This window comes from Euphorbia lathyris, chromosome 6 (genome assembly GCF_963576675.1).
Source record: "Euphorbia lathyris chromosome 6, ddEupLath1.1, whole genome shotgun sequence".
Classification (NCBI taxonomy): domain Eukaryota; kingdom Viridiplantae; phylum Streptophyta; class Magnoliopsida; order Malpighiales; family Euphorbiaceae; genus Euphorbia; species Euphorbia lathyris.
The window spans coordinates 51625025-51697113 of NC_088915.1; positions in this window are offsets into that span (position 1 = coordinate 51625025).

The window sequence follows — 72089 nt, forward strand, 5'->3', positions numbered from 1 at the left end:
CTATTGATGGCCAAACGGTTGTCAAAGCTGAGACTAGATGGACAGAGGATGATCTCAAGAAGCTACAAAATCATGCTTCGGCTATAAACATGCTTCACTGTGCGTTAGATGCTGCAGAATACAACAAGATTTTAGGTTGTGAGTCAGTGCAGGAGATCTGGAAGAAGCTCGAGGTTACCTATGAAGGAACCAACAAGGTGAAGGAATCCAAAGTCAACCAGCACATGAGGTTGTACGAGCTGTTCGAAATGAATGATGATGAAGGAATCTCTGATATGAACGCAAGGTTCACAAACATCATCAACGAGCTCAAGAGACTTGGAAAGATCTTCACTGAGGAAGAGCAAGTCAAGAAGATTCTTAGAAGTCTTCCTAAAAGCTGGCAAGCAAAGAAAACTGCTGTTGAGGAAGCTCAAGACTTAACCACCTACAAGTATGATGAACTCATTGGCTCACTGCTGACCCATGAGATCTCAATGAAGAATTTCGAGGTGAAGGAAAAGTCTGAAGACAAGAAGCAAAAGTCTCTTGTCATGAAAGCTGACTCCACTGATGGGAGCTCAACAGACGATGAAGAAATGGCTATGTTCACTAGAAAGATGAAAAGGCTGTTCAAAAAGAATGACAAATATTCTAAGAAGCCTTACAAGAAGTTTGATAAGTACAAAGCTGACTCCAGTGACAGCAAGTACAAGAAGGACAACTCAAAGTCTATTACATGCTTTGAATGTCATCAAACTGGCCATATCAAGTCAAGCTGTCCCTCGCTGAGGAAAGAAAGGAAGAACGGCAAGAAGGCAATGGTGGCAACCTGGAGTGATAGTGATGATTCATCATCATCTGAAGGTGATGCCACTGAGTCAGCAAAGATCTGCTTCATGGCAGATGAGCTTGCTGAGCCTTGTGTTTCTGAGCATGCTGACCCTTCCATTGCATCTGACGATGAGGAACACTCAACTGAGGTAATATCACTACCCTTGCTCAGAAATGAAATGGTTAATGCCCTGAGTGACCTTTATACACTTGTCAAAAAGTGTAATAAAAAGGTTAGAGCACTCAGCAAGCGATGTGACGAGGTTGAGTAGGTCAAACTGAGTGACCTTCGATATATTCTTCAGGACACTTCGATTTTGCATAGTAATGTAGAAATCATGCAAAAGTTTGTCACTGAGGTCCAATCAGATTCTAAGAAACCGAGGAAGGACGTCACATCAATTCAGAACCAACTTAAGGTTCCGAATAAAAGAAATAATCCTCTGAACACTGAGTACCGAAGTACTAGTCAGCAGAGATGGAATCCTCATCGGAATGTCCAGTGTGACTTCTATGGGAAGAAAGGACACACCACAAAGGTGTGCTGGCATGCTCAGCACTGGGGTGCTGACCAGTCAGTGAGATATCCTAAACGGAAGGTCAGTTGTGACTTCTATGGAAAGAATGGACACACTGTCCAAGTGTGTCGTCATAAAATGAAATATGATGCTTTACCTGTTGAACCTAACAAGCAAGGACCCAAAAAGAATTGGGTACCTAAAAGCAACTAGCTATATTGCAGGTGAGCCTGAGGTGTGCTGAGAAGTCAAAGATGTGGTACATTGATAGCGCATGCTCGAGGCATATGACTGGTGATGAAACTCAGTTCATCACGTTTGTGCGTAAACGAGGAGGAAGTGTAAGTTTTGGAGACAACAAGAAGAGTAAGATAGTAGGGTCAGGAACCATTGGTGGCAATCCTACTATTTAAGTCAGTCTCCCTAGTCAGCGGACTCAAATATAACTTACTCAGCGTAGCTCAGCTATGTAACAATGGGAGAAAAGTTATATTTGATGACACTGGATGTAAAATATTCGAGGGCAAAACAAATGAGTTGATTTTAACTGCCCCTCGTATTAATAAGGTCTTCATGCTGAACTTGGAAAAGAAGTTTTCAAAAATTGTATGCTTAGTGTCAAAGGAAGAAAATTCCTGGCTATGGCACAGGAGACTTGGTCATGTAAGCATGGACCTCCTGGCCAAATTAGCAAGAAAGCAATTGGTTGAGGGTCTGCCAGAACTTAAATTTGAAAAAGATCAACTATGCCACGCTTACCAAGCTGGAAAACAAACCAAATAATCTTTTCATAATAAAAACATTGTCTCAACTAAGCATCCATTAGAGTTACTACACTTGGATCTCTTCGGTCCAGTCCAGCCGCTGAGCTTGGGTGGAAGAAGATTTTCCTTGGTCATTGTAGATGACTTTTCTCGGTACACTTGGATCATCTTGCTGAGTAGCAAGGATGAAACCTTTGAGACATTTTCAAATTTGGTAAGAAAACTTGAAAATGATAAAGACCTTAAGTTAGCTCACATCCGAAGTGATAATGGTGGAGAATTCAAGAACAACAGTTTGTTGAATTCTGTGAAACCAACGGCATTGACCATAATTTCTCTGCTCCTAGAACGCCTCAACAAAATGGGGTTTTTGAAAGGAAAAATAGAACCTTGGTTGAAATAGCCAGGACAATGCTGAGTGAGCATAGGCTTCCAAAGTACTTTTGGGGAGAAGCTGTCAAAACAGTGTGCTATATTCTTAATAGGGCTCTTGTTAGACCTATACTAAAGAAAACCCCCTACGAACTTTGGAAAGGATGAAAGCCCAACGTTGGATACTTTCGTGCCTTTGGCTGTAAATGTTTTATCTTAAATACCAAAGATAGCCTAGCTAAGTTTGACTCAAAAGCTAATGAAGCTATCTTTTTAGGCTACTCAACAAACAGCAAAGCATACAGAGTTTTCAATAAACGAACTCAAGTCTTAGAAGAGTCAGTACATATTGAGTTCGATGAAACTAACCCTGCAGGAAGATACCAGCCACTGACTGAGGATGATCCACACTCAGAACCCGCAGACTAAGAAACAACCGTTGAGTCATTTCCTCAAGGCCTGACCAAAGGTAAAAGTGAAACTCAAATTACTTTCACTGACCAACCTACACCTGCAGAGATTGTTGAAACACAACCAGCGCAAGACATCAATCTACCAAAGGAGATTAGAATACCAAGAGGTCACTCAGAGAGTGCCATTCTTGATGCTGCTGAGAATACCCTGATGACGAGAAATCAACTCAAGAGATACCTCAGCAACGTAGCATTCGTCTCAATCCAGGAACCAAAGAATTTCGCTGAAGCTGAGTATGACGAATTCTGGATGAATGCAATGCAAGAAGAACTTGATCAGTTTAGACGAAATGAAGTATGGGATCTAGTGCCAAAGCCAAGAAGCTAGAAGACCATAGGAACAAGATGGGTCTTCCGCAACAAGCTGGATGAACAAGGGAACGTGGTCAGAAACAAAGCAAGACTTGTAGCTCAGGGCTACAGTTAGCAAGAAGGTATTGACTACGGTGAGACCTTTGCCCCAGTGGCAAGGCTAGAGGCTATTAGAATTTTATGTGCATATGCAAGCTATATGAACTTTAAATTGTTTCAAATGGATGTTAAGAGTGCATTCCTTAATGGAGTGATAAACAAGGAAGTTTATGTTAATCAGCCTCCAGAGTTTGAGGATCCTAAATTCCCAAACCACGTTTATAAGCTCAAAAAGGATCTATATGGCCTCAAGCAAGCACCACGTGCTTGGTATGAGAGGCTGACCAGTTTCCTGCTGACTAGAAATTATGTCAGAGGTAAAGCTGATACAACCTTATTCATTAAGAGGAAGGGTAAAGATACCTTGCTGGCTTAGATATATGTTGATGACATTATTTTTGGTGCCACTAACGAGTCAATGTGCAAGGAATTTAGCAAGAAGATGCAAACTGAGTTTGAAATGTCAATGATGGGAGAACTCAACTTCTTCCTTGGACTTCAAACCAAACAAGGGAAAAATGGCATCTTCATAAGTCAAACTAAGTACGCTAAGGAGATATTGAAGAAATATGAACTTGAAAATTGTAAGCCAATATCTACTCCAATGGGCACTGACACTGTCCTCTGCGCTGATGAGAATGGTAAGTCAGTAGACAGCAGATTGTATCGAGGTATGATAGGCTCTCTACTTTACTTAACAGCGAGTAGACCGAACATTCAGTTCTCAGCATGTTATTGTGCTAGATATCAATCTAAGCCTAAGGAATCTCATTACATAGCTGTAAAAAGAATCCTTAGATATTTTCAAGGCTCAGTGAATGCAGGTTTATGGTATCCCAATACTTCAGATTTCACACTTCTTGGATACACTGACGCTGACTACGGACGAGACAAGCTTGAACGAAAAAGCACCTCAGGAGGATGCCACTTCCTTGGGAGCTGTCTTGTGTCCTGGTTCAGCAAGAAGCAGGCGTCGGTAGCCCTGTCAACCACTGAAGCTGAGTACATTGCTGCTGGAAGCTGTGTTACTCAAGTCCTATGGATTAAGTAACAGCTTGAAGATTATGGTGTTTAGACTAAAACAATTGAAGTCAAATGTGATAACAAAAGTGCAATTGATCTATCAAAGAACCCAATCCAGCACAGCAGGATGAAGCATGTCAGCATCAGACATCACTTCATTAGAGACCATGTACTCAAAGGTGAGATCAAGATGACCTATGTCCCAACGGATGAGCAGCTTGCTGATATCTTCACAAAGCCACTGGCTCGTGAGCAATTCAACATACTTAGAGAAGCCATTGGTATGTTTAATCCTCTTCAATAAATTCCAAGTATAGTATGCATACTGAGTGAATTTCCATGATGAATGATTTGTGATATTGCATGCTGAGTAGATAAATATATATGCTGAGTATTTACCTCAAGATGAACTTCTACGCATTATATCTATTCCTTTGCATAACACTGACTACTCAGAATTTTAAATGCTTGAAATTCTTAACACTGAGTAAAGAGCCGTTGCAAACCTTGCACGTGAATTAAATAGGCACCTAGGATGATGTATAGGCTATAATTAGAAAACACACGCGCCGTATGTGTCATAAATGCCAGAATCTTTGTCGATTGAGAATCTCGAGACAAAACGGACTACTCAACGCCTTGGATTAACTCAACATCGTTATAAATAGTGGATGAATTCCCACTTTTATTTCGTTACGCTTAGAAATCTTTGGCATTTATACTCTCTCTCTCAAAAATTCTCAAAATTCCCAAAACTTCTCTGAGAATATGACAAGAGTTTCTCTAAACATCTCGGGTGCCGGTCTTTCCCATAACCGCTCCGATGACAATCCCACTTCTCCTACTCAGCGCAATCTTGCTGGAGCTACTACGCCGAGCAAGAAAGCTCAGGCTGTCTCCTCCAAGGGAAAACAACAGCAAAAGGACAAGGGTAAGAAAGTAGTTGAACGCACCTACACTCAGGTCTTCGAGAGTGTGAGGGGATGGAAGATTGACCACTCGCGGTGGTTCTCAAAAGGATTTGTGGAGGCCGAGCAACCCTTCTGTGAGTGGATCAAGAACAATGGATGGACTGAGCTGTTCTCAGTTCGGAATCCCACTTACCCTAAGTTGGTACGAGAATTCTACGCCAACCTGAGAGTCGCCAATGACAACAGGAACTACCTAGCAACTAATGTTCGAGGAAAGAACATCTCCATCAACCCAGCGTACATTGCCTCACTGTTCAAATTAAAAAACGAAGGAGCTATACTTCGTAAGTCAAGTGACCATGACAAAACCAACTACGTTAAGACCTTCTGCAAACCTGAGGGTCATGTAGGTGAAATTTCAAGCACTTCCATGGGTCAGCATCAAAAGATGGCCCATTACATACTGACAAATTTCCTCTACCCCAAAATCAACTGCACCAACTCAGCAACCAACTTCGAGCAGTGCTTCATATGGCACATGTTGACCTACACGCCGATCAATATGCCTATCTTCATCATCGGTGGGTTTCTATGAAGTACAGGAACCCTTAGGCTGGGCTCCTTCATCACTCGCATCCTCTAGGATCACAAAATGGACACAGTTTCGGAAATTCGAGTTCAGGGAACCGAAATTACAGCTGCTGCCCTATTTGGTTTGGCACATGACCTACCAATTGTGGTGAAGAAAGGAAAAGGAGAAGCTGTCCAGAACGCTGAGGGGGGAAACGCTGAGGGGGCTGTGATTAGAAAGGGCAGAACACAAAGGAAGATGAAAGCTGTGCAAAGCACGTCTAAAGGAGCTGCCTCTACCCCAAAGAGGATCAAAGTTGTATGTAAAGGAACAAATCAAACTCAGCAAAGTCCGGGTGGATCTAGGTCAGCTTCGAAAAGACCTAGGCAAGTTGAGCCTGAAACAGAAGAAAGAGAGGTTGATGACCAACCATTAAAGAAGAAGAAGAAGAAGCTCAACTTTGAGTTAAGACCTATTGAGGCCATGCCGACAGATATCGTCCTAACTCACACTATGCACAGAGTCAAGGGATTGACGCTGAGCAACAGGCTGAGGAAGAATTAAACCAAGACCAATTGGGTGGTCAGCTTGATGAGGAAGTATTGGATGACCAGTTAGAAGAAGAAGAACTAGATGATGATGAGTCTGAAGAAGAAGAAGAAAGTGGTCAGGATGGCACTAAGGAACCAGCAGATGATGAGCACCTTGAACCAATCAACACTGAGTTGGTTGATGATGAAGAAGAAACCGAGCACCAAGAAAATGCTCCTGCTGTTCAAAGGGATGCCTGACCCACTGACTCCATTGAGTCCATTCCGTGTGACCCTACTCCTCCGAAGCTTAGGAGATTGAGAAAGAAGAAAGCCTTCAAACCACCCGTCATTGACATCATGGGTGACTCACCGCTGAGGGATGAGATTCCTGATCTTACAAATGTCCAACTTAAATACTTCTCCAACACACCTGTGTCTCAACCAGAGTCTCAAGAAAATCAAGCCTCTGTTTCTCGAAAGGAACATGCCGACTTAAATGCTTATGCCGACCAAAGCAATGCCGAGCAAGTGCTCGAAGATTCCGCTCCTCAAACTGTTGAGCAAGCTAAGGAATTTCCTGCTCAGGTGGACACTGAACTTCCTAACCTTCCATCACCTAGTCAGCTTCAGCCTGACACTGAGCAAGCAACTCTTTCTGCCGATCTACCACTTCCCCAACTAAATGAGCAGACTCAAAATCAGTCGGTCTTCACTGACAATACTAATACTAGGCCAGCCGTTGACAATGCTGGGCCTTCCAATAACGAGCAGAACCACACATTGCCCTTATCCGGTTCTACTCCACCTCCAGCATCTGGGGCAACACACGATGGATCTTTTAGCTATCTCATTACCTCTGAGTCTGGTTGAAGAATTGTTGACTCAGCTAATGCTCTCATCCAGGACCTCCATCAACAAAGTCCAATGCCGCTGAATCTACCGCTGTTGAGACAACTCCATTTTCGTCTTGTCACTCAGCTTCTCATCGAGATCAAAGGTATGAAGGATCTTCTGAGTGTCATGACTGCACTACAATCTCAACAGCCCCGACAGGACTCTATACTGAAGCTGGCCGAACTGCAGCTGACCATGGTCAACCATATAAACTCACTACAAAGGGAGTTTCATCAACTGTCAGCTGCGAACTCAGCATATGCCACTTCTGCCGAAGTACATAATATCTTCAGCCAGCTTCACACCGAGCAAGAGAAAACCAATCACCAGCTATCCAACTCCTCTCAATGTTCCATCGAGCAAATCAGCGAAGCTGTGCATCTGCTGAACTTAAACAGACAAGAGATGGCAACTGACGAGCTTAAGACTAACGAGATTCTCAAGTATTCTCGAGCAACTTTCAGCAATGTGCGTAAAATCAACGATCAGCGTGAGTATTATGACTCCTCATTGCTCAAGATGTTTCATCAAGCCTTTGCCATGCTCACTGAAACCATGCACTGGATTGGCAAGTCTCAAGCTGCTGTTTTGAGTATGCTGAGTGCTGCATCTATTGGAATGAATGAAAGCACGAAAAAGCTAAAAGCATTCTCTCAACGCCTAACTCAAGCTGCAATTGAAGCCACCTTCATTCCAAAACCTGATGATGGCAAAACGGGGGAGAAAGAACAAGCCCCAAGAACTCAGCAAGCCTCAGTTAGTCAGCAGCAACATAAGGGCAAGGGCAAACAAAAGTAGCTTAACTTGTATTGTCTAGGATAGCTTTTGTTTTTGAACCCTGATATCTGTGTTCTTTTTGTGAACCTTGTTGTGCTGACTTTAAAAAATTATACGCATCTCTATCTCTTTCATATTGACTACTCTTGTGCGATGCTTACTTAAGTGATTGATATAATTTGTTAAAACACATCTTCATTGAATCAACTGTGTTACAATGTCTATATTAATTGATGGTACATCCGTTGTGTTAATCATGCATGTTGACCACTTCTTATATGTCCACTTAACTAAAACTCATTGAACAAAGCATACTCAGCGCTCTCTGATATTTAAATCTTCCGCGTAAAACTGAGTTAAAAAGAATATGTTCCATGAGCTGACCTATCTCTGAAAACTGACCTTAGACTTACTCAATTAAACCTTGAAATGTTTAGAGTAAAACTAAGTCAGTAGCTCAACCCTTACGGGGGAGTTATTTGATAAAATAAGGTCAACAATCATGGGGGAGCTCAACACTGAGTTCTTCGACTGAATATTTTTGCCAACATCAAAATGGGGGAGTTTGTTGAAACATCTTTCCACATGATTTTGATTTGACAAAATTATTTAAGTAATGATAAAAATATTCTAACACATTAAATTTAAAATTCTTTGATTTATTTACACTAATGTGTTTGTTCAATGTTGAGTTTAATTGTGTATAAGACATTGAGATTAAAAAGCCCAAAGGCCCATAAAGTGGAAGTCAAGCCCAAGTCAACACATCAACACCATTCGACTTAAGAGTTCAAAACGAAGCTGTATCAACTAAAACGACGACTCAGAAAGAGAAGGATCGAGAAGCCTTCGTGGCAAAAGCTTCAAGGAGAAGCTGCTGAGTTGGACGACAAAGCAGTCTGGACAGCGGCAGGCAATGTTCAACTTCTTGACAAAGTATTTCTACTTTGGGAAAAGTTCAGAAGGCGCAGAAAGCTGTCTCATGGACTTTTCCTTAAATGGAGAAACATTCTGCCGAAGACTGACGAAGACAGAAGATGCAAGAATCCTATTGGCCAACGACGCTGAGCACGCCCAGAGTGACAATGACAGGAAGCCGTTTCCCTACAACGGTTATTTCGAAATTCGAAATGACCAGGTGCCTCAAGTGTCACTATATAAAGGCCATCCATTTGCTTACACCAATTTCCATATTATTGTGTAAAAATCTATAGTGATTTTCAATCATCTAAAGTGTCTTAGCAATTGTTGTTTAGGACAAACACTTTATCATTTCTAGAAGAATAGAAAGGAGAGGCTGAGTACTCGGTTATAGTACTCAGCATAGATATAGGAGTGAGTAGAGGTATAGAGGAAGGTACTCTTGTTATACTCAGCTTCTATTTGTAAAAGGTTTCATGCTCTACCTTTAAAGAGCTCAGTAGAGAATTCAAAAAGCTCGGAACGAGTTCCGGGGACTAGACGTAGGCGGAGAGGCCGAACCAGGATAAGTTTGCTGAGTAATATCTTTCTAACCCTTAAACTCCTTTAATATACATTGCTTGCTATAAAACTGACTAAGTAAAGAACTCACGCTGAGTTAAGTTTACTAAGAAGCTGAGTTCAGGAGTAGACTCTAAGTGCTATTTCCTGACTCAAGTAAAGAAGCACACTTAGTCACAAGTTGACTAAGCTTGTGTCTTGAATCTACTTAGTGACGCTGTGTAAACCTTTTCATAGAAAAGAAGTCAGCCTTAACGGACAAAAATTTTAAATAGTTCCTATCCCCCCCCCCCTTGGAACTAACTTGTTATGTTATAAGGGACCAACACCAAGCTCACCAACACGGTTCAACAAATGGGATTCATTCAGTCCATGATAGACCCTTCCCTTTTTGTCCTAGTTCGGGACTCTCACACAACCGTTCTGCTCATTTACGTCGACGATGTCATCCTTGCCGGAGATGATTTTCCGACCATCTCCCTTGCTAAACAGCATCTCGACACCTCCTTCAGCATCAAAGACCTTGGTGCCTTGCATTTCTTCTTGGGTTTTGAATTCTCCAGAACTAAACAAGGCATGCATATGTCATAAAGAAACTACTTCAATATACACACTTTCTAGACTGCAAACCCGCCTCCTCACTTGCGCTTTCTCATTGGCAAACTCGGCTTGCAAAATCCTTACGCAAGCCCAGTTTGAGGGAGGCTAGCTAATACAGAACACAGACATGCATTAGTTCTTACTCCTGGTAAATCTGAATCCTAAGTTACGAAATTGCAAGCATAGATGAAGAAGAAGATGAACATGCAAGAGAAGAGAGAAGAAGCATTTGAAGAGTCCGAAAGAAAAGAAGATGGGAAGCATAATGAGTTCTGGCAAAGTGCAATAAATGAAAGAAGACCTTTTAAGTCTTTTACGTAACCTTTTGATCAAAAGGTACTTTTGACCTTTTCCTCAATAGACTATTTTAGAAGCAGTCCACCTTTATAGGATGCATCACACCACATGTAATCCAAGCCCGAATCAATCACAGCCATCCATCACAAGGCCTCTTGATCAACGGCTAGGATCGAAACACTTGTTATTGTCCTTGTAGTCCTTTTTACTTGTTGAGCACACCTAGCAATAGATTAAATATGTAATTAGTTTTCATATAGTTTTTCAATGAGAAATTAAAAGCTTGAAGCTTTACCTCATTCAATCTTTATATACTTAAATAAAAGATTAGACTTGGGAAAGCTTTTGGTCTCGAGTGCATTCTCCCCAACTTGTACGTATGATTCCACTATTACCTCATTGAAGCTATAGTCACGAGCAAGTAAGAGGCCCTCTGATATAGCTTGAAGTTCCGTCTCTTCAACCATCGAACAAGAACCAATAGGGATTCCTGTCGAAGCCATGACCTCTTGATAGGGGTCAAAAACCCCTATCGTTGGGTACGGTTTTAGAACAATTTTTAGCGTTATTTAGTTAATAAGCGAGCAATTCTCGCATTTAAATGCTTTTGTGTGAGTTAGTTAGAAATTGGAAATGTTTTATTTACTTTTCGTTGTTTAGGCTCGCTTTATGATCAATTTAGGCAAATACGACCAAAATGGCATGCATATTATAATTCCGTTATCTTTTGAAGCTAATTGATCCGTCAAAAGTCGCGCCAAACGAAGCGTTTGCTCAAATAAGCGATTGGCGGCTCAATTTAGCCTTTGGACTAATGTTGTTTGGAGTTTATGTGCGTGTGCAGGTTAAAACATGATCAATTTCAGGAAAAAATCGTGTCTCGGGGACCCTCGGCAGTCGCTCGGCGAATTGAGCATCGGTGAGCAGCCCAGGCGCTGCTCGGCGCGCAGCCCAGGCACCGCCCAGGCACTGCCCAGGCACTGTGCCTGCTCGCCGAGCAGGCATTGCCTGCTCGCGGCGAGCAGTGCCTGCTCGCCGAGCAGACCTGCGGGAATTGGTCAAAAAGACCAATTCCGCCCCCACGATGCCACGATGGACCCCACGACTTCCTACACGCATAAGGACACGAATTAGGTCAAGAAGAGGGCCCGAACCGCGTCTATAAATAGGATTTTTCCAATGTAAATTAGGCATCTTTTATCTTTGTAATTTTCTTAGCTTTTCATCTTGAGAAATCCTCTCCACCTCCTCCATATCCTTCAAACCTCCATTGAAGACACCTCCGAAGCTCCGTTCATTGAGGATTGCTCAAGCTCCATCCTTAAGTCCTAGGAAGACGCCTGCATTGGTAGACAGGTTCCCTGAAAGGGATTTTTCTTCTTTTATATTCTGTCTAGCCTCTGATACATGTTATGAATCCTAGGCTCATTGTAACTTCGTGACAATACTTTCATCTTTGATATATATTATAGTTCTTGTTCATTCAATTGTTTTAATGCTTTAATCTTTGTCTTACGCTTTGTCTGATTGGTTTAACTCAGTCGATAATCCCAAAATCAAGTTGGCACATATTGCGAGCTGAATCTGACCTAGTCAGTGCCTATAGGATTGACGACCCTATAGAAGATTAAGCCCAAATTGCTGAGCCTTAGAGCTAGTTTTGGCCTTACAAGGGAATCACGAACTAGGGACTTTAGGAGGATAGGTCGGGTTAATCGCCTCGGACACAAGTGACTTAGGTTTTAATTCAATTGCTTAAACAATCTATTTTCATTATCATCGTACCCCTTCATGTTCCTTCGGATTATTGCATTGGTAAAAGATCACTTAGGAGTAGTTTAACTTAATTAGGGGTAGAGTAACTTAATTAGGCGTAGAATAACTTAGTTAGAATCAGATAACTTAGCTAGGAATAGTATAATTCAACCTAGGAGCAGATTAACTTAGAAAAACCAACTCAAAACCCCCCTAAGCCTAGATAACACCTGAGACCAAGTAACTCGATACTTGCAGAAATAAATCCTGTGGACGATAACCTGGACTTAACCAGAAATTTATTACTTGATAACGATGGGGTACACTTATCCCTAAGATCGGCCTCGCTCCACAACCGCGTGAGGCCGCGTCAAGTTTTTGGCACCGTTGCCGGGGATTTATTTCTTCTGCAATATCGAACCAAAGGTCGATTTGTTAGTTTAGGCATTCCTTTGTGAATATCTCTGTGAATATCATCTATACTTGTTTATCTATACTTGTTTATAACCGTTAATACTTGTTTATATTTATACTTGTTCATATTTATACCTGTTTATACATATACTTGCTTATACATACACTTGTTTATATACGATTCTTTTTGTAAATATCCTTGTTTATATCGTTTATACTTGTTTATACATATACCTGTTTATACATACACTTGTTTATATACGATTCTATTTGTGAATATCCTTGTTTATATCGTTTATACTTGTTTATACATAATTCTTTATACTTATTCTCTATACTTGTTGATATATAATTTCTTTATACTTTTCTATACTTGTTCATATCTGTATACTGTTACTTATCAACTTTTGTGCTAGAACTTTACTTTTTCTCAGCATTCTCTGATCAATGAATTGGCAAGAAAAAGTCGAGTGGCAAGCTCAAAAGTTTACTATCCCATCAAGACAATACATTCATGCCCTGGAGAATGAGGCTCCCAATCCCTCCATGGGCGACTTAAATGAGAAAATGGATATCTTGATGGCGAAACTGAGCCTCAACACGAATGAAAGTGTAAGTTTTGTGGGTAATCACCAAAGGTATAATTCTAACCCCAATTCTTACGGCTTTTATGGTAGTGATTGGAGGAGACCTCAACACTCAAATCTGTCCTACGGGAACCCTAACATGTTGAGGCCTCCAAATAGGTTTGTTAATGAGCACAGGGAAAACGAATTGGGAATGTTCCCTTACGAACAAGCAAGCCAAGTTCCTCCACAACCCTCTAGCTCACGAGATGAGGTGCTGTCCCTTTTGAAAGGAATATCAGCCCGACTTACAATCAATGAGGAGGTTTGCAAGGACTTGAGCAACCAATTGGCTCAAATAAACTATGAGATGCAAGAGCACTCCCGAGATGCCCTCCCAAGCATAAAGGAAAACATAGAAATCCCACAAAGGGAATCAGCTCAAGCCATCTCTTTGAGGAATGACGAAAAGGTAGAACCAAGTCCACTGTCACATGCATCACTCAAGGTAAGTGAAGAACTGGAAGCGGTAAGCAACCCCGGTTCAAAATCTGAAATTCTAAATCATGTGATAGAAATAAATGATCAAATCGAAGCTTGTGTATATCAACTACCTTTTCCTCAAAAGTTTGAAAAGTTTGGATTTACTCCTTGTTCAAAAGTTTTCATTCTCTTCGACCTACCAAGAGAATCCAAAAGGGAGCAAACCAAACTTTTTCATAATATGTTTAAATTCGGCCTCCTACTTTCATTAAACTTATTTGAGGCTCTTAACCCGTTTTGTAGGTACGGGTTATTTGTTAAGGAGTTCGAGTTCCTAACGCGAGTAGAAGCATACACCTAGGCGGGAATTCTATGTCGAGCTCACCGACTATAACGTAGCGCTTCTTGGGAGGCAACTCAAGTTTTAATAAAACTTTTCAGGTTTATTTTATTTAGATTATACATTGATCTTTTAGTTCAGTCTTTTTAGTTTTCTTTTATGTTTTTTTAAAGTGTTCGTTTAAAAAATAAAATAAAAGAAAAGAAAAGAAAACTAAACAACTAAAAAAAATATTTATTTTATTTATTTATTTATTTTATTTTTATTTTTTTTAAGTGTTCAGGTTTAAAATAAAATTAAAAAAAAAAAATTGGCCCCACTGCCGCCCAGCTCGGCGAGCTGGGCACTGCCGTCCAGCTCGGCGAGCTAGCACTGCTCGCCGTGAGCTGGGCACTGCGCCCAGCCCGCTGCTCGGCCGCGATAAGCAAATTGTTCGGGATTTTTAAATCCCGAACGGAGCTGAAAAATAATAATAATAATAAATAAATAAATTGGCACCACAAATCATCAAATTTTTGGCGATTGCGATAAAATCCGTAAGTTTTCTTCTCCACCCTAACTTTTTGCACTTGTACTTTATGGTTTGTGATGCAATGTTGGAACTTATTGCATATTTTTAGTGTGAGGAGGAGGAGTATGTTGAAACACCTTTCCACATAATTTTGATTTGACAAAATTGTTTAAGTATAATTGAAATACATATTCTAAACACACTAAGTTTAAATGCTTTGATTTATTATACTAATGTGTTTGTTCAATGTTGAGTTAAATTGTTTATAAGACACAAGAATTAAAAGGCCCAAGCCCAATACAAGTGTTAAAGCCCAAGTCAAACAACTTAGTACAACTCGGCCCGCGTTTGTCAAAACGTTGCCGTTTTGGACAAAACGCAACTCAGCAAGAGAAGGATCTAGAAGACCTTCGGGAACAACTTCAAGATGAAGATGCTGAGTAGTCTCGACAAAGCGTACAAAACAGCAGCTGACTAATGAAAACTTCCAGACAAAGTATTTCTACTTTGGGTAAAGTTCAGACGACACAGTATGCTGTCCAGTTGACTTTACCATAAAAGGAGAGACAGTTTGCTGAGCTGACCGAGGACAGAAGATACACAACTCTGATTGGCCGAGAGCTCTGAGCAAGTCAGGATGACAACGACATGAAGCCATTTTCCCTCCAACGGTTATTTCGAAATTCGAAATGACCGATGCCCAGACGTCTCTATAAATAGTGCCATCAGAAGCTTCATTCAAAACAGAACTTGATCAAGCCATTACGCTGACCAAATTTCTACACAAGTTCTGCAAGCAAAGAAGCAAAGCAAATCTTACACTACAATTCATACATTTGTGTAAAAGTCTAGAGTGATTATTTCAATCGTCTAAAGTGTCTTAGCAAATCTTTGTATAGGACAAAACACTTATCATTTCTAGAGATTAGAAAGGAGAGGCTGAGTACTTGGTTATAGTACTCAGCGAGAGATTAGGACTGAGTAGAGGTATAGAGGAAGGTACTCTTGTTATACTCAGTTGCTAAGATTGTAAAAGGTTTGAGGCTCTACCTTTAAAGAGCTCAGTAGAGGATTCGAAATCTCGGAACGTGTTCCGGGGACAGGACGTAGGCTTAGAAGAAGCCGAACCTGGATAAATCTGCTGAGTGAAGTATTTCTTACCTTTAACTCCTTATTTATATTGCTTGCTTAAAATAACCAAAAAACCGACCAAGTAAAGAGGTCAAGTTGAGTTGTGCGCGTTAAACGTCTGAGCTCAGGAATAGACTCTAAGTGCTATCTCCTGACTCAAGCCAAGAAACTGACCTAGTCACCAGTTGACTAAGCCAGTATCTTGCTGTTTACTCAGCGCCGCTGTTAAAACCTTTTTCCTTAGAAAAAGAAGTCTGCCCTAATTGCGAAAAAGTTTAAATAGTTCCTAACCCCCCCTTGGAGCTATACTTGCAACCTTACAAGGGACCAACAAGTGGTATCAGAGCTTAAAAGCTCACTGTAAAAGGTCTAACAACCTTGAGCTGATCCCTACCATGGGCAAAAACAGCACTCGGTTTCTCCCTGGAAACCAAACAACTCAAATACTACCTGAGGGGCTGTCCATTACTAGGCCTCCCCTATTCTTCGGGTCAAACTATACCTTCTGGAAGAATAGGATGAAAAACTTCATTCAGGCTACAAACATGAGTGCCTGGCTATCTATAGTCCAAGGCCCATTTGTACCTGTCGAAGTTGTGGCTGGCCAAACAGTTGTAAAAGCTGAGGCCAAATGGACAGAGGATGATCTTAAGAAGCTCCAAAACCATGCTTCGACTATCAATATGCTTCACTGTGCGCTCGATGCTGCAGAATATAACAAAATCTCAGGTTGTGAGTCGGCACAAGAGATCTAGAGAAAGCTGGAAGTCACCTACGAGGGAACAAATAAAGTAAAGGAGTCCAAGGTGAATCAGCAGATGAGACTGTACGAGCTGTTCGAGATGAACAATGATGAAGGCATTTCAGACATGAATGCAAGGTTCACCAACATCATTAATGAGCTCAAGAGATTTGGAAAAATCTTCACTGAGGAAGAACAAGTCAAAAAGATACTCAGGAGTCTTCCTAAAGATTGGCAAGCAAAGAAGACAGCAGTTGAAGGCTCAGGATTTAACCACCTATAAATATGACGAACTCATCGGTTCATTGCTGACCCATGAGATATCCATGAAGAACTTCAAGGTGAAGGAAAAATCTGAAGACAAGAAGCAGAAATCCCTTGTCATGAAAGCTGACTCCACTGACGGGAGCTCAACTGATGATGAGGAGATGGCTATGTTCACAAGGAAGATGAAAAGGCTATTCAGGAAAAATGACAAATACTCTAAGAAGCCTTACAGAAAGTTTGATAAGTATAAAGCTGACTCAAGCGACAGCAAATACAAAAAGGACAGCTCAAAGCCCATTACATGCTTTGAGTGCCATCAAACTGGCCATATTAAGTCAAGCTACCCCACACTGAGGAAAGACAAGAAGAGCGGGAAGAAGGCAATGGTGGCTACTTGGAGCGACAGTGATGAGTCTTCATCTACAGAAACTGAGGCCACCGAGTCAGCGAAGATATGCTTCATGGCTGACGAACTTGCTGAGCCATGCATCTCTGAGCATGCTGACCTATCCGTCGCATCAGACGACGAGGAGCAATCAAATGAGGTAATTTCTCTTCCCCAGCTCAGAAACGATATGGTTAATGCCCTGAGTGATCTCTACACACTTGTCAAGAAGTGTAATAAGAAAGTTAGAGCACTCAGCAGGCACTGTGACGAAGTGGAAGAGGTCAAACTGAGTGACCTCAGATTCCTTCTTCAGGACAATACAACTCTGCATGATAACATGAAGATCATACATGAGTCTGTCTCTGAAGTCCAGTCAGTTTCAAAGAAACTGAGAAAGGACGTCACAACTATCCAGAACCAACTAAAGGTTCCAAATAAAAGAAACAGTCCTCTGAGAACTCAGTACCAAGGTACTCAGCAGAGATGGAATCCCTAGTGAAAAGTCTAGTGTGACTTTTGTGGGAAGTTAGGACACACCACTAAGGTGTGCTGGCACGCTCAGCACTGGGGTGCTGATAAGTCAGTGAAACATCCTAAACAGAAGGTCAGCTGTGACTTCTGTGGAAAGAATGGCCATACTGTCCATGTATGTCGCCATAAAATAAAATATGATGCTTTACCTGTTGCACCTAACAAGCAAGGACCCAAAAAGAATTGGGTACCTAAAAGTAACTAGTTACAATGCAGGTAAGCCTGAGATGTGCCGAGAAGTCAAAGATGTGGTATATTGACAGCGCATGCTCAAGGCATATGACGGGTGATCACGTTTGAACGTAAACGAGGAGGAAGTGTAAGTTTTGGAGACAACAAGAAGGGAAAGATAGTAGGGTCAGGAACCATCGGAGGTAATCCTACTATTGAATCTGTCTCCCTAGTCAGCGGACTCAAATATAACTTCCTCAGCGTAGCTCAGCTATGTGACAATGGGAGAAAAGTTATATTTGATGCTACTGGATGTAAAATATACGAGGGTAAAACAAATGAGTTAATCTTAACTGCCCCTCGAATAGATAATGTCTTTATGCTAGACTTAGAGAAAAAGTTTTCAAAAACTGTGTGCTTAGTATCAAAGGAAGAGAATTCCTGGCTATGGCACAGGAGACTTGGTCATGTAAGCATGGACCTCCTGGCCAAACTAGCAAGAAAGCAATTGGTTGAGGGACTGCCTGAACTTAAATTTGAAAAAGATCAATTATGTCACGCTTGCCAAGCTGGAAAACAAACCAAACAATCTTTTCATAGCAAAAATATTGTCTCAACTAAGCGTCCGTTAGAGTTACTACACTTGGATCTCTTCGGTCCAGTCCAGCCGCTGAGTCTGGGTGGAAGAAGATTTTCCTTGGTCATTGTAGATGACTTCTCTCGGTATACGTGGGTCATCTTGCTGACCAGCAAGGATGAAACCTTTGAGACATTTTCAAATTTGGTTAGAAAAATTGAAAATGAAAAAGACCTAAAATTAGCTCACATCCGTAGTGATAATGGTGGAGAATTCAAAAACCAAAAGTTTGTTGAATTCTGTGAAGCCAGCGGCATTGACCACAATTTTTCTGCTCCTAGAACACCTCGGCAAAATGGGGTTGTAGAAAGAAAGAACAGAACTCTGGTTGAAATAGCCAGGACAATGCTGGATGAGCATAGGCTTCCAAAGTATTTTTGGGGAGAGGCTGTTAACACAGCATGCTATATTCTTAATAGGGCTCTAGTTAGACCTATACTCAAGAAAACCCCATATGAACTTTGGAAAGGACGAAAGCCCAATATTGGATACTTTCGTGCCTTTGGCTGTAAATGTTTTATTTTAAATACCAAAGATAGCTTAGCAAAGTTTGATTCAAAAGCTGATGAGGCTATCTTTTTGGGCTACTCAACAAACAGCAAAGCATACAGAGTTTTTAATAAGCGAACTCAAGTTTTAGAAGAGTCAGTACATGTAGAGTTCGACGAAACTAACCCTGCAGGTAGATACCAGCCGCTGACCGAAGATGATCCACACTCAGTAACCACCACTGACCAAGAACCAGCTACTGAGTCATTCACGAAAAGGCTGACCAAGAGTAAGAGTGAACCTAAGATTACTTTTACTGACCCATCTACTTCTGCAGAGATTGTTGAAACAGAAACAACACAAGACATGAATCTACCTAAAGAGATAAGGATCCCAAGAGGTCACTCAGAAAGTGCGATCCTTGATTCTGCTGGGAATACCCTGATGATGAGGAATCAACTCAGGAAGTACCTCAGCAATGTTGCTTTCGTCTCAGTTCAAGAACCGAAGAATTTCGCTGAAGCTGAGTACGATGAATTCTAGATGAACGCAATGCAAGAGGAGCTCGATCAATTCAGAAGAAACGATGTATGGGAGCTAGTGCCTCATCCAAAGAGTCAAAAGACCATTGGAACAAGATGGGTCTTCAGGAACAAGATGGATGAACAAGGGAATGTAGTCAGGAACAAAGCAAGGCTTGTAGCTCAGGGCTACAGTCAGCAAGAAGGTATTGACTACGATGAGACCTTTGCCCCAGTGGCAAGGCTAGAGGCAATTAGAATTCTATGTGCATATGCATCTTACATGAATTTTAAATTATTCCAAATGGATGTCAAAAGTGCATTTCTTAATGGAGTTATAAACGAGGAGGTTTATGTTAATCAACCTCCAGGTTTTGAGGACCCTAAATTCCCTAACCACGTTTATAAAATCAAAAAGGCTCTGTACGGCCTCAAGCAAGCACCACGTGCTTGGTATGAGAGGCTGACCAGTTTCCTGGTGACTAGAAATTACGTCAGGGGCAAAGCTGATACAACCTTATTCATTAAGAAAAAGGGTAAAGATACCCTGCTGGCCCAAATTTATGTTGATGATATAATATTTGGTGCAACTAACGAATCAATGTGCAAGGAGTTTAGCAAACAAATGCAGACTGAGTTTGAAATGTCCATGATGGGAGAACTCAACTTCTTCCTCGGTCTTCAAATTAAACAAGGAAAGAATGGAATCTTCATCAGTCAAGCCAAATATGCCAAGGAGATATTAAAGAAATATGATTTGGAAAATTGCAAGCCAATATCCACTCCTATGGGCACTGACACTGTCCTCTGCGCTGACGAGAATGGTAAGTCAGTAGACAGCAAATTATATCGAGGTATGATAGGCTCTCTACTTTACTTAACATCCAGTAGACTGGACATTCAGTTTTCAGTATGCTACTGTGCTAGATATCAATCTAACCCTAAGGAATCTCATTACATCGCTGTAAAAAGAATCCTTAGATATTTGCAAAGCTCAGTGAACGCAGGTTTATGGTATCCAAATACTCATGATTTTACACTCATCGGATACACTGACGCTGGCTATGGACAGGATAAGCTGGAACGTAAAAGCACCTCTGGAGGATGTCACTTCTTAGGAAGATGTCTTGTATCCTGGTTCAGCAAAAAGCAGGCGTCAGTAGCCTTGTCTACCACTGAAGCTGAGTACATTGCTGCTGGTCATTGTGTTGCTCAAGTCCTATGGATTAAGCAACAGCTTGAAGACTATGGTGTTCAAACGAAGACAATTGAAGTCAAATGTGACAACAAAAGTGCAATTGATCTTTCAAAGAACCCAATTCAACACAGCAGAATGAAGCATGTAAGCATCAGACATCACTTCATTAGAGACCATGTACTCAAAGGTGAGATCAAGCTGACCTTTGTCCAAACGGACGAACAGCTTGCGGATATCTTCACGAAGCCACTGGCTCGTGAGCAGTTCAGCATACTGAGAGAAGCTATCGGTATGTTTAATCCTCTTCAGTAAATTCCTGTACTAAATGAATATGTATGCTGAGTGAATTATTATGCTGAATGATTGGTTTTGCTGAGTAACTCATAGAAATTGATTGAACATCAAATACTGAGTAAACTTGCACACTGAGTAAGTTAGTTTAAACTTAAACTTAGAAATCATCCCTTCATGCAATACTGACCACTCAGAATATCAAACGATTAGTATTCTAAACGCTGAGTGTTAGATCCGTTAGAATAAATGCAATAGCACGCGTATAGCCCTAGGATGACGTATACGCCGTATGTGTCATAGATGCCAGGATCTTTGTCGGTTCAAAATCCCAAGGCAAAACTGACACATGGATTCGATTAAATCCACACCACACATCACCTCTATAAATAATGGGTATTTCCCCATTTTTATTCTTTACGCTTATCGAACTCTCAAGCAAAGAAATTCCTTCTCTCTAAAAAATCCATCTAAGCTTTCCCATCCTAAAACTATGACTAAGGTTTCCTACAACATATCCGGTGCCGGCCACCAAAAGTCCAACTTCGATGAACCTACAGGGAATCCTCCAACATCCAGCAAAGGAAAAGCTGGTCAGGAAAAACCCGTAAAAGTCAGAACCTACTCAAAGGTTTTTGAAAACGTCCGTGAATGGAAGGTTGAGCCCTCAAGATGGGTATCTGAAAACTTCGTGCAAAATGAACAACCGTTCTGTGAGTGGATTTCACAGAATGGATGGACTGGGCTATTTTCAGTTAGGGATCATACTTACCCTGACCTTGTGAGGGAATTCTACCACAACCTTCGCATTGCAAATGACAATACTGACTACCTGTGTACTGTGGTGAGAGAGAAAACCATCTTCATCAACGCTCTCTACTTAGGAAACTTGCTCCAGTTAAAAACTGAGGGAGCAAGGCTGAGGAGATCTGGAGATCAGGATGGAACTGGGTATGAACAAAACTTCTGTAAACCTGAGGGCCACTCAGGAGAAGTCTCAGCTTCATCTATGGGTCAGCACCAGAAGATGGCTCATTACTTGCTGACCTACTTCATCTACCCAAAGATCAACTGCACTACATCAGCAATTAACTTCGAGCAATGCTTTATATGGCATATGCTGACGTACACTCCAATCAATATGCCAGTATTTCTCGTCGCTGGCTTCCTACGCAGCACTGGTACGCTGAGGCTAGGATCAATCATCACAAGAATCCTCATCGACCATAAAGTTGATCTCGAAGGTGAGGACAAGACTCGAGGATCTGAGATCACAGCGGCCTCGCTGAGAGCTCTAAAATTCGGACAACCTTTGAAGAAAGGTAAAGTTGTTGCTGCTGCTGTTGGACAAGCTGAGGGAACTGCTGAGCCAAAGAAAGGGCGAAGGACTAAGGCCCCAGCTTCCCGCAAAAGAAAAACTGCTGAGACTCCCTCCATAAATGTTGAGTCTCCAGCAAAAAGGCAGAAGTCAGCTGGCAAGTCAGCTGAGAAACGAAGCAGGCAAGGTGAGCCTGGACCTGAGGAAACTACTGAGCATCCTCAGAAGAAGCAGAAACCTTCTACACTGACTCCCCTCAACGCCATACCTACAGACTTTGTTGTACCGGGTGACTCTCACTTCACCCAGTGTCAAGGTACAATAGCTGAGTCCGAAGAACATGAGGTACAACTGGATGATCATTTCATCTCACAAGTTGAGGAAGAACTTGATGGTGACAGTACCGAAGAAGAAGAAGAAGAAGCCAGTGGTCAGGATGACGCTGAGGACCCTGAGGAGACAGCAAGTGAACATGAGACTGAGCAGGCCAATGCTGGGTTTGCTTCTGGCGATGAGCAAGTACTTGATCAACACAATGTTGATCCAGTCCAAGAACAAGCTGACCAGCCTCATGATGAGCAACACGAATCTTCTCCTTCTCACTCAGGAGATGCTACACAAACTGTCACTCCACCTCGTAGAAGAAGAAAGTTGGTTAAGGCCAGTGAGAAGCCTGTCAGTGAAGATTTTGTGCCACCACCAACTCTTCCTGACTTTGTCATTTCTAAGACAACCAAGGACCCATCCTCAGTAAAGCTTAAATTGTTCAAACGCCAACCAACCTCTACTGTATCGGCGCCATTAGAAAAGCAAGCCTCTGTTTCTTCTCAACAGGAACATGCCGACCAAAATGCTTCCGCCACCTCAACCAGTCAGGTTGAGCCGATTACTGTTCATGCCATTTCTTCAAGCATGGTGCTGACTCCACACACTTCTGCCGTCAGCACAGACAGTATTCGGATTACCACTTCTCCAACTCAACTCTCTACCGACCAATCAACTATACCTCAAACTCAAGTGCAGATTGAAAATACTATTCCAGTCACTGACCAGGTCACTCCTTTCACTCCTCTTCCTTCCGGTCACACTGATGCCCCTGAAGGCTCTCAAAGCTATGTGAATGCTACTGAGTCCGGCAAAAAGCTCATTGACTCAGTTCAAGCGTTGATCAGAGACCTTTAACATTCCACTCCTCCTGGTGCTGGGTCTTCATCTATTGAGACTACTCAGCTCTCCCAGGTCACTCAGCTTCTCAATGAAGTTAAGGGACTCAAGGACTTGCTGAACGTCATCATATCTTTTCAAGCACAGCAAGCTAAGCAGGATTCAATAGCCAAGCTGGCTGAGATCCAGCTGACAAATGTGCAACACTTGAACTCTTTACAACAACAAGTTCAGAAATTGTCAGCTGTAAACACCGACTATGCCACCTCATCTGAAGTAAAGATGCTTTTTGCTCAGCTTCACACCGAGCAACTTAAGACAAATGAGCAAATGGTCTCTTACAATCAGTGCTCAATAGAGCAAATAGGTGAGGCTATTCGCTTGCTTAATCTGAATAAGCAAGAGATGGATACTGACACAATGAAACAGAATGAGATGCAGTCTATCATGCAACAAACCTTCAACCACATTCGTCATAACAATATTCAACGTCAGTATTACGACACAGCCCTTTTAAAGACCTTTCACCAAATTTTTGCTGGTCTTACTGAAGCTCTCATCTGGCAAGGCAAAGCTCAAGCGTTTAGCATCAATATGCTCAGTGCTGCTGACCTCAACATACCCGTAGAGGTATCCACTGATGGAGTTGCAATCTTTGACGGCGTCAATGAAAGCGCTGACAAACTTAAGGAGCTGTCTAAAGAACTGACTCGAGCTGTCTTAACTGATGCTTTCAAACTTCCTCCTCCTGATGTTGACAAAACGGGGGAGAAAGATAAAGCAGCTAGAGCTCAGCATGAGCGAAGTCAGTCTCAACACAAGAAAAAGAAATAGATAGGCTAGCTCAGTATAGACTAAGTCAGATGTAATCTATATGCCTATTCTATAAGTTTTGTTGTGTAACCACTGACCACTATCAATATATCATATCTGCATCTTTTATTCCTATTCCTGAGTTATGATATATGTTAATATATGTTACTGCGTACTGAGTCATTACGTATCTTCAATTAAATCAGCTATGTTTTACACCTTTCCACATAATTTTGATTTGACAAAATTGTTTAAGTATAATTGAAATACATATTCTAAACACACTAAGTTTAAATGCTTTGATTTATTATACTAATGTGTTTGTTCAATGTTGAGTTAAATTGTTTATAAGACATAAGAATTAAAAGGCCCAAGCCCAATACAAGTGTTAAAGCCCAAGTCAAACAACTCAGTACAACTCGGCCCGCGTTTGTTAAGACGTTGTCGCTTTGGACAAAACGCAACTCAGCAAGAGAAGGATCTAGAAGACCTTCGGGAACAACTTCAAGATGAAGCTGCTGAGTAGTCTCGACAAAGCGTACAAGACAGCAGCTGGAAAATGAAAACTTCCAGACAAAGTATTTCTACTTTGGGTAAAGTTCAGACGACACAATATGCTGTCCAGTTGACTTTACCATAAAAGGAGAGACAGTCTGCTGAGCTGACCGAGGACAGAAGATACACAAATCTGATTGGCCGAGAGCTCTGAGCAAGTCAGGATGACAACGACAGGAAGTCGTTTTACCTCCAACGGTTATTTCGAAATTCGAAATGACCGATGCCCAGACGTCTCTATAAATAGTGCCATCAGAAGCTTCATTCGAAACAGAACTTGATCAAGCCATTACGCTGACCAAATTTCTACACAAGTTCTGCAAGCAAAGAAGCAAAGCAAATCTTACACTACAATTCATACATTTGTGTAAAAGTCTAGAGTGATTATTTCAATCGTCTAAAGTGTCTTAGCAAATCTTTGTATAGGACAAAACACTTATCATTTCTAGAGATTAGAAAGGAGAGGCTGAGTACTCGATTATAGTACTCAGCGAGAGATTAGGATTGAGTAGAGGTATAGAGGAAGGTACTCTTGTTATACTCAGTTGCTAAGATTGTAAAAGGTTTGAGGCTCTACCTTTAAAGAGCTCAGTAGAGGATTCGAAATCTCGGAACGTGTTCCGGGGACAGGACGTAGGCTTAGAAGAAGCTGAACCTGGATAAATCTGCTGAGTGAAGTATTTCTTACCTTTAACTCCTTATTTATATTGCTTGCTTAAAATAACCAAAAACTGACCAAGTAAAGAGGTCAAGTTGAGTTGTGCGCGTTAAACGTCTGAGCTCAGGAATAGACTCTAAGTGCTATCTCCTGACTCAAGCTAAGAAACTGACCTAGTCACCAGTTGACTAAGCCAGTATCTTGCTGTTTACTCAGCGCCGCTGTTAAAACCTTTTTCCTTAGAAAAAGAAGTCTGCCCTAATTGCAAAAAAGTTTAAATAGTTCCTAACCCCCCCTTGGAACTATACTTGCAACCTTACAAGGGACCAACAGGGTAGACAAACTTACAAAAATTGTATAATTTTTAAATTTTTGTTGCGTCGTGTCTAGTTTAGTGTTGCGTTTTTCGGGTTTTATTTAGGTTTTGCATGTTTAGGACCTAAAACCGTGAACCTCCTTCGAATCTAAACTTCTTTATTTGTCCTTGAGGGTTGAGAACCGAATCTAAGATTGCATGACAACTAGTTTAGGTGTAGGACACAATCCTTGTATCTGTAAAAGCATGAGCTAAAGTTTGCATTTAGACCCTACTTTTGAAGAAATGCTAAAATCATTACTTAGGTAGATAACTTAAGAATTGAAGGCATGTGATGTTAAACTTGAGTTTGGAGAAAACTAGTAAACACAAAATTGAAACCCAAAGAATTGTGAATTGAATTTGAGCCCAAGAGCGAACATCAAAAAGCTCTTTTTCTTGACATTTTTTGTGTGAATGCTTTGACTTGTGGAAAGATTACAGATTTTGCACCTAATACTGTGTTGAACCTACATGCAATGATTTGAGATGATAAACGATGAATCAGCCTCATTAGAATTAACCCTTTTCTTTACCTTATTTTCTCTTTTTCATCCACTCTAGGAAGCCCCTTTGAGCCCATATTTTTGTAGTTTATAGATTTTTCTTTCGTTCTAACCCAATTTTTGCAAACCATCATTTGCTTTGCTACTTAACCCTAAGTTTTTGCAAAGCTCATATCGAGCCTTTGTCGTTTCTAGCGCTTTATCTTTGTTTATGGCATCATAGTAGCAAGCCAAAAGGCTAAAAAGTGAATGAGCATCGCTATCCCAAAAAGAAAAAAAAAAGGGGGGGGGGGGGGGGGGGGAAAGAGAAAAACAGAAAAAGAAAAGAAAAGAAAAGAGACGAACAAAAAGGGGAGAACTTCATTCCCTAGTTCTTAAAATCAAAACGTCTCAAGAAAACATCCTAAAAAGAGAATAAGGAATGAATAAAAAGCTCAGTCACTTCATATTTGCTAAAGCCATTTGAACTTTGTTTTTCTAGCGCTATAACTATTAACCCTTGTTGTACCTTTAACCCTCTAACCACATTACAACCCCAATTCGAGGCTGTTTTTGATATCATCGGAGTCATATAGCATAGTAGAGGAACTCGGATGAACGTGCAAAATCAATGTAATCCTAAGCAAGAACATAAGCCGAGAGTAAACACTTTAGCCACCAAAATTGTGTGAAATGAGTGAACTACCTATGGTGAGGTGTTTAATAGCGATCCCCTCAAGCTCGTTTAATTGAACATGTGTCATTTTTCTTAAAACATATGACCTATGATAATTGAAATGCGGCTTTTGGATATCGTGTCTCTACTTTGTATTTCCGAATGCATGTAATTACAGATGCTCGAAATTGTGTCAAGCACCTAGTCAAACCGGGAGGTTTTCTAGCTTGCTTGTGATTGCGGGTTTAGTTTTTTTAGTTTACTTGGGGACAAGTAAAGTTTTAAGTGCGAGGAGGTTTGATAGGGGTCAAAAACCCCTATCTTTGGGTACGTTTTTAGAACGGTTTTTAGCGTTATTTAGTTAATAAGCGAGCAATTCTCGCATTTAAATGCTTTTGTGTGAGTTAGTTAGAAATTGGAAATGTTTTATTTACTTTTCGTTGTTTAGGCTCGTTTTATGATCAATTTTGGCAAATACGGCCAAAATGGCATGCATATTATAATTCCGTTATCTTTTGAAGCTAATTGATCCGTCAAAAGTCGCGCCAAACGAAGCGTTTGCTCAAATAAGCGATTGGCGGCTCAATTTAGCCTTTGGACTAATGTTGTTTGGAGTTCATGTGCGTGTGCAGGTTAAAACATGATCAATTTCAGGCAAAAATCGTGTCTCGGGGACCCTCGGCAGTCGCTCGGCGAATTGAGCATCGGTGAGCAGCCCAGGCGCTGCTCGGCGCGCAGCCCAGGCACTCCCCAGGCACTGCCCAGGCACCGTCCAGGCACTGCCCAGGCACCGCCCATGCACCGCCCAGGCACTGTGCCTGCTCGCCGAGCAGACCTGCGGGAATTGGTCAAAAAGACCAATTCCGCCCCCAAGATGCCACGATGGACCCCACGACTTCCTACACGCATAAGGACACGAATTAGGTCAAGAAGAGGGCCCGAACCGCATCTATAAATAGGATTTTTCCAATGTAAATTAGGCATCTTTTATCTTTGTAATTTTCTTAGCTTTTCATCTTGAGAAATCCTCTCCACCTCCTCCATATCCTTCAAACCTCCATTGAAGACACCTCCGAAGCTCCGTTCACCGAGGATTGCTCAAGCTCCATCCTTAAGTCCTAGGAAGACGCCTGCATTGGTAGACAGGTTCCCTGAAAGGGATTTTTCTTCTTTTATATTCTGTCTAGCCTCTGATACATGTTATGAATCCTAGGCTCATTGTAACTTCGTGACAATACTTTCATCTTTGATATATATTATAGTTCTTGTTCATTCAATTGTTTTAATGCTTTAATCTTTGTCTTACGCTTTGTCTGATTGGTTTAACTCATTCGATAATCCCAAAATCAAGTTGGCACATATTGCGAGCTGAATCTGACCTAGTCAGTGCCTATAAGATTGACAACCCTATAGAAGATTAAACCCAAATTGCTGAGCCTTAGAGCTAGTTTCGGCCTTACAAGGGAATCACGAACTAGGGACTTTAGGAGGATAGGTCGGGTTAATCGCCTCGGACACAAGTGACTTAGGTTTTAATTCAATTGCTTAAACAATCTATTTTCATTATCATCGTACCCCTTCATGTTCCTTCGGATAATTGCATTGGTAAAAGATCACTTAGGAGTAGTTTAACTTAATTAGGGGTAGAGTAACTTAATTAGGCGTAGAATAACTTAGTTAGAATCAGATAACTTAGCTAGGAATAGTATAATTCAACCTAGGAGCAGATTAACTTAGAAAAACCAACTCAAAACCCCCCTAAGCCTAGATAACACCTGAGACCAAGTAACTCGATACTTGCAGAAATAAATCCTGTGGACGATAACCTGGACTTAACCAGAAATTTATTACTTGATAACGACGGGGTACACTTATCCCTAAGATCGGCCTCGCTCCACAGCCGCGCGAGGCCGCGTCACCTCTCCTGCCGAATTTCTGGCAATGAAACTCTGCCTACTCGCATTGTCATTTGCTCCGAATTTGGCATCACAATTAATTTTCACGAAGCCACTCGAGGGAGAATGCCATACCAGGGCCACGATTTAATGTACTAGAAATAGCAACATGACCCTGTAACGGCTGACTAGAACCTAGTATGCCCTCATAGTCTCGGATAAAAGTAGTAACCTTCGCTATAAGGACATCTAACTCGGTCCATTGCCTCTCGTGAATTAATGTATTGCGCCGGAACCAAATCGACCACCTGTCTTACCTCGTCCGAAGATAATGCTGCCAGGCAGACGCTTAACCAGCTGCTGACATCGCTGGACAGTATTTTGTCAAGTCCGATCTAGAAGCCCGCCCTTTTCCACACTTCTTTCGCTGCCTTGCAATGGAAAAAAATATAGAAAATATTTCCATTGAAGCATTCACATACCAGACATTGCCCGTCGTGAGAGATTCCCCATCTGACCAGCTCAGTTGAACACGGTAAAAAACCCTTTAGCAGCTTCCACATGAGATGCAAGACCTTCGTTGGCATCCCTATCCACTAGAGCTCACGGAACATAATGCTGCTGCGAGACGAATGCGTCGGCCTGTTTATTGTTGCATGTCCCCCTGCTTCCGCGAGATAGTATACAATGCATATAGTGAAGTTACCCCGCTTTTCAGAGTTCCAGTACTACTCATATGCCGGTTTGCAGAAGCTTAGTCACACTTCCTTTACTTCTTCTATGTCTGACGGTATCAGGCAGTGCTCCAGCATATCATTATCCCATGTCCCTGTATCATTGTCCATAAGTTCTTGCACTAGGTCGGGTTTTGGATTTACAAGCAACATCACTAGTTTTTTAAAATTCAGCCAAGGCATCCAGTTGTCCTTCCATATATTTATCCTGACACCATCACTGATTCTCCACTTCAACCCCTGCTTAAGTAATTTCCTCGCTTCCCACACCTCTCGCCAGAAGAAACTCGGATTGGTGCAACTTGTTGCTGTTAGAAAATCATAATTACCATGGTACTTTGCCTTCAGGACTCTGGAGCATAAGGATTCAGGCCTTTGAACCAGTCGTGAACACTATTTTGTAATTAATGCCAAGTTGAAAGATCTTAGTCAATGAAAGCCCACACCTCCATTTTCTTTTTTGATTGGAAAATTGCCTCCCAGGACAGCCAGTGCATCGGTTGTTTTCCCTTATTCCCTCCCCACCAGTAACGGCTAATAAGTCCCTAAATATCAAGATAAAACGATTCTGGTAGCAGAAAGCAATACATAATATATTGAGGGATGGATTGTACCATTGATTTAATTAGAATTTCCTTTCCCATAGCAGAGAGGTACTATTCCTACCAACCCTTCAGTCGTCTCTGTATCTTTTCTTTCACCCCTGCAAACACAGTTTTCTTTAACCGCCCAATGATCATTGGGAGGCCTATGTATCTTGGAAATGCCCTTGTCTCTTGCACCTGTAATAAAGAACTGATTTCAGACCTTCTAGACACTAGTACTTCGAAATTGAAGAAGATTTTCGACTTCTCAAAATTAATTATTTGTCTTGAAGTCTGCTCATAACACCTCAATCTCTCCTTAATCTCCCCTGCTTCATTTGAATTAGCACGACCAAATACCATAGAATTGTCAATGAAAAACGATGAGAAATTACCAGATTAGTTCTACTGACTTGTACTTCATGTAGTGTACGATGTTCTATCGCTTTCCTGATATTCGCTGATAATTATAATTCTTTTGCACATAGTAAGAAAATATGGGGAAATGGGATCCCCCTGCCGAAGCCCTCTAGATGGGTGTAAGACCCTTGTTGACTGACCATTTACTAGGAAAGACATAGCGATAGTAGACACACACATCAAAATCGGATTTACAAAGTGCTCTATAAAACCCATATGTTCTAAGACTTGCCATAAAGAAAACCCCATTCTATTCAGTCATAAGCCTTACTCATGTCAACTTTTGGAGCAAAACTACCCTTAGACCTTTTCAATCTGGTTTCATACTATGAAAAACCTCAAAAGCAATAATAGCATTATCAATAATGAGTCTACTTGGTATGAATGATAATTGAGTGTCATGGATAAAGTCGGGTAAGACCGTCTTAAGTCTATTGGCAATGACTTTTGAGGCAATTTTATATAGTACATAACAAAAAGCTATAGGTCACAGATCCTTCATTCTAATTGCATTTTTTACTTTAGGGATAAGCACAATAAATGTATGGTTTAAATCAGCAGTCATAATACTAGTGGTTAAAATATTAAGCACAAAGGTTACCACCTCATCCCCCACCGTATCCCAATACGATTGATAAAATAATAAAGACATATCATCAGGCCCTGGTAATTTGGTTGGGTTAATCTACATAAGTGCATGATATATTTCCTCATGGGTAAACGACTCATTTAAGGTGCTAGTTTGCTCACCAGTCAAATTGGAATCCATTACAGTGACAAACTCTACTCCACCCTTGGGTTTTGAGGATGTAAAAAGTTCAGTGAAATACTCTATTGCCACTAGTGATATCTATTCTATTGCCTCTACGTCTTGGCTATCCGCGTTTTGAAATTTGGTTAATGTGTTGTTATGTCATCAGGAATTACATTTAGTATGGAAATATGTTGTATTACGGTCCCCTAACTTCAACCAGTCGATACGCGCCCCTTGCTGCCACTTCTATTCCTCCAATAACAACAGTTTCAACATATTTTTTTGTAATAATCGCATTCCACACCTTACCCGTCAAATTTAGTTCATGATGTAGACGCTCCAGTTCTTGATTTAGGTCCTTTAGTTATCGTTTTATCTCTCTGAATGTCATACGGTTCAATTGTAGTAGATCATCAATTGCATTCCGCAACTTCTATGGCATATCAACCTCGATACTATTCTTGTTAGTCTAGCTCTGGGCTACAATGTCGCAACATCTTGTGTCTTGCATCCTGACAGCTTCAAAGTGAAATAGGTGATGTCATCAATCAGAACCATGGCTAATATGCTTAGTACTAACAATAATCGGGGTGTGATCCAAGGAATTCTAAGGAGGTGCCTCACTATAGCCAAGGGAAACTTCACCAACCTGCTAGGGTTAGCCAAAAAATGATCTAGACGTTCCCAGATAGCCACTGATCCCTGTTGGGCGTCCGCCCAACGCGAAGTTGGGCGTCGCCCAACTTAAGGTTGGGCGTCACCCAACTCCATGTTGGGCGTCCGCCCAACCCCCCGTTGGGCGCACGCCCAACCTTGGGATCCATGCCTATAAAAGGCACGGATCCCTATGCATTTGAGAGGAGGGAGGATTTTTGGAGCTTCTCACTCTAGAAAATTATTTTTAGAAAGAGAAAGTGAATTTTTGGGAGAAAACATTTTTTTTCCTAAAAAATTCAAATTTCCTAAAAGTTTAATATTTTACCAAAACACCAAAAAACACCAAAAAATCATAACTCATGGAGTCGACCGACATCAAGCCGTCAATACCGATCCTGAGGTATTATCCGAGGACTAGACTCGTTTTATTTATTTATTTATTTCCTTTATTTAGTATGTAGTTTTTATTTGCTTTAAGTTATTTATTTATCACACTTATTTATTCTGTATTTATTTAATTCCTGTCTCGTATTAAATAAACGTTTTGTTTTGTTTTGAAATAAAAAACCTCGTTTTAAAGTCTCAACACGAACTGTGACCCGATTTAAGGGGAGTTCGGGATTAAAACGTTGTAAATATAGATTTGAAAAATATTTTTAAATAACGTTTTGAAAATAAAACATCGTTTTAGGAGTCTCCGTTATAGACTATGATCCAATTTGGGTAGTTCGGAGACCCAAAATGATAGAATAGAGTAGATTTAAAATGTTTGAATAAATCTGGAAACTGTTGGACTGATTCTGTAATTCTCCATTTTCTGTCACGAAAGGCTGTTTAGACGGATTTTCCGTCGCTAAAGCTGCTGAAATTTAAAAAATCCATTTTTCGACCTCTTTCTCATCTTTTTTGACATTCACTCTTGTATAGATATATATAACTATGTAGTATATTTATTAAAATTGTTTTTGGGGTGTCTAACTAATGATTATTTATGTATTTACTTATTTTGTACATTTGGGTATAATTTTCACTAATTTGGTTTTGTAAAAGCTATATATATATATATATATATATATATATATATATATGTTTTCCTTTTATTTATTTTTTGGGGTGGGTTACTCTCTATATATTTATTACGTATAAAAACTATTTTGGTTTAAATGTAGTTTTCTTATTTATGAATTTTATCCATTATTTTTACATGTTTTTAAATTGGAACAAAAGTGTATCATATCTAGTATTATATATATTACCATTTTTACTTATTAATAACTTGTATATATATTATTATTATTTTTCTTATCTTATTTTTGATCTATAAGTATTGTCATTATTTTTACCATAATGTATATTTATATAAATATGTACATTTATTCTCCTTTTGAATTTCATATATATATATATATATATATATATATATATATATATATATATGTTTTAAAAAGTATTTTGGTTGGGTGAATTTGGATTTAATTTGATTAATTGTTGTATTCTTATGCAAATGAAGGTTAATTGAGTGAAAAATGGGAAATAAATCACAAAAAGAGACTTTAACTTGCTTATTTAAAGTAAAGTTTTTCTAGATATTTCTAAAGTGTAAATAAAAGGCTTTTTACCATTTCAAACCATTTCTTAAAACGTCACGTTTTAAAACCTTAATTCGTTCCAATGGCGGATTAAGCGAACATTGTAATTAAAATCGTTTTCATTGTAAATAATGGAGTTTTGAATCGTTTTCCTAACTAAACGGTTTTGTACAAAAATAAATGGACTTGTATGCTTAATCACGTTTTTGGTTAAAACTTTTTGTTCAACGTTTTCAAACGCTCGAGTCGTTCCAACGGCGATTCGAGTGAACATCATGTAAATCAATGGGGTTTTGAAACGTACCTAAATCGTTCCAACGGCGATTAAGGTACGAACCATGTAAATAAACTCGTTTTTTTGGGAGTGAGATTAGTGTAGATTTAATGTATAATACAAAGTATAACTCACGTGGTGAATAAACTAATTCTTTCTTCTATCTCCATATTTCTTCCATATACTCTAAATTCATGTAAATGGGTGATTCTTTACTAATATGGCTTTCAATAATATATGCTCAAAATGGTTTTCAAAACGAGAAAGAAAAGGTTTCAAATGAATTTTAAACTTAAAGAAATATGCGATTAGTCCGTTAGCGCCTAACATGCTAAGTAGGAGGCCGGTGGTTCATAACCGGGTGATGTCGGGGTGCCTAGTAGCCTTTCTCCGGAAAGGAGCTAGCCTTCTCGGCTCGTACCTAAGTTTCCTGAACCCTCACCGGTCTCCCGCAAGGGATCAGTGTTCATTTCCCATTCGTGGGTGGCGACTCTTCCATACTCCGAGCTCCGGCCCTGCCGAGCAGCTTGATTCCACGATTGGTTGCTTTCGGCGCCAATCACAGCATCTGTCGTCAATGATGTCCACCTCCCGGTCCGCCCGGGCGAGGACGCGGCACCTACAAGTGGCAACTCTGTTGGGGAAGCGAGAAATTTGATTCCGAAAGGCGTGTATTAAGCCCATAACAGGGACGGATCGTATTATTTCTTTTCGTATGCATTCATAAGCATTATTGCAAACCTTTTGGGCAATTTCCGCGAAACGTCTATTGAGAGTCCATTCATCGCTCGAAAGAGGCTAGTGTAAGTTCCCCCTTGCAGTAAGGCGTCAAAGGGTCCCCATCCATTCGTTAGGGGCGAATTTGTGCGGTCCTGTGAGGTCCCGCGATCAGCCGTGTCAGCATATAGTAGCCTTAGAAGTTGCCATAGGATTACCCGTTACTATTTTTGAAGTGATAAATGAATCAATTCGTGTTTTTAAATTGCCATGATACGTGTCTAATCCTAAAATATGTAAAGAAAATGAAACTATACGTATACTCTTAAACCGATATATAAACTACCCCAAAACACCAAAATGATTTGAACTAAAGACGACTTAGTCATCTCGTATGAATGAACATGTGCGATCCGCCTGGTCCCTTTCCGTGTCCCGAAGAAGGCACATGTTCAGGAAACACGTTGTGACGTAAGCACGTATTAGTACAAGTCGGTTTGGTATTAAGGATAGTTATATCTCGATTCAAAGGACTATAGTAACGATAGCCGTTATTCACATTCATTAAATACGTTGGGATAAAGCGAGATTATGAAAAAACGAAAACGAAGAACATTTCTGTTTTGAACGACCCCATTGTAACGTAAAGAATTTCATAAACGTGACCCATCCCTTCCGAATAAAAAACGGGCTCTTACATTATACCTTGCGTTGTTCTCAGGAGAAATGGACGTATCCGCAAAACTGACTAACAAAATAAAAGAAAAATAAAAATAAAAACGACCAAAATCATTCTGTATCTACGATATATGTCAATCCCGAGAGTAGTTAAAGAAAATTAACCAATGCCGTTGAATACGTGCCTCGAACGGGTATATACGCCGCTTAAAATCACGAAGCCGAATTAAGCTAAACCGCATAATTGCGCCATATGGACGAGACTGTGGGTTTGACTAATGGCTCGATCATTTCGACCGTTACCAAAACTACAAGAAATTTGGCCCGATCTGCATGTTTGCTTAACTCGTGCCTAAATGAAAAGAACGGTAATATCCCTGCTTCGAATAAGCATGCGATTAAACGAAACGTTGATTTTCTATAACCACGCTAGGATGTTATATCCCGTAAATTGGAAGAAATAAAGAATTCTTACTAGCCGAAAGATTATCATGCGCTCGAATCGCCGTCTTTTCACACAGCTAAAACGAGCAAGCGGATTTTGACGCTAGAAACAAACACGTTACGCGATGATTCAGTTCCCTAAAATAGAATCCAAAAGTGATATCATTACTAAACAAACACGTGGTTACGTCTCTCGATAGATCCAAAAGATCCCATCGTAATCCAAAAATCGAGACACGAACCCACGCGAATAAAAGGGGGACGAATCATTGTCAATAACGAGCGATTTAACCAAAAGAATGACTCGTACCTCGTCTAAATCCGAGATACGCTCAAAAGGGAGTCAAAACCCGAACTAATGCGTCTCGCGAAATAACAAAAGACGAGTTATTCGAAAGGACAATCTATTTGGTCGATATCTTAGTCACTAAACGCTGATACGTTAAAACGAATTGTATTGTTTGATGAATGATTTATTTTTCCGCAATAATCGACGGCATCACGCGTCCCCTGGACCGCAATGTGAGCCCCAAACCAAGATCCTAGGAAAGAGACTTGGACCATCGAGTGTGTGGAGGAATAAGGGTGGAAGAGAGATGTTGTGATACGTGTAATTAGACTGACGTTTGTTCTTCTTATCTTATATATCCGTAAATAATAAACGCACACACCACGAATCATGCATATAAAATCATGCATACATACTAATGGGTATCGCTCGTGCAGACGTCATCATTAAGCGGTTGTGGTTCTGTGAAAGTAGTCGGCTAGTCAGACAGTTCAACCAGTTACAGATTGTCAGTTCTCAACCATCGCAGTCGGCAGTTGAATCATCTTCGTCGGAGTCTACTCAGTCTTCGGCCAGTATGTCTGCGACCAACGAAAAGGTGGCCGAATTGGAGAATTCCGTGAACAACATTAATGATCAGTTAGCCCCGATTTTGGCCCAGCTAGCTGAGCTGGCGTTGAAGGATAACAAGAGTGGTAGTAAGCGCGCTGAGAATGATGTGAACACTGGTCCTCGCTTTGGGAATGAGGATGACTATCAGGATTACATCCAGAAACAGCTTGAGAAGGAGAAAGCTAAGGAAGAGGAGTGGAAGCAGCACATCACTCAGGAGGTGTAGGATTTGCACGGGGGAAGCTCCGGGAGTCAGGATTTTTATAACTTGAAGAACTGCTTATCGGCAACTGCTTTGCCTTTGAAATTCCGACTCCCTGACATGAAGGAGTTCGACGGAACTGGGGATCCTACCACTCACATGAATCAGTATGTTGCCGTGATGAAACACACAATCTTGACCGAGGAACAAGTTCTTGGACTGTTCAATACTTACCTGGAGGGGGCTACCTTCGTGTGGTTTCATGTGTTACCGTTGGTGACGAAGAGAGATTGGAAGGAGTTGGCGAAGTCATTCATCGCTCAATATAGTTTCAACACTATGCTTGAGGTTACTCTGAAGGAGCTGGAGAGTACTAAGCAGCAGACTGGGGAATCCTTGTCCGATTTCGTGAGGAGATGGAGGGCCAAGGCAGCAGTTATGAAACAGAAACCGCTTGAGCAAGATCAGATCCGAATGGTAATTGGCAACACTTTGCCGTATATTAAGAATGAGCTGCGGTATATGCCCTTTACCGATTTTAATCAGATGTATAGCTGCGCCTTGACAGTCGAGGGGGATGGAGAGCCGAAGAAAGCTTATACTAAGTGGACGAAGTCTAGATATAGTGTCGGAAGGCCAAGTGCGAGTACAGAATCTGCCGCAGTAAAAGTGCTTGAACTTAATGCTATCGAGAAGAGGCAGTTCGCCAAGTTTGATCAAACTTACGTAAAAGTTTTCGAACGATTGCAGAAAAAGGGATTATTGAAAGCCCTCACTCCTTATAACAAAGCACCGCCCACTCCTCCGATGCAAGCTAGGGGGTATTGCGAGTTCCACAGCAATCATGGGCACACTATTGAGAACTGTGAGAGATTGAAGCACGAGATTCAAGATTTGATTGAGGAAAAGAAGATAGCTGATCCTTCGCCATCGAACCCTTCCACTAGGCGTAATCCATTGCCTAATCATAGGGTGAGCATGATCGGATTTGGGCTGGAAGAGAGTATGATTGTAAAATCCTTCGAGGAGGACAAAGAGGAGTTGTTGGACTCCGATGAGAAAATGACGATAGGAAGTGGAGTTTATGTGTCTTTTCTGGGAGAAGAACCAGTGGATGAGGGGATGGATGATGAATTGGGTGACGGAGCGCCATATGACGAGGATAACGCCGAAGAGACCGGGCAGGGGTCATCTCGAAGGATTATTCCAGAGTTAAAAGTATTCAGTGGAGTGGAAGATCCTGAGGTCCATCTGTATGAGTATATGTGTGCCATGTTTGTTGAACCGTTTGGGATTAACGAGATCGCTCAGTGGTTTCACCATTCGTTGATAGGCGAGCCGTTGAGATGGTTCCGAGCCTTGCCCGACTCTGTCGAGGGTGATTGGTCGCAATTAGCAAGTTTGTTCTTGGAGAAGTATAAGAAGGTTAAGGAGAGAGCGGCAGAAAGTAACGCAATGCAAATTGGGCCCATCAAGCGCCCGTTACCAGCAGTTAGTAAGTATAACGGCAATAAAGATCCAATGGAACATTTGCACTTCTACTTGTCGGCAATGGGGCCGTTGGGCTTTAATGAAGAGGAGATCACCAGTTTTTTTTGTAATTCACTAATGGGCGAACCATTGATGAGGTATATGTCACTCCCAATGTACGTCAAGAGCAATTGGGCCGCAATGACGAAAAGGTTTATCAAAGAATATACGGTATGGATGCTTGCGGAGCAAACACCGGATTCGCCCTCCTATGAGACCCCTGAGGCAGTGATGGCAATGCCCAAATATGGTGGATATCGAAATCCAGTTGAGCACGCAACCGTATTTCGCAATCACATGTATAATGTCGGGTTCCCCCAAAGTGAGTTACATGAGCATTTTCCCGAAACTCTTACCGGGGATGCTCTATTGTGGCACCAAGGGTTGTCAGAGGAAGAGATGGGACATTGGATACCCCTTCGGGATGCGTTTGAGTCAAGATATGAGATGTATATTCCGTGGATGGGATCCCTAGAAGATCTGGATAGGATTAGGCAATTCCCCGAGGAACCATTCGTGGATTACGCTGGGAGGTGGAGGCACCACTATGAACTGTGTCGAGAAACTGTGAGCGATAAATTGCAGCTCATGTATATACAAAGAGGCGCTATTCCGATAGTGGCAAAGAGGATGAACAGGGTGTTCCTCAAGAATTATGATGAGCTGATAGGTTGGGCGTTTTATGGATCGTCAGACCCTTCCTATATTAATCTGAATGTCCCTCATGCGATGGACTTGATGGTTGTGGATATTTGGGGAAGTTCCTCAGAGGAGGAGGATGAGGAGCAGAGAATTCCTATCAATATTTGGGATGAATCTGATGACGAGCCGGAAATTGCTGTCATGACAAGATCAGGTCATGTGGCCGAGGGGAAGGTGCCCATGGTTGAGACAGAGGTAGGAGAAGGATCGGCTCCCAAGCCCGATGATCAAGTCCTCGAATAGTTGAAGAAAACACAAGCTAAGTCTACAGTGTGGGAGGTCTTGTGCCATTCCAAGTACCACCGTGAGAATCTGATGAAAGAGCTGCAGAATTTGGTCATTTCTATCGATACCGAGCCGGCGGCATTAGTAGGGGCGATCATGGCCCGGAAGAGAACTGAAATCACATTCACCGATTTAGATCTCCCAGAGGAGGGAAAGGCTCACAACAAGCCTTTGTACATCCGGGCTGAAATTAACGGGAAGAGAACTAGATGTGTGATGGTCGATGATGGATCGACCATTAATGTTTGCCCGCTGAAGCTCTTGTCCAAGTTGGGAGTGGAAAGATGATATCTGACTGCCTCGGAAACCGTGATCAGGGCCTATGATGATAGCTGTAGGCACATTGAGGGAGTCTTTAAGGCCAAGCTGAAAGTAGGGCCGCATGAGGAGGAAACTAAATTCACAGTGCTAGACATACCAGTGAATTTTGCTGTGTTGCTGGGACGCCCATGGTTCCACAAGCTCGGAGGAGTGCCCTCCACGCTCCACCAGATGATCAAGTTCCCCTATAGGGATGAAATAATAACAATCAGAGCTGAGAAATTGAGTTCCGTGGCTGCATTGGGAATTGAGCCTCAACTTTTCTCTAGATTTCAAGTATCCGGGATCTACGAGTCTAGCATGACCGCTGATGTGATAAAGATGATGAAAGGGGGTTTTATCCCCGGCATGGGCTTGGGTGCACACCATCAGGGTCTGCCAGAATCACGAGATTTCAAGAGTCAGAAAACCTGGAGGGGTTTAGGATATGAGCTAGGAGGCCCATCCAATGAAGGTCGCGAGGGGAAAGTAGGCCTAAAGAACGGAGGTCAGGGGAAGCTTTATTCAGGAACTTCCAAGTCATGGACTAGCACTGAGGGAAAGATCCTGTCAGGCTTTGAGATCTTCAATGATGTCACCAGCTGGGGCAAAGGAGAGGCAAGCTGCTTCATAGAGGAGATCATGATGTTGGATCTGAATGCTGAGGAGCAAGTTATCACTGCAGAAGCAACCGTGGGAGCGGTGGATGAACCAAGCACCTCCAATGCCCATGAGAACCCTGATGATGACAATTGTATTACTGCTTTGTTTGAATCTGACGATGTACTCACCAAAACTATCAATGAAATGAATTCTGATTTTGCTTACTTGCTTGATGTTGATTCTGATCATTCCATGCATTCTCATTCATATAACATGTGTAACACCCAATTTTCACAAACCAGAAATATATGGACAAAATATATTTTTATTCATCGTATCATCAAATTGATACACAAACCAATAAATTCATTCATGAAATAAAAACAAACACTAAAGAACTGATGACTCCACATACTGATCGATCCAAACGAGCATCTCTAAGCATTTAATGACATTAACCTGAAAAGAAAACTAGTGGAGAGTGGGGTGAGCTTGAGGGGCTCAGTAAGATAGCTAACTATATACATAGCACAACCACACGCGCATACAATTTAATTTACATGCATTTAATATTTATTAGTTATCAAGCAGAATATCTAATAATTAATAATTACTATTTATTTATTCAAAGGGCCCTGCTTACTCTAGTCTAGTAATACTCAATGGTTGCGTGGCCATAATATCTATATTATGGGCATACCCTATCGTAACAAATACATGGTAGCCCAATAATATACTCTCGGTACCCTATCGTAACAAATACCCAGTACCGGACACCCTATCGTAACAAATACCCGGTGTCAATATTTCATGTAATCACAATATTCACTTTTCTCATTTCAATCGCAACCATTGAATATACTATCTTAGTTTAAGCTCTTATTCGGCAACTGTATCAAAGAGTACAAACATAGAAAGATGAAAGAAGATACAAAAATTCCTTTCAGGGAACCTGTTTACTTTGCAGCCGGCGACTTGATCTTAAGGACGGACCTTGATAATTCCTCAGTAGAAAGCTTTGAAGGAGCTTCAATGGAGTTTGAGGAAGATGGAGAAGATGGAGAGGAATTATAAGGGGAAAGCTTAAATAATTTACAAAAACAAAAGATTCTGAATTACAATTGAAAAACCCTATTTATAGACGCGTCTCGGGCCTCGTTTTGACCTATTTTCGTGTTCTAGTTGGTGTAGGAAGACGTGGGGTCGAATGTGGCTTCGTGGGGGCGGAATTGATCTTTTTGACCAATTCCCGCAAGTCTGCTCGCCGAGCAGGAAAGGCTGCTCGTCGAGCAGAATTGCGACGAGCAGGCTCCTGCTCGCCGAGCAGGCCTCTGGCGGCCTGCTCGGCGAGCAGAAATGGCCCGGGGGCCCTGCTCGCCGAGCGTTTTCGCCCGAAGTGCGCTCGATCCGTGCCGGATGACTTCCCAACCCTTTTTCGTCCGAACTTACACCTGCACACGCATAAAAACTCCAGAAAACATTAGTCCAAAAGCCGAATTGATCCGTCAATCGCTTATTTTGAGCAAACGCTTCGTTTGGTGCAACTTTTGACGGACCAATTAGCTTCAAAAGATAACGGAATTCTAATATGCGTGTTATTTCGGCCGTATTTGCCTAAATTGATCACAAAACGAGCCTAAACGACGAAAAGTAAATAGAATGCTTCCAATTTCTAACTAACTCACACAAAAGCATTTAAATGCGAGAATTGCTCGCTTATTAGCCAAATAAACCTAAAAACCGTCCTAAAACCGTACCCAAAGATAGGGGGTTTTGACCCCTATCAAACCTCCTCGCACTTAAAACTTTACTTGTCCCCAAGTAAACTAAAAAACTAAACCCGCCATCACAAGCAAGCTAGAAAACTTCCCAGTTTGACTAGGTGCTTGACACAATTTCGAGCATCTGTAATTACATGCATTTGGAAATACAAAGTAGAGACACGATATCCAAAAGCCGCATTTCAATTACAATAGGTCATAGTTTTAAGTAAAAGGACACATGTTCAATTGAACGAGCTTGAGGGGATCGCTAAGTAAAACACCTCACCATAGGTAGTTCACTCATTCACACAATTTTGGTGGCTAAAGTGTTTACTCTCGGCTTATATTCTTGCTTAGGATTACGTTGATTTTGAACGTTCATCCGAGTTCCTCTACTATGCTATATGACTCCGATGATATCAAAAACAGCCTCTAATTAGGGTTGTAATGTGGTTAGAGGGTTAAAGGTACAACAAAGATTAAGTGTTCTAGCTCTACAACAACAAAGTTTAAATGGCTTTAGCAAATATGAAGTGATTGAGCTTTTTATTCGTCCCTTATTGTTTTCTTTTTGGGATGTTTTCTTTGAGACGTTTTTTATTTTTCTAAGAACTAGGGAATGGAGTTCTTCCCTTTTGTTCGTCTCTTTTCTTTTCTTTTTCTTTTTCTGTTTTTCTTCTTCTCTCTTTTTTTTTTTGGGATAGTGATGCTCATTCACTTTTTAGCCTTTTGGCTTCCTACTATAATGCCATAAACAACGATAAAGCGCTAGAGAAAAACAAAGGCTCAATTTGAGCTTTGCAAAAACAAAGGTTAAGTAGCGAACCAAGTTGTGGTTCGCAAAAACGGGTTAGAACGAAAGAAAAATCTACAAACTACAAAAATGTCGGCTCAAAGGGGCTTCCTAGAGTGGATGAAAAAGAAAAACAAGGTAAAGAAAAGGTTAATTCTAATGAGGCTGATTCATCGTTTATCATCTCAAATCATTGCATGTAGGTTCAACACAGTATTAGGTGCAAAATCTGTAATCTTCCACAAGTCAAAGCATTCACACAAAAATGTCAAGAAAAAGAGCTTTTTGATGTTCGCTCTTAGGCTCAAATTCAGCTCACAATTCTTTGGGTTTCAATTTGTGTTTACTAGTTTTCCCCAAACTCAAGTTTAATATCACATGCCTTCAATTCTTAAGTTATCTACCTAAGTAATGATTTTAGCATTTCTTCAAAAGTAGGGTCTAAATGCAAACTGTAGCTCATGCTTTTACAGATACAAGAGTTGTGTCCTACGCCTAAACTAGTTGTCATGCAATTTTAGATTCGGTTTTCAGTCCTTAAAGACAAATAACGAAGTTTAGATTCGAAGGAGGTTCACGGTTTTAGGTCCTAAACATGCAAAAACATAATAAAATGCCAAAACGCAAACCTAAACTAGACACGACACAGCAAAAATTTAAAAATTTATACAATTTTTGTAAGTTTGTCTACCCCTCCTCCTCACACTTAAAATATGCAATAAGTTCCAACATTGCATTATAGATCAAGAAATACGGGTGTAAAAAGTTAGGGTGGAGAAGACAACTTACTGATCGGCCGCCCATTCCGTGCTTGTCTGTAGGCGCAGAACTTGTACGTCCGAATCGTTCTTGCCAAGATAAAGCTTTAGGCGGTGCCCATTTACCTTTTGGGTGGCTCCATCCCTTCCTTTGATTTCAACCATTCCGGAGGGGTGTGCGTTGATGACCGAGAATGGTCCGTGCCATCTACTTTTGAGTTTGCCCGGAAAAAATCTCAGTCGGGAGTTGTATAGGAGTACTTGGTCACCTACTTCGAAGGTTTTCTTTTGTACTTTCCTATCATGCACCCTCTTGGTTCGTTCTTTGTACAGCTTGGCATTTTCGTAAGAGTTGTATCGGAGCTCATCCAGTTTGTGCAGCTGAGTTAGTCGTAGTTCACCTGAAAGTTTTGGGTCAAAATTCAAATATTTCAGCGCCCAATAAGCCTTATGCTCTAGTTCAACCGGTAAATGACAAGATTTTCCGAAAACTAAACGATAGGGGGACATTCCTATTGGAGTTTTGAAAGCTGTCCGATAGGCCCAAAGAGCATCATCCAGCTTAAGGCTCCAGTCTTTTCTAGCATTCCCTACTGTTTTTTCAAGAATACGTTTTAACTCCCTATTTGACACTTCTACCTGGCCACTCGTCTGAGGGTGGTAAGGTGTTGCAACCCTATGAGCTACGCCATACTTTTGGAGCAACATGTCAAACTGTTTGTTGCAGAAATGGGATCCCCCATCACTGATTATGGCCCGGGGGGTCCCGAATCTGGTAAAAATATTCTTTCTCAGAAATCTCATCACTACTCGAGCATCGTTTGTGGGTAGAGCTTCTGCTTCTACCCATTTGGAAACATAGTCAACCGCTACAAGAATGTATTGGTTGTTGTGTGACATGGGAAAAGGTCCCATGAAGTCTATGTCCCAAACATCAAATAGCTCACACACGAGTATACCTTGTTGAAGCATCTCATTTCTCCTAGAGATATTTCCTACTCTTTGAGATGCATCACAATATTTAATGTAGCTATTAACATCTTTATGCATTTGTGGCCACCAAAACCCACTTTGGAGGATTTTTGCCACTGTCCTATCTGGCCCGAAGTGGCCACCTGGTTCCCTAGAATGACACATATTAATCACTGAGTCTACCTCCTCTTCAGGTATGCATCTCCTAATTATGCCATCAGTGCAGAATCGAAATAAATATGGTTCTTCCCAAAAATATTGTTTGTTTTCAAACATGAACTTACGTTTCTTGCTTGCATCTAAATCAGGGGGAAGAATGTTACCGACTTTGTAATTTGCGATGTCTGCAAACCAGGGGAGAGATCGTACCAAATACAATGTTTCGTCTGGAAATACCTCTTTGATTGTCTCGTGTTCTGAGGTTTGTTGATCTGACTCTAACCTGGATAGGTGGTCTGCTATTACGTTTTCCACCCCTTTCTTGTCTCTGATCTCGATGTCGAATTCTTGGAGTAGTAAGATCCAACGGATCAGCCTAGGTTTTGCATCCTGTTTGCTCATCAGATATCTCAGGGCTGCATGGTTAGTAAAAACAATTACCTTAGATAACACCAAGTATGATCTAAACTTATCAAAGGCAAACACTACGGCTAGCAATTCCTTTTCAGTTATTGAATAATTCTGCTGTGCACCATTTAAGGTTTTGCTAGCATAGAAGATTGGGCGGCGAAACAGTTTATCCACCCTCTGCCCAAGACAGGCACCTACGGCCAGATCACTGGCATCGCACATCAACTCAAAGGGAAGGGACCAATCCGGGCTTACCATAATGGGTGCTTCAATTAATTTCTTTTTCAGTAATTTAAATGCAAGCATACATTCTTCATTGAAATTAAAATCAGCATCTTTTAGCAATAATTGGGTGAGGGGTTTAGTGATTTTTGAAAAGTCTTTTATAAATCGTCTATAAAACCCCGTGTGTCCTAAAAAGCTCCTAACTAATTTTACATTAGTAGGAGGTGGCAGTTTTTCAATCACCTCAATTTTTGCCGGATCGACCTCGATCCCCTTCCCTGACACCTTGTGTCCTAATACTATACAGTTTTGGACCATGAACTGGCACTTTTCCCAATTGAGTGCCAAATTCTTGTCTTCACAACGTTCTAAGACTCGGTCCAAGTTTTCAAGGCATTGGTCGAAGGTAGGTCCTACAACATTAAAATCATCCATGAAAATTTCTAGGAACTCCTCGACCATGTCAGAAAACATAGCCATCATACAACGTTGGAACGTGGCAGGGGCATTACATAATCCGAAAGGCATCCGTCTATATGCAAAAGTCCCATAGGGGCAAGTGAATGTTGTTTTCTCTTGATCCAAAGGGTCCACAGGGATTTGCATATAGCCAGATAGCCCATCTAAAGTGCAGAAAAATTCGTGCCCTGCCAATCGTTCCAACATTTGATCAATAAATGGTAAGGGAAAGTGGTATTTACGGGTGGCCTCGTTTAATTTCCTATAATCTATGCATACACGCCAACCCGTAACCTTTCTAGTTGGGATTAATTCTCCTTTTTCATTTTCCATTACCGTTGTTCCCCCTTTTTTGGGCACACATTGAACCGGGCTTACCCATTGACTATCAGAAATTGGAAAGATGATACCTGCGTCGAGGAGTTTTATAACCTCGACCTTTACCACCTCTTTCATGTTAGGGTTGAGCCGTCGTTGAGGTTGGGCAGATGGCTTGATCTCCTCCTCAAGAAAAATTCTATGTGTGCAGATTTTGGGGTCGATACCTTTGATGTCGTGGATTGACCATCCAAAGGCTCCTTTATGTTCCATCAGCACCTCCACCAATTTTTCTTCCTGTTCCACTATCAACAAAGAAGAAACAATAACGGGTAAATCTGTGGGAGGTTGAAGAAAAACATATTTCAGGTTGTTGGGCAAGGGTTTAAGCTCCAATTTTGGAGGTTCCTCCAACGAGGTTTTAGGTTTAGGTTTGATCTCACGATCAAGGTCCTCTTTTCTACCCTTAACCCAATAACATTTTTCAGGTGGGAGATCTTCAAATGGCTCACTTGAGTTCTCACATGTCTCACCACCTAGACCGAGTTCTAAAGAGGCATTTCTTATATCGAGATCAACTTCCTCAACACATTCATCTATAAGTGCATCCACAAAGTTACAACTTTTGGAGCGTTCTTGAGGAAATTTCATATATTCATAAACGTTAAATGTTACCTCTTCGTCCTGCACCCTTAGGACCAATTTACCTCCATGGACGTCTATTAGTGTCCTACCGGTTGCAAGAAACGGTCTCCCGAGGAGAATGGGGACGGAGTCATCTTCTTCCATGTCGAGGACCACAAAATCGACCGGGAAGATCAGTTTGTCCACCTTTACAAGCACATCTTCAACTATGCCTCTAGGCCGTGCAATTGACCGATCCGCTAGTTGTAGTGTCATGTTTGTTGGTTTAGGTTCTCCGAGCCCCAATTTCCTGAAAATTGATAGAGGCATAAGATTAATACTTGCTCCTAAATCACACAATGCCCTATCTATGTGCATGTTGCCTATCCTACACGGGATGGTAAAGCTCCCTTGATCTTTAAGCTTGGGGGGTAATTTATGGGTGATTATGGCCGAGCATTGTTCTGTTAAAGCCACTATCTCATTTTCCCCAAACTTTTTCTTTTTCGACAACATGTCTTTAAGAAATTTTGCATAGTTCGGCATCTCCTCTAGTGCTTCCATTAATGGAATGTTTATTTCTAATCTACTAAGGATTTCCGAGAACCGGGCAAATTTCTTATCTAGGTTGGCCTTTTTCTGCTTCTGAGGGAATGGCAGTTTTGGTGTATAAGGCCTAACCACTTTTTCTACAGCTTTTTCAGAGGCTGAAGTTTCAGATGCGGGACCGGGGTTGCTTACCACTTCCGGTTCCCTACTTACCTGAGGTGACAGAGGTATTTGCGATGGAGATGCCACGAGTGTGTCCACTTCCTTACCGCTCCTTAGGGCGATGGTTTGAGCCGCCTCTTCTTGCAAGAGGAACGCCTCGTGGCATTCCCTTTCTTCTTGTCTGATTGTGGCGAGTTGGTCACTCAGGGTCCTGCATGCCTCCTCGTTGGCTGCCAGTCGGACGGATATCTCTTTTAGGAGAGTCATTATTCCTTCTGAGTACCTTGTTTGCCTGCCATAAAAATCAGAGTTAGAATAAGGACATGGAAGGGCATCCATAGGAGCCACGTAGGGCGCCGATGGATATCGTGTATGCTCCTGATCGTAGTAGTTGTAAGTTGAGGGTTCAGAATTATACCTTTGATGATTACCCAAATAACTTACATTCTCACCTCTAGGTACGTAATAGTTGATGTGGCATACCCTACCGGGGTGATTCTGGCCGCATCTCTCGCAGAATGGTATCCTTGGTTGGTTATTTTGGTTGTATGAAGCCACCAGGAAGTCCATTTTTGTGTTGAGATCGTTCATGGACGGGTTTGATTCTCTGTTGTCCATAATTGCTAGAAGAACGATCCAATTTAAGTAACAGTATATCAACAAGTATATATATATATACAACTATGAATGATATTAACAAGGGAAGTATTCACAAAGAATGCATAAACTAACAAGTCGACCTTTGGTTCGATATTGCAGAAGAAATAAACCCCCGGCAACGGCGCCAAAAACTTGATGCGGTTTCTCGCGAAACCTCACTAAGGGATAAGTGTACCCCGTCGTTATCAAGTAATAAATTTCTGGTTTAAGTCCAGGTTATCGTCCACAGGATTTATTTCTGCAAGTATCAAGCTACTCGATCTCGGATGTTATCTAGGCTTAGGGGGTTTTGAGTTTGGTTTTGTTAAATTAATCTACTCCTAGGTTGAATTGTGCTAATCCTAGCTAAATTATCTAATTCTAACTAAGTTATCTAATTCTAGCTAAGTTATTCTAAGCCTAACTAAATTACTCTACCCCTAATTGATCTTTCATTAATGAAACTATTCGAAGGAACATGGAATGATCGATAATAATTAAGATAGATTATCAAGTCTATTGAGTAAAACCTAATCCAAGTCACTTGTATTCAAGGCGATTAACCCTACTTACCCTCCTGAGGTTCCTAGCGCGTGATTCCCTAAGGCCGAAACTAGGTCTAAGGCTCAGTAAATTGGCGCTTAACCAACTAAGAGGTCGTCAATCTCCTAGGCTCTGACTAGGTCAGATTCAGCTCGCAATATGTGCCTACTAGATTTTGGGGCTTTTGGATGAGTTAAACCAATTGAATAAAGCGTAAGACAAGAATTAGACAATAAACATAGAACAAAACAAGAGCTAAATTATTATTAAAGGCGAGATGATTGTCACAAGATACAATAAGACAAGTTCGGCAACTGTATCAAAGAGTACAAACATAGAAAGATAGAAGAAGATACAAAAATCCCTTTCAGGGAACCTGTTTACTCTGCAGCCGGCGACTTGATCTTAAGGACGGACCTTGATAATTCCTCGGTAGAAAGCTTTGAAGGAGCTTCAATGGAGTTTGAGGAAGATGGAGAAGATGGAGAGGAATTATAAGGGGAAAGCTTAAATAATTTACAAAAACGAAAGATTCTGAATTACAATTGAAAAACCCTATTTATAGACGCGTCTCGGGCCTCGTTTTGACCTATTTTCGTGTTCTAGTTGGTGTAGGAAGACGTGGGGTCGAATGTGGCTTCGTGGGGGCGGAATTGGTCTTTTTGACCAATTCCCGCAAGTCTGCTCGCCGAGCAGAATTACGACGAGCAGCCCCTGCTCGCCGAGCAGGCGCCTGGTGGCCTGCTCGGCGAGCAGGCGCCTGGCGCCCTGCTCGGCGAGCAGAAATGGCCCGGGGGCCCTGCTCGCCGAGCGTTTTCGCCCGAAGCGCGCTCGATCCGTGCCGGATGACTTCCAAACCCTTTTTCGTCCGAACTTACACCTGCACACGCATAAAAACTCCAGAAAACATTAGTCCAAAAGCCGAATTGATCCATCAATCGCTTATTTTGAGCAAACACTTCGTTTGGTGCGACTTTTGACGGACCAATTAGCTTCAAAAGATAACGGAATTCTAATATGCGTGTTATTTCGGCCGTATTTGCCTAAATTGATCACAAAACGAGCCTAAACGACGAAAAGTAAATAGAATGCTTCCAATTTCTAACTAACTCACACAAAAGCATTTAAATGCGAGAATTGCTCGCTTATTAGCCAAATAAACCTAAAAACCGTCCTAAAACCGTACCCAAAGATAGGGGTTTTTGACCCCTATCAGTCACATCGACGTATTGATCGACAGTGCAGCATCAAGTGTCTTACACACAAATGTGGATGGCTTCATGGGCTACATGCAGGTTCAGATGGCCGAGAAACACAAAGCAAATACCTCATTCACAACTGAGTGGGGGACGTACTGCTATAGAGTAATGTCATTTGTTTTGAAAAACGTCGGGGCAAATTATCAGCGAATGGCTACGGCACTGTTCCATGATATGATACACAAGGAGGTGGAGGTGTATGTGGATGACATGATGGTCAAGTCAGATACAATGGAAGGGCATTTCGTGGAACTTGAGAAGTTTCTGGCCCGAATCGCAGAATTCAAGCTAAGGTTGAACCCGAAGAAGTGCTTCTTTAGCGTTTCGTCGGGGAAAATCCTAGGTTACATAATCAGTAACAAGGGGATTGAGGTGGATCCCGACAAAGTGAAGGCCATATAAGAAATGCCAGCACCAAAGAATGAGAAAGAAGTGAGAGGATTCCTGGGGCAGGTTCAGTATATCAGTCGGTTCATAGCACGACTCACCACAATCTGCGAACCAATCTTTAAGCTGCTGCGGAAAGATCAACCCACGGTTTGGAATGATAAGTGCCAACAAGCATTGGTAAGCGTCCGGACCTATTTGACTAATCCACCGATTTTGAGACCGCCTAAACTGGGAAAACTGCTCCTCCTATATGTAGCGATCGAGGAGCGATCAATTGGAGCAATGCTGGCCTAGGAAGGGGACACCGGTGTGGAGCATGCGGTGTATTATCTGAGTAAGAAGTTCCTGGAATATGAGCTTAAGTATAACATGATCGAAAAGACGTGTGTGGCAGTAGTATGGCTAATAAAGAAGCTGCGGCACTATTTTCGGTCTTACAAAGTGATCATTATTTCCCGGATGGATCCCGTGAAGTATCTGTACCGAACTCCATCCCTAACAGGGAAGCTAGCCGATGGTTGTTGTTATTGTTAGAATTCGACATTGAATATGTAACGAAAAAGGTTATCAAAGGGAGAGTCGTAGCAGAATTTCTGGCCAATCAGCCTCTAAATACGGAAGAGGAGGAGATAAACTATAATTTCCCCGACGAGCACTTGAATGCAATAGAAGTCATACCGTGGAAAATGTTCTTTGATGGAGCGGTTAACTCGAATGGCGCCGGGGTAGGAGTGCTACTTATCTCACCAGAAGGAGAAAGGATCTGATGGTGAAGAAGCTATCATTCCCTCTCACTAATAATATGGCCGAGTATGAAGCGTGCATCTACGGGTTAGAGTCTTTAGCAGCATTGGGAGCATCGTATGCTGAAATCTGGGGCGACTCAAAGCTGATTATCGAACAAGCACAAGGAAACTGGGAAGTAAGGGAAGAAAGCTTGTGCCCATACCTAGATCAGCTGGAGGGGTTGGCGCAGAGGTTCAGCGAGTGCCTCTTTTATCACATTCCTCGAGCACAGAACCAAGCAGCGGATGCTTTGGCCACTTTGGTGTCAGTGTGGGATAATCCACGGAATCTTGCCTCAAAGCCTTTGGTGCTAAAAAGGTCCCACAAACCGTGCTATGAAGATGTAATGTTGTTAGGAGTTGACGAGAAGCTTTGGTACTTCGACATTGTGAATTTCATGAAAAACGGGACTTATCCGGCAGAGTCAGAACTTAGGGATCAGACTGTGATCAGAAGGTTAGCCCAGCAGTTCATCATCCACAATGATTTGCTTTACAAAAGGCACGCCGATGGATTACAATTGAGATGCTTGGATGAGGGAGAAGCCCATGAGGCAATGGAGTCGGTACACTCGGGAATTTGTGGAGCCCATATGGGAGGAGCAGTGTTAGCAAAGAAAATCGTAAGGCAAGGCTTCTATTGGCTCACCATGGAAAGAGATTGTAACGAATATGCGAAGAAATGCCATGATTGTCAAATCCACGGGGATTATAATCACCTACCAGCTATGGAACTGCACGTGTTGGCACCCGTTTAGCCGTTTGCAGCTTGGGGTATTGATATCATCGGTGAGGTGAGGCCCAATGTGTCAAATGGACACAAATTCATCGCAGTTGCAATCGATTACTTCACCAAGTGGGTAGAGGCAGAATCATTTAGCAAGTTGGGATCTAAGCAGATGAGGAAGTTTATTGAAAAGCACTTAATCACCAGGTTTGGGGTACCCCATCACATGATCACGGATAACGGGGTCCAGTTCCAAGGAGAGGTGAAAAGTCTCTTCCAAGAGTACGTTATTGAGCATCATAGATCTTTTCCATATCGCCCACAAGCTAACGGGGCAGTAGAAGCGGCAAATAAAAACCTCAAGAGGATTCTCGTAAAGACCATGGAATCACACCGGAATTGGCACGAGCAACTTCCACTTGCTTTGTGGGCCTATCGCATGACTGTTAGAACATCTACTGGGGCAACGCCATTCTCCTTAGTGTATGGGGCAGAAGCAGTTCTGCCAATTGAGATTGAGAAGCGATCGCTGAGAATCGCGGTAGAAGCAGAGATTCCTGAGGTGGAATGGGTGAAGAAACGATATGAGCAGTTGGCATTGGTCGATGAGAAAAGAATGGAGGCCCTCTACCATGTGCAACTATATCAGAGGAGGATGGCCCGGGCCTTCAACAAAAGGGTTAAGGTTAGTCCCATCAAAGAAGGAGACATGGTTTTGAAACAGATCCGGGTGACGCACACCGACCCTAGGGGCAAGTTTAGGCCAAATTGGGAAGGACCGTTTCTCGTGAAGAAGGTGCTGAGCAAAGGCGCGGTTAAGCTAACTACTATGGACGGCATGGAGTTCTCCGAACCTACCAATCTGGATAGGCTTAAGAAATACTTTTCGTAAAAAAAAGAGAAAAAAAATTCCCGATAGATTGAAAACCCGTAAAGGGCGATCTATGCAACAATAAGGGAAATCCCAATGAGTGAAAACCCAAGAGGGCGCTCATTTGAAAATTCCGGGATAATAAAAGGAGAGTTGAAAAATCGTTGGGATCTGAAAACCGAAAAAAGGCGGGTCCTGGTAACAGTAGTTATATCTTGAGCAATTACAAAAATAATGTATAATTGGCTAAGTATTTCTGTTGTTTGTAAATAAATAAAGGCATGAATATATTTGAAGAGAATGATTGGAATCGTTATAATCAACTGAATGCATTATATTATGAATCATGAGTTATACATTTCTTGTCTCTATCACATAAAAAGCCTATACCTCTATCCACCCATCTCCCTACATACAATGTATACATCAGGGTAATACTAATAAAAGAAAGCTACAAATAACGGGCCCATTAAGGAGAAAACGACCCAAAATCCCAGAAGTCCTCAAAGCCTCTCATATGTGAGGCCCGCTCCGCAGCTAAAGCCTCCTCAGCAACCCGGCGGCCCTCCTCCGCAGTCCGACGTCCCTCCTCAGCGATGTGACGACCCTCTGTCTCGACCCACATCCTCTCCTCCCAGCTGGCATCCCTCTCCCGATATACATGTCCGACCTGAGCATCGGCGTCCCGCTGCAGCTCACTGACTCTCTGACCGACAGCCTGAATGTCACTCTGCAAATAAATAAAAAGGGGCAACAGAAGTTATACATACATATGCGCATCACATGCATACATTTCACTACACTATAACAGAATAAGAATACTCACCAGGTGGCTGGCACAACGCAGGTCGAGCTGCTCCCGGAAGTAATCTGATAGCCCCACGAAATCTGTGCATGTCTCCCTCGAAGTGTGGAGAGAATAAGGGGGATCGAAAGGCACCGTCGAGGTAAAGACTGGAGGGGCAGTCTCGACGCCGGAATAGGCCATGCCCGCCTCGCCATAGCGGATCACTGAGTACTCTCTCCAAGGGGCGGGGAAGGGCACGCCTAGGGAAAGTTGCTCAGGCCGGGCGACACCCGAGGTCTCGCCCGCATAGTATGAAGGCTCGCTCGCAGGCGACGCTCCTGATGTCCGGGCCCGTGTACCATCAAAGAAACCCGACGTCCGGGCACTCCTCAAGGAACCCTCCTGCAAACAAAAGCAAAATAAACACATCCAACCATCTCACGAATAAAGAATAAACAAATTGAGCACTCACCGGAACCACCTCTAGGCCAAAGACCTCAGCGACGGCCGCCGCCGAAAACACGTCCTCCGCAGGATCAACATCCATCGCGATCTCAGGAGGCACCATCGGAGTCAAGAGTGTCGATAAATAGCGAGCGCGACCCCCTGCATGGTCCTACACGCCCCGATGCGCTAATCGGCGGATCATATCACGGCGTATCACCCGCAGGGGCATAGTCCTCACTGCAAACATGAATACAGGGATCTCGCCTGGAGTCCAATGAGTGACGTCGACCTCGGTGAAGCTCCGATTACCCAAATACCACGCTCGCACGCATGGGCCGGTAAGTACGCACTGCTGCCTCTAGATGTGGGTGACGTATGCGTAATCGGGACCGAAGTCGAGGTCGTCCCATCCAAAAGAGATCTGAAATACAAGGAAAGTCAGACAAGAACAAGTAAAAATCCAGCATAATCGGAAGATGCTCACCTGCCCCAGGCTCCATGTATCAATCCATGATAGGAATCGTGCCACTGTCCGCCTCCTCTCGGCGCTTAAGTCAAAGTCCCTCCACCTCGCCATAAGTGGAAGTGTAGCCCCGCGCGGACTGCTCCCGCGGATGCTCGGGAGAATCCTCCTCTCATAAGCCTAAACCTGCTTATAAAGACCTGCATCAGAAGCGGAAATCATGAAAAGAATAAAAGACAAGCTAGGGATAGAAAACGCACCAAGAGGGCGAAAGTGTAACCACCGAAGTCCTTGCGCTTTCGGCAAGTCAGGTCCAGGAATCGGTAAAGGTATGCCAAACTAGCCCCGGCCCAATCATAGGAGGACACTGCGTCTAGATCCCGGAAAGCCTGGATGAGGCCCGCGTGTATGGTCCCGCTCTGTGTACGGAAAACTGTCTCGCCTAGAGCATACAAGAGAAAGCTATGAGTAGCCCGGTCGGTATCATCTCGACGACTCAGCAGTCCGAAGGTGGTGACGAACTTCGTCGGAGTAGAGTTAACGCATGTGTAGACTCCGGGACCGATCAAAGCATCTATCTCGTCAGGATCAACCTCTGGACGCACCATATCGTAGTAAAGGGGGACCGGAGTGGCGCTACCTCGTAATCCGGTCAGTAGAGAAAAATCCTGGGGTGAGATCGTCATCTCCCCGAGCGAAAGATGAAAAGTGTGGGTCGAGTCTACCCACCTCTCGCAAAGTGCACGCAGGGCACACCGTTCACACACGCCGTTGGCACGGGGCAACGCCAGAATAAATGGCTCGAAGCCTAGCTCCCGCACGCGGGCTCTAACCGCCCTGGGAGGCGAAGCGTACCAGGAGTGGATGCCCTCGGTGGATCCCGAGGTGGCAATAACCTAGAAGAAACGGTACAGATAAGAGTGGGATTTAGTTAGAGTCATTATTTCTTAAGGGCCTCACTTCTATACATGTTTGATAGAAATTCAGTTTAACTAATCATTCTTTAAATTTCGTTTGAATTTAGCTTAAAAAATCTTTTCGTTAAGATCGTCATTCTTTAGAGTTCCGTTCATAGGATTGTCCTTATAGGATTTAATTTAATTCGTTATTCTTTGGGATTCCACTCCCCCGCGTGCTTGCGAGGAGCTTAATCCAATTCAAGTTTTGATGAAGGTGGTTTAGCATTATTCGTTTTCTTTACTATTCACGTTTTTACTATTCATGTTTTTACTATTCACGTGCACTGTTCACGTTTTTACTATTCACGTGCACTATTCACGTTTTTACTATTCACGTGCATTATTCACGTCATTTCACTATTCACTATTCATGTGCATTATTCATGTCATTTTACTATTCACGTTTTTACTACCCACGTGCATTATTCACGTCATTTCACTATTCACGGGCACTATTCACGTTTTACTATTCACGCTGTTTCAGCTATTCACATGTATAAAGTTCATATTCTTTCGAAAAATCATAAAGTGTCGTTCACATGCATAAAAAGTTCGCGTTTTCTAATTAAAGGAATCATAAGCGGTTTAAATGATAGCAGGCAAGCAACGTTCAAATGGGGTTGCTAAAACCTAGAAGTCTTGACAAATAAGAAGCAAAGAGGTACTTACCCGGTTGACATTAGTCCGGCTTAGATGAGAAGCAGGGTTCTGGAAAGGGACGACATTAGCCAAGTCCTCAAAGACCACCTCCATACCCTTCGTGCCATCGTATTTGCTCGACACCATCGCAAAAAGGCTCAAATGATTAGAGTAAGAAAGAGAAGAAGAGAGAGAAGGTGTGGGGTTGGAAATGAACCCCACCACCCTTTTATAAGGGTAATAAATGGCATAATGGTAATAAGTGAAAAAGGTACGATGTGACGTAAAGATAAAGAGTAAATAATTAATTACCAAGTGCAAAAACCTCTGATTCGCAGTCCGTTTTAGCCTGCGTTTTTTACCGAGCAGTGACCATTGTCCAGGGAGACGACTCCAAACGATAGTCAAAGTTTACAGAACAGTGGCACCAGTCAAGATACAGACAACAGTCACCAGGAAAATAATTTTTACCCCAAAAAGATTCCAGACGAAGGGATAAGGTCATTCCTATCAACGACTTCAGCATGTGAGACAGTAACTCCAATTGGAACGCAGACGACGGTAAGTCGAAATCCAAAATCACCCGAGTGCGTGCACTATAGGGTCGCTAGAAAGAGCAATATTACCTACGGTCGATGTAGAGACTAGGGTCGCTAGAAAGAGCAATTTTACCTGCGGTCGATGTAGAGACTAGGGTCGCTAGAAAGAGCAACATTACCCGCGGTCGATGTAGAGACTAGGGTCGCTAGAAAGAGCAATTTTACCTGCGGTCGATGTAGAGACTAGGGTCGCTAGAAAGAGCAATTTTACCTGCGGTCGATGTAGAGACTAGGGTCGCTAGAAAGAGCAACTTTACTTGCGGTCGATGTAGAGACTAGGGACGCTAGAAAGAGCAATTTTACCTGCGGTCGATGTAGAGACTAGGGTCGCTAGAAAGAGCAATATTACCTGCGGTCGATGTAGAGACTAGGGTCGCTAGAAAGAGCAACTTTACCTACGGTCGATTTAGAGACTAGGGTCGCTAGAAAGAGCCACTTACCTGCGGTTGATTTAGAAACTTGGGTCGTTAGAAAAAGCTAGGGGAAGACGGTCGATGAAGAGACTGAAGACGAGGCAGGAACTTGCGACATGGAGATCAGGTATTTCTCCTCCCACTCTATATGTGTCTTTTACTTTAATATGTTTTCCATTGCATGTGTCGCATTCGCGAAATTTTTTTTTCGAAAAAGCACACACGTCACTGTTAAAATAGGAAAGTAGGGGCAACTGTAGACACCGAGTCGGAGGACCTGTGATGAAAACCCATGGCAGACGGTTAGAGCTGTTGATTCCAATAATAAAAAAAATAAAAAATAAAAAAAACCCACGAAAGGGTCCGGAGGGATCGCGTGTCGTCAAATAGACGGCTCGCGAGTGCCCAGCGGCGTTGGACGAGCGCTCAGCGGCGGCCAGCGCGCGCCCAACAGCGCTGGGCGCACGCCCAACGGCAGTTGGGCGCGCTCGCCCAACGTGCGTTGGGCATCCGCCCAAGGTGCGTTGGGCGTTTGCCCAACGTCTGTTGGGCGCGCGCCCAACCAAGGTTGGACATCGCCCAACCTGCGTTGGGCGTCGCCTAACTTAAGGTTGGGCGTCGCCCAACTCCATGTTGGGCGCAAGCCCAACCTTGGGATCCGTGCCTATAAAAGGCACGAATCCACATGCATTTGAGAGGAGGGAGGATTTTTGGAGCTTCTCACTCTAGAAAATTATTTTTAGAGAGAGAAAGTGAATTTTTGGGAGAAAACATTTTTTTTCCTAAAAAATCCAAATTTCCTAAAAGTTTAATATTTTACCAAAACACCAAAAAACACCAAAAAATCATAACTCGTGGAGTCGACCGACATCAAGCCGTCAATACCGATCCTGAGGTATTATCCGAGGACTAGACTCGTTTTATTTATTTATTTATTTCCTTTATTTAGTATGTAGTTTTTATTTGCTTTAAGTTATTTATTTATCACACTTATTTATTCCGTATTTGTTTAATTCTCGTCTCGTATTAAATAAACGTTTTGTTTTGTTTTGAAATAAAAAACCTCGTTTTAAAGTCCCAACACGAACTGTGACCCGATTTAAGGGGAGTTCGGGATTAAAACGTTGTAAATATAGATTTTAAAAATATTTTTAAATAACGTTTTCAAAATAAAACATCGTTTTAGGAGTCTCCGTTATAGACTATGATCCAATTTGGGTAGTTCGGAGACCCAAAATGATAGAATAGAGTAGATGTAAAGTGTTTGAATAAATCTAGAAACTGTTGGACTAATTCTGTAATTCTCTATTTTCTGTCACTAAAGGCTGTTTACTGACGGATTTTCCGTCGGTAAAGCTGCTGGAATTTAAAAAATCCCTTTTTCAACCTTTTTCTCATCTTTTTTGACATTCACTCTTATATATATAACTATGTAGTATATTTATTAAAATTATTTTTGGGGTGTCTAACTAATGATTATTTATGTATTTACTTATTTTGTACATTTGGGTATAATTTTCACTAATTTGGTTTTGTAAAAGCTATATGTATATATATATATATATATATATGTGTGTGTGTGTGTGTGTGTGTTTTCCTTTTATTGTTTTTAGGGGTCGGTTACTCTCTATATATTTATTACGTATAAAAACTATTTTGGTTTAAATGTAGTTTTCTTATTTATGAATTTTATCCATTATTTTTACATGTTTTTAAATTGGAACAAAAGTGTATCATATCTAGTATTATATATATTACCATTTTTACCTATTAATAACTTGTATATATATTATTATTATTTTTCTTATCTTAGATCTATAAGTATTATCATTATTTTTACCATAATGTATATTTATATAAATATGTACATTTATTCTCCTTTTGAATTTCATATATATATATATATATATATATATATATATATATATATATGTTTTAAAAAGTATTTTGGTTGGGTGAATTTGGATTTAATTTGATTAATTGTTGTATTCTTATGCAAATGAAGGTTAATTGAGTGAAAAATGGGAAATAAATCACAAAAAGAGAGTTTAACTTGCTTATTTAAAGTAAAGTTTTTCTAGATATTTCTAAAGTGTAAATAAAAGGCTTTTTACCATTTCAAACCATTTCTTAAAACGTCACGTTTTAAAACCTTAATTCGTTCCAATGGCGGATTAAGCGATCCTTGTAATTAAAATCGTTTTCATTGTAAATAATGGAGTTTTGAATCGTTTTCCTAACTAAACGGTTTTGTACAAAAATAAATGGACTTGTATGCTTAATCACGTTTTTGGTTAAAACTTTTTGTTCAACGTTTTCAAACGCTCGAGTCGTTCCAACGGCGATTCGAGTGAACATCATGTAAATCAACGGGGTTTTGAAACGTACCTAAATCGTTCCAACGGCGATTAAGGTACGAACCATGTAAATTAACTCGTTTTTTTGGGAGTGAGATTAGTGTAGATTTAATGTATAATACAAAGTATAACTCACGTGGTGAATAAACTAATTCTTTCTTCTATCTCCATCTTTCTTCCATATACTCTAAATTCATGTAAATGGGTGATTCTTTACTAATATGGCTTTCAATAATATATGCTCAAAATGGTTTTCAAAACGAGAAAGAAAAGGTTTCAAATGAATTTTAAACTTAAAGAAATATGCGATTAGTCCGTTAGCGCCTAACATGCTAAGTAGGAGGCCGGTGGTTCATAACCGGGCGATGTCGGGGTGCCTAGTAGCCTTTCTCCGGAAAGGAGCTAGCCTTCTCGGCTCGTACCTAAGTTTCCCGAACCCTCACCGGTCTCCCGCAAGGGATCGGTGTTCATTTCCCATTCGTGGGTGGCGACTCTTCCATACTCCGAGCTCCGGTCCTGCCGAGCAGCTTGATTCCGCGATTGGTTGCTTTCGGCGCCAATCACAGCATCTGTCGTCAACGGTGTCCACCCCCCGGTCCGCCCGGGCGAGGCCGCGCCACCTACAACAGCTTTAGTCAGAGGCTGACTAGATCTGGTTTACTTGTGAGTTGGGAATTAACACTTAAGGTCAGCTTCCAACTCAGCACTCTGATTACTCAGCGTCGTCTTATACAGATTATATATTGAGTAATTTAAACAAGCAACACATACAGATATATATTAAGAGAAGGGTTAGAAATTACTCAGCAGTCTTATCCTGGTTCGGCCTCACCGCCTACGTCCAGTCCCTAGAATCCTTCCGGGCTTTTTCAATCCACTATTGTGCTCTTTAAAGATAGAGCACAAACCGTTTACAAAGCAATTGAGTATGCAAGGGTACCGTCCTCTATTCGTCTACTCAACCCTACTGAGCGCTATAACCGAACACTCAGATTTTCTCTACCACTGAGTACTGAAACCGAGTACTCAGCACCACTCTCTCAATCTTTACAATTGATACAAATTTGTTCTTTCTAGATGAAAAACACTTTAGATGAACACAAATTCAATCTAGACTTTTACACAGAGATAGGATTTGGGTGTAAGTATTTGCTTTTCTTGTTTGTATGTGCTTGTATGTATGCTTTTTCTTTTTGTACTTCGGCAAAGGATCCAAGTGATGAACTTGTCCTTTTATAGTGAAATCTGATGCTTCAATCATTTGAATTCGGATGTATTCGTTGAATTTAAACGGTCTTCTTGCGTCATTCACTGGTCAGCATACAAATTTACAGGCCAATCCTGTTGTCTGAAATTAGCAGGCGTCAGGCTTGTCTTCTTCCACCAAGTTCGTCTTCTAGCGTCAGTTTTGTCTTTTAGCCAAATGCCAGTTGACCCATGCGTCTCGAAAAGGTCTCTTGGCGTAATTCCAAAGCTTCTGAATTGGCGCAGATCCTTGTCGGTTTTTGTCTTTTAGTTAACGGATCATTGGTGCTGTCCTGATGAACACTACGCTTGACTTTAATAGACATTGCCTTCGATCTTTATCTTTGGCGAGGCTGAGTCACATTCTACTCAGCTTCTTCGGTCAGCTTCGTCTTCAAGCTTTTGTTCTGAAGAAGACTTTTCTTCTATTATGCTGAGTTGTGTTCTACTCAGCTTCTGTGGCTCATGCTGACTTCATCATGTCTTACTTTTTATTTCTGTTCTCATTTATAAATATACTTAACATTGAACAAACACATTAGTAAAATTAAATCAAAGCACTTAAATTTAATTGTCTTAATCATGGGATTAACTTAAATAATTTTGTCAAATCAAAATCATGTGGAAAGGTGTTTCAACAATCCCGACCTCCAATTATACCAAGTGAAGCCTGATCCATCTGCTCCTAAGTCATGTAGATTATATTCATCCAAGCATTGTTGGAATGCCTCCATCTCCTTATCATCCCGTACTCGACCTCCCTATTATTCTAAAGACCATTATATTTCATTAAAATCTCCAAAGAACAATAAATAATGTAAATCCACAAGCCCCAGTTACTTCATTAACTCTCATGTCAAATACTTATTTTGCCTCTCCGGCCACCCATACATACCTAATCCCCTCCAATGAATTCTTATGTTTTGATATACGAAGAAATAAATGCAATGTAATAAGTAACGAGTAAGGACAGGCTTTACTTCCTTTTTCCATCCCAAAGTAAGACCTTCACTCTTACATATTGTGTCCATAGTGAAAAATTTGTACTCCCAAAACCATTGACTCAGATTTTGTGTATCTCTTTTCCATAGCTGAGTCTCCATAAAAAAAAGCACGTATGGGCATTGTTCCCTTATTATTTTCTTGAGGGTACGGAATGTCTAGGGATTGGCAATTCCATGAACATTCCAACTTATGATTTTCATTGGTAAGGCTGGGGCCCTATGATGGCCTCCACCCTTTGAAATTCATTAGTTACCACACATTTCTGGGCCCTATGATGGCCTCCAACTTATTCATTCCTAAGTGACCTAGAAAGGTAGCTGCCTAGATCGCCTCATCTTTGGCAAATTGTTGTCGTATATCTTGGACTACTTTCGTAGTTTGATGCTTTAGGAGGATCCTGTTATCCTCGACTAGCGTTATCTGAAAGCCATACCCATGCGTCATTTTACTCCCGAGTCATCAACTTTCTCCCTCGATGTCCCACTATCTACTACAGCTTCATTCTCATATCTCAAAACTATTTGCCGACGAACACTGACTTTCCCCAATGAACTGGTTGCTTCCTTCTGCTTAGAAGTAGACATTCCTTCTAAACTCATCTTGGTCGTTTAAGGTCCCATGCTCCATTGAATTTCAAGATTTGCATTTTCATTGGAGAAGTCGGCGATAAAAGACCATGAGGTCAATCCTCCACCTCAATGTCTTCTAGCATAGTTTCACAGTCATCATGATGATGTCCAAGGATACCGCACCAGTAACAATAGTTGGAAAGTCTCTTGTACCTGAAAAATCCCTATCATGGGTCCCCTTTTCTATTCCTCACTTGAATCTTCCTCGGTAGCGGTTTTCTGCAAATTAATACTAATTCACACCCAGATACACTTTCCAATTATCTTAGTTTCAGTGTCTACAAAGTGTATCAATGTTCCCACTCGCGAGCCAATAGCCTGTATCATTGCCTGATTTCTTTGGTTTAGTGGAAGGTCGTACATACGCACCCATAATGGACAACGTGTTAACAGAATTTCTTCTAGAGTTTCATATCCATGGACCCTAGCTAGCAGTACCATATTACGTTCAAATATCCATGGGCCATCTCATAAAATTCTGTCTCTATCCCTCCGGGTTTTGAACTCTAAGACGGACCTACCGTCCTCCCTCTATTTGAACAAAAACTGATTCATTCGCCATTGTTCACTAAAAGCCAATGATAAAATCTGAACGTTCAATGGCTTCTGTGTTAGGACTCGACCTGTCACACACCAACATTCAGTTTGGGCTTCATCCACTATGTTGTCTAGTATTTCCTCCTCTCCTTCATTAATCATTACTTTTCGAATGAGTTCCTCAATGTTTTCATCCATAGGTGCCAGCAACAACACATTCAGGAATGTCCTATGGTGCCAGTCAACGGCAGTTACAGTTTAGTACGGTGGTGATTCTAGACCAGAACGGTGTTCAAAACTAATCATGATAACAACCCAAATTATTCTTGAATAAGGAATAAGGAAAAATTAATAGAAATAATGGCAAACCATTATTTCTTCTAAAAGAGATATTTATGCATGATTAATGTGGAATTAATGATAATTAATACAGGGGCGAATATGCAAATAATGAGGAAAATGAATGAGTCTCTAGCATTATGCCACGCCACGTGGACCATGGTGAGATACGCCATAACGAGATACGCCCGATGAGAGCGAGTAGCGGAGACCCGCCATAGCTCTCAAGGAGAGCGTACATACGCCTTGACGGATCAAAGAATACGAAAAGGCGCCTTTATTACCATCCATGAATGGGAATAAATACAATTAAATGGCAATAATAGCCATTAAAGGGAAATAAAGACTTGACTGTTCGAATACCTCAACTCTGAGGGTTTTAATGATAAATGCTGGGATTAATGGAGAATTGATAGCAATCAAAGATGAGTAATGGCACAACTCTTCACCTGCTTCCCCATTAATGCTGAAGGTTACAGAAACCTATATAAATACCCCAGCTTCCTAGGATCAAAGGTACACTTACTGATTCTTTACTTTTGTGCTTACAGTTTATTCTCAGAAATATTACTGACTTTGGCATCGGAGTGTCCCCGGCCGATCCCAACAGCGCCTCACAGGGAAGTGCTCCAATCAAGGATTTTTCCACAAGTTATCAATTGGTGCGGTGAAGGTGGATCTCTAACAAACAGAAGATCACAAAATCTTGATTGTATAGAGTTTCACAAAGAACAAAATAATGGAGTCAACAGAATAGAAATCACAATCTCAAACTTTGGCTCAATCAGTACAACAAATCTATCCAAAGATACAGTTCTCCATATATTGGTGGGAAAGAGTTTTCTACATTAAATCTGGAATTTTATGATGAAAAAGATAAGTTTCCCCCCCCCCCCCCCTTTCTTATTCCATTTTTAATTAAAGAAAATTGAGATCCCTCGCTCTTATAAAGTGCTATGAATATCATTACATGTTATTATGATAAATCTAATAAACTATGAAAGATGAAGTCATGGACACAAATCTTTCATTAAATCTTGCATGCTTACTATGCCCTCATATTTTTATGCATGACAAGTGTAATATAATATTATCATTGAATTAGTACAAACGCATGTATAAGACCCGTAATCTTGGGATTTACAAAAAAAAAAATCATCCATTCAATGTGATTTTGTCATTTTATATTAAAATATCATAAAAAGTCTCATGTAATTACAAATGATTTAGATCTGGTCGGTCTTTTGGATGAACATGCATATAACTATTAGAAGAAATTACAAAAAAATCATATTTTGTTTTTCCTTGTACAATTCACCATCTATATATGGCTTTTCTCCTATATAGTACTTTTAATATCAAAAATTCATATTTTTGAATATTGTTTTGTCAAACAGTTATTTCATTCCCTTTTTTACAAGGATGTGTCTATTCATATAAAAACTGTTTATTTGACATTGTTAGAATTTCTGTTACCAACACAAGAGACTTGAAAATATTGAGTCTATTTGTAATTATCTTGTAATTGTCCCTAACTATTAAGGCCATTATAGGCCGATGAATTACTAAATTGGATAAACAAAACTTTCATGTCCTGAGCTAACTACAAAATAGTGCAAGTGTCGGTTTCGGATCAGAACATTAATTCATGCAAAATTCTTAGGATATACATGAGAATTCCTTAAAGATTGGAGGATTGTATGTGAAGGTAGGTGAGAGTGGATTTTGAGTAATTTTCCTTACACTCCAAATTGGAGGAGAATCATGGTACATGTATTTTTCTTCCAAAATTACCCTTTCTCTTTTATTTTATTCGTACAAATGAAATGATATAAGAGTAATTTTATATATAACTATATTATTAAATCATCATTTACCTTTCTTTAATTACACCTCATTCAAATGAGGCTTTAATGATCTCTGAATGCCATTAATGTATGGATGCACAATATTAATTGCAAGTAAATAGGAACTATGTAAGATATCTTACCCAATATAGAATGTCATAACTTTTATGACGTTTAAAATAAATATGCTATCTTGGATATTAATGCGCATTGAAATACAAAAGGACATTATTCTTAAACCATTCTCATTATGGTTATTTATTAAGAATTCATTATGATATTCATGTGCAGTAGCAATCTTTATGGTTATGACCGTTATACGTGATATTATTATTAAAACAAGCACGATTAAAATTCTATTATGAATTTGTTTGACATATAATATTTACTCGGTTTTATCCTTTAACTAAGCTCATTCTAGAGTCAGGGACCAACGTGAAGGAATTATTAAGTTGATTCCAAGATGAACTAAAAATTCCATAAAGAGACATTGCATTATACATGATATTTGCCAACAAGGTCAATGCAAACAGTCTTTTGCTATGAAGTATGTTCCATGGATCAAGCCATTGATCCCCAAGGTAAGTGAATATAGCTTTTATGCCTTACCACAATCTTTTAATAATGGATAGGGTATGCCCCACTTCTGGAGTTCTTTCAGTGCTAACCCACAGGTACAAGGGAATTGCTAATAATGCAACCAGTGCCAAACATTAGCATGAAAAATAAAGCTCAATCCAGAGAAGTGTATATTCAGAGTCACTTCAGAAAAATTCCTTGACTATGTCATTAGCAAAAAAGGAGTTAGAGCAAATCCAGATAAAGTAAAAAGCCCTGCAAGGAAAAAGGTGAAAATAGCGCCTAAATAAAAGCCATGCGAGGAAAAAGGTGAAAAGAGCGCCTAAATGAAAGCCCCGCTATGGGTGAGAAAGATCCAGAGGTTGAACGGGCGGATCATCGTACTAGAAAGATTGTCAACAAGCATATATCAAGGTATAAAACAATTTCTAGCAGAACCACCCTTGATGAGCAGACCAATCTGAAGGGGAGACCTGCATTTGTATCAATCTGTCATGGATAAAGCTATATGCACTGTGGTTATTCAAGAAGAAGAAGGTCAGCAGTTCTCCATCTATTATGTTAGCAAAATGTTGAAGGATGCGGGGATAAGATATTCGAAGCTAGATAAAATGGCTCCCACGATTGTGACAACATCCATCCGCGTTAAACCATAGCTCCAAGCATAACCTCAACATGATCGAGATCAAGATCAAGATCAAGAGCCGGCTTCACCATCATGATTCAACATTGAACACACGAATGATGAGATTGAAAGGCGAGTGCATGCCGCTCTGGATAGACAAGAGAACAATGCAGAAAGATACGCCATCCAATTAACAAGAATTCGCCATTCACAGTGCGAATCATGGGGTACAAGGCGAAAAAAATGATTAAAGCTTCCAACTTGCCACAATATAAAAGAAAAGAATCAATATAAGTGGGACATTACATATCCCGAACCCAAAGGAGGGGAGCATGTAACCGTTGGAAGAAACGCCAAAGCGTACTACAGGTTGGCCACCACACTGAAGCTTGCTGGGAGCTGGCAAACTAGATAGCTTTGTCCAGAATAACAAATAACAAGACGACAAGTAGAAGACAGATCCCAAAAAGAAATTCAAAAGTGTCATTAATGTCATAGCAGATGGACCAGTGTATCAGCCACCCGTGGAAAAAGCAAAAATATTCGTTCTGGATAAAACATCCCTCAATTGCTCCTTTTGCAGAAACAGGTCCAGTAATCTCTCCACATACAGATACGTTGACAATTGAAGGATGGGAGATGAAATGAAGCGAGTAATGGTAGACACGGGCAGTTCTTGCAATGTCATCACCATAGGTGCATTCGCCAAACTCAAGGTTGATCCGATCCAAATAGAAACAACCATTGTTGACATCATGGGAGTGACAGGTCACACTATCTGGACCAAGGACCATGTAACTTTGGAATGCAAGCTGGCGGATGATGATCAAGCGTGGATTGGTGATCTGGAGTTCTCTATTATGAATGGACAATCAGCTTATAACATCATTCTTGGGCGGCCGTTCATCTCAGAGGTTGCAGCCCTAATTTCCATCCATCGTATGGCAATGTACATTCCTACCAGCAAAGGAGGAATAATGATTAGCGGGAACCAAAAGGCGGTTCAAGAGACCTACTCAACGTCGCTATCGATCCGCCCACAATTCAAAGATGACGAGGGTGAGGAAGATGAACTTGTCACTACAGCTTTGGGCGACACAGAAACGCTCCTTATTGCTGATGGAAAGCGGGTGCGGATCGCCAAAGGATTAAAACCCGAGATCAAGGAGGACGTTACGAAAGTTCTCATTGAGTTTGAAAGCCTATTTGCATAGGAGAATGAGATCCCCGCAGGAGTAAGCCCAGATGTGATTACTTATAAGTTAAACATCATTGAGGATGCGGTTCTAGTTGCTCAGAAAAGATGGAACCATAGGCCTAAAAATCAGTATTTTTACGTATTCTTATATGTGCATTAAACTGTTATAGTATCCTATATTTTATAATTTATTCTTTCTCGCCATACTTCTTATATTCATTTGCCTAGCTTTTATTCCTGATATACGCCCAGTGGCTGGCGAATGAAAAGTTCCATAGACGGATCAATCACCTCAAAGATAGGACAATTGATCCCCATCACGGGCGGATCCCCTTTCCACAAAGATAAGAAGCACAGACCCTCGAGAGCTTTCAAATGAGCTCAACTCTCTCCTCAAAGACAGGAACAATATTGGTCACCATCAAAAGCGGGTTAAAATTATCTCAAACATGAGAAAATTACACCCTAAACTTTCTCCTCAAAGATAGGAGAACAATAATCTCAGCGGCGGATCGATCTACCTCAAAGATAGGAAACGATTGATCGTCGTCAGAGACAGAGTTAAAACATTACTCAGACGTGAGAACTTTACACTCTCAAATACTCTTCCCAAAGAAGAGTCTCAAGACCTGGCGGCGGATCGATTCACCTCAAAGATAGGAAGCAAATCAATCGCCTAAGGCAGCTTAACTTCCTCACCAGGAATAAAAGCTTCTAAACCTTCACAAAGGTTCACACATTGGGGTACGGCTGGCCACCTACCCTAAACAATTAGAGAAATCCTAAACCAGATTCTAGAAAATTACTTGCTAAAAGATATAATGCATTAGTAAAAATAGTTCTGGAAAGCAAAGGGTTCATCCAACTAATGAAGCCCCGTCTTCATCTCCAAATAATGAAGCCTCGTCTTCATCTCCAAGTAATGAAGCCTCGTCTTCATCTCCTACTAATGAAGCCTCGTCTTCATCTCCAAGTAATGAAGCCTCGTCTTCATCTCCAAATAATCAAGCCTCGTCTTCATCCAAATAATGAAGCCTCGTCTTCATCCAAGTAATGAAGCCTCGTCTTCATCTCCAAATAATGAAGCCTCGTCTTCATCCAAGTAATGAAGCCTCGTCTTCATCCAAATAATGAAGCCTCGTCTTCATCTCCAAATAATGAAGCCTCGTCTTCATCCAAGTAATGAAGCCTCGTCTTCATCTCCAAATAATGAAGCCTCGTCTTCATCCAAGTAATGAAGCCTCATCTTCATCCAAGTAATGAAGCCTCATCTTCATCTCCAAATAATGAAGCCTCGTCTTCATCCAAGTAATGAAGCCTCATCTTCATCTCCAAACAATGAAGCCTCGTCTTCATCAAAGTAATGAATTCACGTCTTCATCATAGAAATAACGAAGTCTCGCCTTCACAAATGCAAAGTAAAAACACTTTGGAAAATGAGTAAAGGCTAAAAAGGCAAGTGCCTAGAGTGCCAAAACCCTCCACAAAATGCACAAAAGTCCCTAAATGGCTGATCATTCTTACTGATCCCTAAGGTCGGGTCATTCTCCTCAATATGGCAGAACTGAAGAAAAAAAGTCCCTAAGGCGAATCATAATCCTATGCGGTAGGAACAAATGGTCCCATAAAGGGCGGGTTATTCCATTTCTAAAAGAAATATAACTCTCAAAAAGCCCCTAGAGGATAACAATGGATACAGCTGACCACCTATTCACGAAGAAGAAAAAACCTCTAAAAGTGCATCATATCCATATATGAGCCCATCTAGGGCGGGTCCACTTTCCTCTAAGATGGAAAAATAAAACACCATTTAGACAGCTCTAAAGAGCTTTTTATACCTTTAGGGGGGGCTTCTGATAACAACCCAAATTATTCTTGAATAAGGAATAAGGAAAAATTAATAGAAATAATGGCAAACCATTATTTCTTCTAAAAGAGATATTTATGCATGATTAATGTGGAATTAATGATAATTAATACAGGGGCGAATATGCAAATAATGAGGAAAAGGAAGGAGTCTCTAGCATTATGCCACGCCACGTGGACCATGGCGAGATATGCCATAACGAGATACGCCCGATGAGAGCGAGTAGCGGAGACCCACCATAGCTCTCAAGGAGAGCGTACATACGCATTGACGGATCAAAGAATACGAAAAGGCGCCTTTATTACCATCCATGAATGGGAATAAATACAATTAAATGGCAATTAATAGCCATTAAAGGGAAATAAAGACTTGACTGTTCGAATACATCAACTCTGAGGGTTTTAATGATAAATGCTGGGATTAATGGAGAATTGATAGCAATCAAAGATGAGTAATGGCACAACTCTTCACCTGCTTCCCCATTAATGCTGAAGGTTACAGAAACCTATATAAATACCCCAGCTTCCTAGGATCAAAGGTACACTTACTGATTCTCTACTTTTGTGCTTACAGTTTATTCTCAGAAATATTACTGACTTTGGCATCGGAGTGTCCCCGGCCGATCCCAACAGCGCCTCACAGGGAAGTGCTCCAATCAAGGATTTTTCCACAAGTTATCAAATCATGACCTAGCTAGCTAGGCGGTAGCGTAGAAGGTCCACATGAGCACAAAGGATTTATTTTAAACATATGCTAGATGCTTTAATAAAATACTAAATCATTCTCTTTTATTATTATTATTATTACATTGACATGTTAGTTTATCTGCTTAATATACATGTGGTCCCTCTAATTTCCACCTAAACACTTAATAATTTTTCAATCTTTTAAAATTTATTTTTTTGACAATTCAAACCTGCTTGAAAATACTTGTTGCCACCTTAAATTTTACTTAAATTAGCCTTTTTATATCACATCAATTTGTGTAAAAGGATCTTTTCGTTATCTCAACATGTTTAAACTGTGGGTGGTACGTAAAGTGTGCGACACCACTACATTGGAAATAAGAAATTAGCCATGAATTAAGCAAGATAAGGTGGTGGAAAGTGTTGAGGTTAGAAGTATATTAGGATAGAGATTAGAAGAGTTTGAATATTATTGAAATTAAGTATTTTCCTTGATTAGGGTTTAATGCAAACCTGTGTGTGTGTGTGTGTGTGTGTGTGTGTGTATAAGGAAGCTTGGAGGATAAACTTAAGAGATATGGAAGAATCAAAACAATAATAAATCACAACTACATACTAGATAATTATCTCCGTAATATTTGAATAATTATCTAAGAGATGATTGTTGAGTAATTATCTCTAACACCCGCCTTCACACCAATGGAAGGATTGTACTTTGAGTTTGGATCGAAGTAGTAGGAATCGAGCACTAGCCAGAGGTTTGGTCAATGTGTCTGTAACCTGATCATCACCAGGAATGAATCTGACATTTAGGAACCCAGAGAGAACTTTCTCTCAAACAAAGTGATAGTCCAATTCTATGTGTTTGGTGTAAGCATGGAAGACAGGATTGGCGGTGAGATATATGGAGCCAATGTTGTCACACTGGAGTTGGATTGGTTGTTGAACTAGACATCCAAGGTCTTTCAGTAGAGAGCAGAGCCATAATAGTTTGGTTGTTGCATTGGCTACAACTTTGTACTCACTTTCAATGGAAGATTTGGCAATGGTAGGTTTCTTGCGCACATTCTAGGAGATGAGGTTGTTACCTAAGAAGATGAAAAGGGCTCTTATAGATCATTGATCATCTAGGCAACCACCCTAATCTCTACGAAGTAGTAGTTAATATGATGTGCAAGAGTATGAGAGAAGATAATACCATAGTCAGGTGTGCCTGAATATAACATAGACTCATTTGACACCTTTTCAGTGTTCATCCTTTGGTGAGTTAAGAAACTGGCATAATATGTTGACTGAGAATGCAATGTCAGGTCTAGTTAATGTGAGATATTGCAGAGCTCCAACAATACTGCGATATTTATCTCCTGAAGGGAGCAGAGTACCAACAGCCTTTGATAAAGTGGGAGAGGTAGCCTTAGGGATGAGAGTAGGTTTATAGTCCACCATATTCACACGATCGAGAATGTCAGATGCATATTTGGTTTGGCATAACATGCTTTAAGTACCAAACTTCAAGCCCGAGAAAATAAGCTGCTCCACCGAGATTACGAATAGGAAATTCCTTTTCAAAGTTGGCGATTGTGGCAAGGATGGTAGTAGGGATGCTTCCGGTTACAAGGATTCCATCAACATAGCATACAATGAAAGTTCTTTCTGTACCATTGTGTTTCACAAATAAGGAATGATCTGCATGTGACATGTAGAAGCCGATTTGTGTGAGAAAAGAGCGAAGCCGAGTGAACCACTCTTGAGGTGATTATTTGAGGTCGTATAAACTCTTTTTAAGGAGGCATACATTATCTAGTTAATCTCGATCAATAAACCCCTAAGGTTGATCCATGCAGATGCATTTAGTGAGCTTATAATGAAAAAACGCATTGGACACATCAAGTTGGTTTACGAACCAACCATGTGAAGTAGCTAGACCAACGATAGTTCGAATAGTCGTAGCTTTTACAACTGTAAATGTTCCCTTGTAATCAATGTCGGATTGTTGTGTGAAGCCACAAGTGACTAGGCTGGCTTTATGCCATTCTATTGATACATCTGATTTTCTTTTGATATGAAAGAGCCAGTTGGAGCTGATAATGTTGTGATTCTTGGGCCGCGGAACAAGTTCCTATGTCTCATTATCAAGTAGGGCTTTGGTTTCGTCAGACATTGTCTAACACCATTTTGGGACTGTGTTAGCTTTGCTGAAGCATCTTGGATCAACTTCTCCATTTGGATGAGTTGCAAGGAGTGCCGTAAAGCAGCCACATGAATGGAGAGTAGATTGTTGTTGTGTTATAGAG